Source organism: Streptopelia decaocto (genome assembly GCF_964273445.1).
Source record: "Streptopelia decaocto genome assembly, chromosome: 4".
Taxonomy (NCBI): Eukaryota; Metazoa; Chordata; class Aves; order Columbiformes; family Columbidae; genus Streptopelia; species Streptopelia decaocto.
Window position 1 is genome coordinate 41194846 of NC_138658.1, and position 72089 is coordinate 41266934.

Sequence of the window (72089 nt, forward strand, 5' to 3'; positions counted from 1 at the left end):
TTATCATAATGATCTCTTGAATCTTTTTAATCCTCTGTTAAAAAGAGCAAGACAGCTGCATTCGAAGCCTTTCTTCCAGCTGTGTATTGCTCAGTTGTTGCTTTTTCATGGAATTGGGGGATTGGTGTAATTAGACTGAAGGGATTTGGGTCATGTTTAACAATTAACTCTGCTAATACAGCTGATGTGTCCAAATGTTCCTTTTGGGTATCTTTTAAACATTTTCTCTTGATAATTCTCCACTCTCCACTTCTTACAATAATGAATTGGCATCTCCTTCCACTATCTACCATCCATGCTTATCAACTCAAGTTAAATATGTGGGAATACAACTTATTAATAAACAAAGCAAATAATTATATTACAAGATATGGATAATGTGACCTCAGAAAGCAGATTATGGGTTTACATTAGTGCAGACTGGACATCAACATTTATCAGGAAGATTAGGAATTCTATACTGCTGAATACTTCTACAATTGCAACTTGTCAGTAAAATGTAATTACACCATAGCATTACAGTGTTTAATTTGGATAATTCATGTTACAGTTAGATGAGGTTTGATCCTGGAAGGAGCTAAGACCTGAGTTAATGGAACTCAGTACTTTACAGAATCAGGCCAGAGACAGCAAACTTCGCAGTTGCAGAAAAGTGAGCACAAGAAGTTGTTAGAAAAAAGAAATATCTTTGAAAACAAATAAGTTATCTTGCAAAAAACAGTAGCGAACAATATACACAAAAGTTATAGAATTAAATTATGCATCACGATACCAGCACTATCACAGAGCAGCAGTGACAGGAATAGACATTTCTATTAGCAAGCACAGCAACATCGAACCAAGTGCCATTAGACTAATGAGACAAACGTTCTTTTGCTTGTTCCACTACTGAGGTATTTCACCCCTTCTCTTGTTCTTCTGCTTTTCTGATATTAGATTTTTCAGAGCTCTCTCCCTCATATGGTATACAGCGCTTATCAGGACAGCTCCTTAATCATTATAATCACCAGGACCGTTTCTAAGACAAAACCAAAAATATATGTGTTAGTTATTAATTCCCTTCTTCTGGAGAAAGATATATAAGCACACACACACACACAAAAAAAATCTATATTAAAAATCACAATAAAATCTGTTTCTGCCACACACCGAAGTGCCTGACTCACTGAGTACTGCCCTGCTTGAGCTTTGCATACAGCACTTCTATGGTCAGCACTTGTTCAAACCCAGAACTGATTGGCAGAAATTAGCTCCTAATTTCCATGTAAATCTGTTATTATTTAGAAAAGTAAAAAGAAAAAAAAAAAAAAAAAAGTGATCAGCAGCACCATAGAAATCCAGAGGCCAGATCTAGCAGGTACTTCCAGATCACACCTAACACACATTGACAGGAGTAACCTACTTCCAAGCTTCAGCTGTGACTGCTTTATGTCTGTGGAGCAAAACAAGCAATGCAGCCCCAGCCCTTGTGTCAGGAGTGAAGAAATCAGAGCCTGCAACTTCAGTTGTCCAGCTCATGATTCTCTGAGATCTCTGCCTCTTCCCTGACTTTAGCCTGTCTCTGTAACACCATTAAGCTATTCTTCATATGGCATATGTGCATTCAGGTTTTAGCTTAGACGTGTAGTACACGGTTCATGTGAATCTCTCCGTCAGCCGTGGATGAGATGACAGAATTTCATTTGAGAGGATGCCCAAGTGGAAGATTCAGTCAAAACACACAACACTTTCGCTCCTGAATTAGCTTCCCCCATTAAAGGTGACACATGCTTCAGATACAGAACCCACAATGGAACCTTTGTGTCTGTCTCTGTACACCTGACAACATCTTTGCTACAGTGTCCTCCTTTCCTGACAGCCCTACCTTTCACATTGCTTTCTGCTGCTCTCTTTCCACCAACTAAGACACAGCTAAGTGCTCTGGTATTAACAAAACAAAACACAAATGAACAAAAAAACAAACAACAACCAACCAACAAAAAATGCCTTAGTGAAATCTTCCAGCTCTGTTAAAGCAAAATCTTACACTTCACCTCCATGAATGAATACAGTTGTATGTATTGATAAATGACCAAAAATCCTGCTATAAATTCATAATGAAGGAGGCCTTGCCCATCCACAGTGTTCTCATAGTGCATGGGACTTTCTTCAACTCTTGAATCTTTCTAGACATGCTGTGAATAGCTCTTTGTCTTCAGGAACCAGAAGACAGAACTATGACATGGAAGAGGCAGATAAGGCTCCTCTGGAATAGCTGAGATTCTGCCTGTCTGGCCCATAAAAGTCTAGGAACATTTGTACTTCCTTTCCCATGGTCATAAACTCTGGAGAGAATGTGGAACTTGTGTCAAAGGGGAAGACTACTTATTTAAAGAGTTATGTTGCTTATCCTTATCCTTATTTAAGAATTCGTCTGAATCAGACAATTGCTATCAGAAACATCCTCCTCTGCTAAGAACTGTGGGGGTATTTTTGTCTTGTAGGCCTTGTTTGAGATGGGGAAAATCCTAATTTAAGACTTCCTGGACTCCTTCTCTTCTTTGTCTCCCATATACAATCTTGGCTCTTGGACAGTTGTGGTAAGGGCTCATATTTTACTGCTCAAAAGAACCAAATTCACACTGAGCTGTGTAATGATATTCCAAATAAGTTGATAAAGAGTTGTAAATTACTGTAAAATCAAATGAACAATGAGAAATGCACTACTGGACAAAAAGGACAATATAAAAGCAAACTAGAAAACAAGGCAGTGTATCAGATGAGCAGAGAGTTAATACTTGCTCTGACTGATTCTTCTGCCTCTGAAATCTCAATTAGCAAGACAGTCCTCTCTCTGGGTCCATTGATTGCCACTAAACCACAATAAAATATGAAGAAAAAGCAATTCAACTTACCAAAGTTGGTTGTACAAACATTCTCTTCCCCTCTGCTCCTGGGAAAGCAGCTATTATGGATGGCAATGTACGGGTCACTACTCCCTTAGGGACACTGAATACTAGCAAGAGGGACTGGTTTTATACTGGCAGTATACTGGCAGTATTTAGCATTTGTCTGCATTTGGATAGATTCCAGTCATTGTTCAGTTTTGAATAAGTAAGTGTTAGGGCATTGGGTACGTAACAGATTATTTTTATGCTATCTTTTATGAATGTAAGCCTGCTTTTTTTTATTTAAATATATTTTAATTTTTTACTGACTGCAAAAGTTGCATCAATTTACAAAACGTACATCAATGAAAATTAAATTCAGCATGTGAAACAAAATTATACAAAGTATTACAATTAGGTTCACTAAATCCAAGCATAATGACAATATTTTCATCTGACTTTGTTAACTCATTATTAGTTACAGAAAAGTAGCTCAAATTATCACACTTTTTCATCTGCAACAAGTTTGCATGATATAATTCATTTGCTATTCTGAACAAATGTCGTAAGAAATGCCTGTTTTGTGCCAAGAATTCTCATAAAAGTGTGATTTGACATCTGATATTTCTGATGTTTTCAAGAACCAGATTTGCAGTGCAACTTGATCAACAGTGGTTAAAAGTTGTGCTTCAAAAGTGGCATTTCTCTAACATGATCCTTTCTATCCCTTTTCTAGATCCAGGAACATTCTTATCTCACTTACCACTCCCAGCATGGATTTCTGTCAGGAATAATGTTGTTGTTATTAGAATTATTCTCCACAAATTATTATTACTTTCTTACAGTAATACATAAAGGCTGCACTCAGGGAAACTCAAGTTCCCTTATACAGTAGCAAAAATTAAGGACAAACTATACATTTCCTAGATAATAAATACGATATAAACAAATCAAAAGACAATATTGTATTTTTTTCAGAAGAAAATTTTAGTACTGACACTCTAGAAATGTATCCATGTTAACAAGTATCTATGCATGTAAGTGTAGGGCTGTAAAATACACTGGCTACAGTTCTTCAGTTTTTGTTTTAGTCATACTTTGATAAAGGAGTTTATTTTTGACAGATCACCCAGCCCACAAAAATAAAAAAGCTTACTGCTAACTCACTGCAAAATGTAAAGACTGTTTGGAGAACAGCATGTTTGGACTCAGCAAAACCCAGAAATTTCGTAGCATTGGTCAAAATGTTGCTAAAATTTTTACGAACTGGAAATCTCATTGTGACAAAAAAGAAAAATTGCATTAAGTCTTTCTTATTATTCCTTTTGCCTTCTGCTTCTGCAATTTACCAAAAAAAAGAAATCCTGCATTTTCCAAGAATACCATTTAACAAGTTATTTTTCTTACAATATTTTTCAGGGATAAAATTATATAGAAAAAGCATTATAATTTTATCCCTGATACTTTTTCCTTTTAGTTGGTGACTGATTATGTCCACAACATTCCTGAGGATCATTCTAGTACAGGCATCTATAAGCACCTCTCCACAAAGTGTCCTTCCTGCATTCATACAGCAGACCTTTCAGGACTTGTTCCAGCTCCAACCTTTTGATACCACAGCTATTCCACAACCTTATTATACAGTACTATATAAGGAGCTCTACATTAACAAAAATAGTGGAAATCATGGGCCAGGGCAGTATCTCTGCATTAGCTACTGTCTATACTGTCCTCCCAGGGCCCTTCTACACCCTGGAAGCCAACAGCCTTCCTGAGGTAGAGTGCCCTGTATCTGTCCACACAGGGGAGGCCTGCTGGAATATCTACACCGAACAGGACAGTGTTTCCTGTCCCCATCTCAAAGTGACCCATGTACTGCAGAGGTGAGGCACACCAACATCCCTCATGTGCAGGCTCTCTTCATCACCTCACAGGTTGTACAAGCCTGTGCCTTAAAGAGAATCTACAACCCTAACCTGGACTCTACAGAGCTTAAGACCACAGGGGTACAGAGCAGGCCACCTGCAAGGAAAAACTAGGAAGAAATCCCTCTTTACTGCATGTAAGAGGGCAAGTGCAGTAGAATTTGGGAACCGAGCCAGAGGACACACATTTTATTCCTGCTAAAAGCCAGGAATATGCTTTCCTAGACCAAAACATCCTGCCTCAGAGTTTATAAGGAACAGGACCTTATAATCAGTATCCAAATAACTGCTTTCCAAGGGGTACATATTCTGTAGTCTTCCAATAAAACCAAACAAGCAACTAGATGAGGTGACCCTGTCGCCCTGTCCTGGGATACTCTGAAATTAGGTGGCCCAGGAGTACTGGGCTCTCGTTCCCAAGAGATGAAGACACTTTCTCAGACAAACAACATCAAAAAGAGCCTCTTCAGCAACCAGCAATCGGTGAACAGCATTTCACCTTCAACAACATTGACTCCTACTACTGATTCTGCTTTTCTGATGCTGCTGGATCAGTTAAAGCTTCAGATTGTGTGTATTAGAGTAAACACCTACTTGCAGAGCCATAAAATATTTCAAAGAGATAGACAAGAGTGGACATCTTTACTGTAAACTGATGTAAAAATCTCAAGTAGTGAATCTACTTCCTATAAGTTTTAAAACCTTTAACACAACAAAAAAATGCTGCTGTCTGAAGTATTTCAGAAGAGTTTGCCACAGACTTTCGCCTCTATAGCAAGAGCTTCATTGACATGAGTGAAATTATCTCAGTTTATTCTAGAAGTGTGTTAAATCCTTCATGCTCTACAGATTTATTGGAATAACTCAGACAGGGAGAATGGTGATGTGAGAGAACACGATACACCTCCACCTCGAAACACAGCCAGCAGAACTTACTACAGCATCCTGTCTGAGCAGCCGGCTTCTTTAGCCCTTCATGACTGACAGTCAGCCAGTTCATGTAACTATTCTAGCTTATAAAATAAAAAAAACCAGCACACTGAATTGCAAAGAATGTCAAAGCTTGTACATATCATACAATATTATTTCATAAGCTGTGTTGCATTTGACAGGTGTCATTTTCTTAAAAAGCTCCCATGTAACTGACAACTTCTTAAAATACTTCTTTGTCTAGCTTGTAGACTGTAAACAACTGTAAGATAAATACAATTACAGGTAGAAAATTAGTAAATAAGAGAGGTCAGGCACTTTTAGAAAATCACACCCATAAGGGTATTTTTGTTAGTACCTGCAGCCTAAGATTCTGGTGCAAATTTCTCTTTTCCTTGTACAGAACTCTGTCTGCCACCCTAAGGGCCTAGGAAGCATGTTCCCTACCAAAGAAAATGCTTTCACATTATCTGCGATAAAAATGAATTTTTAAGTTCCTATATAAGTAACAGGGAAGGAAACCTCATTCTTTCTAGTGTTTGTTTAGCAGCTAGACTTCAAACATTCTCTGAAAAGCAAATCTCCAGGAAAAGGAAAATAGAAACACAACAAGCACACTGAACAGATGAAAGGTTTGAAACTGCATCTGCAGATTAAATAACAGGTTAACAATGATGGGAACCAAGTATATAGTTAAAAATCCAAGATAAAGGAAGGAACCAGACTACACAAGGTTTACCACAAGTATTAATTCCTCTACAAATAATTCTGTAGTGGTAGTGTTCTTACTTTATACACCCTAGAATGAGAAGTTTATTATTTGAGCAATGGGGGTTCATGAAGTTTCAGTGTCACAGAGTTTATTATTTAAACTTCTGTATATGAGAAAAATAGCAGCTGAAAACATCTGCATTTTAATGAAAATGAATTCTTATGTATCAGACGAATGAGAAAGTCAGCAAATGCCACAATATTTTGGGGTGCTATTGCTTTAGCTTGTAACAAACAATCTTCATCCTGACTCAAAATATGTCATTTCCCAGAAATATTTATTGCATTACTGCACTGGAAAAACAAAGCAAGAGCTCCCTCTATTTGACTCTGGATGCATTGCTTTGCTGGTTTGTGTATAGATATATTTGTTTTATATTTTATAGGTCTTACTATGAATGCAAATGATGTATATAACAAATAGACAAAATTATCTTAAAAAAAGTAATCAGAATTCTCAGCACTAGACTGAAATGGTGGGGGGTTGTTTGTTTTTCAGTAAAATTATAGAGAATAATTACAGGCTAAAAAAAAGGTAATATGATATTATATTAAATGAGTTGGTAGTAAAGGACCATTGAAGGTACAGGGCTAGCATTTCAGATTAAGCATGCCTAGTTTGTGACACAAACACTTCTGCCTGAAAGTGAATTAAACCAGTCTAATAAGAAACATCTGAGGAGGCTCATTATTATTGACTCTGTCAGACGACAATGGAATTAACCATTCTCAGCTGTTTTTCCTGCCTCTCTGTTGAAAGCTTCTGCTCCCACAGCAAGAACAACTCCTGAACCCTCACAGATGGTTCACCATCTCACCCAGATCACCATACCAAATTATATTGATGCTTCTTGGGGTTACTTTAATATCCTGCCTAGTAAACGACAGTTGTTCAGAATTTGTTTAATGTGTGGTTGCTCCTGCTGCAGAAGCAATAATCTCCAAGAGAATGCCAGGCAGACAAACAGCAATTGCTCCAGCCAAATGCACTGCAATCATTGTGTTTGTAAATTAAAATTCTGAACAAAAAGGTGATTCTTTAGAGATCCATTGTGGAAATGGGAACTGTTACAACATTTCCAGCCTATCTTTGCAAGGCTACTCCTGCCTTATGTAAACAATTTCTAGAGCTATTTGTAATTTTTCACAGAATGTTGGCAGACAGTTCAGCAACTAAGAGGGAAAAATGCCTTAATGAAAAAGTTTCAATAATGCATTATGGTAGTGAGTGCTGTTAACATAAAATCACTGTAGATATTAATTACTGCCTTGAAGCTGTATAACATGATTCTGAATTTCATTGCACTTTCTAAATAAAATAAAGCCATCACTTACCCCTCCTTTCCTTCCAGAAACAAAACTTTTGCTAGCACATTTCAAATCTAAGGTGGAAAATTACTTTTTATCTTGAAGTTTTTGTCAGTTATATTATAAATATTACAAGCCTTGGGATCGATGTGATCACTGTTACAGGTAACTAACATGTTAACATCTTGAAAGTCTTACTGTTTAAGGTTTCCTCCCTTCTCCTCAGTGGCTCAGCTGACAAGCATTTTGCACAGAGAAAGGCAAACAAAGAATGCTGGTAGCAAATGGACTTCACAAATTCCTTCCTCACACCCTGAGGAAGGAACAAATTTTCCTTAACTTCAGAATCACTGGTTATCTAGCAGAAATACTTATTGCCTCTACACCAAAACTTCCACCAGAATGTATCACTTTGACCAGGGCACTGTTTTCTTGTCAACATGTGTTGAAGCAATTGCTGAAGAGATCCTCCAAGACTACTCTAGAGACATTCAGAAATAGGGCATCCTAAGAAGGCTGCTTCAGGAGTCTTAGGATTTAATCATAAGAATGACGGTAACCAGCCTGGATCCAGGTATGACAAGACAGATGGGCATACTTCTGATAATGATAATCTGCTCAGTATTAGTAATTTTCTGGCAATCACAATATCAGATCTCTGGCAACTCTGTGCAAGTTTTCTGGCTGCTTGAGCCTGTGCTGTAGTATCTTCATTGTCTTTGTGAGACTACCTAATTACAATAAATTTACCTGTGATGTGATCACACAATTATTTGGGCAGACAGGCCTAACAAAATTATATCAATCTTCCCAACCAATGGCAGAAGCAGTGCAGGGAGGACAGCCAACATAGTTGAATCTTCCTTAGCTGCCAGAATGGTGGGAGGGAGACTGCTGGCACCTGCTGCCTGTTAAGAGGAAGTAGCTTTTCATTTTGAGTAAAAGATTAAGTATTAACTCCAGGATCTAAAAGTGTATACTGAGAAATTCTATTCAATAATGAAACTTTTAGATGAAGTATATTGTGTGGATTTGACTCTACTGAGAAAGGACATCTTAATACTGAATTGTATCTTTTGTTAATATTTAAATACGGGTCAGGCAACACCAGTGTGAATTTGCATTCATAACTCCTTTCTGAAAAGATAATTTGACATGCTCTCTTTTTTCACTTGTCTGTGTATTCAGCTTTAGTTGCAAAGATCATTTACCGTGCTAATGCCTTTCCCCTTCAAAAATGTCTGTGCATGCCATGTCTCATGATGAACACCCATTTGTAAACAAAGTAGTGATTCATTATTATAGCTGAAGGGCATCGTTTTACCTGGATATAAATTCATCATTTTTTAATGCCTCACAGCTTGATGCTTGAAATCTCATCAAGCACTCTGAAAGCTTCGTTGACACAGATTGATGATCCAAACAATTAACTTAATAATGGCATCAGCAACTGGAGGTTAGTATCAACCAGAGGAAGAGTGAGCCAAGTTCATCCCTAGTGTATGCCTAATAAATTCAGAGGATGTGCACTTGGGATCTCTTTACTGCAAACAATATATTTGACCCCTTTTTTCTTTTTCTGAGCTAACTTTAAAAGTCTAGCTATACTGCATTAAGGACTGCATTAAGCACTGCATTAAGCTTTTTTTTTTTAACAGGTTAGGTACTGTTAAACACTATAAACAACACTACTTTCCCAGAACGATTTCAATAAAGCTGATAATTTGTGAATATTCTGTTAGAGCTCAGCTGGAGATAGCCACGTCTCAGCTGTTAATTACTACACCACACCTGAGATATGGAGATATGGTAACTGCCCATGTACGTATTTCTGGTCTGCTCTAACACATAGTAAAACAGCATTCAGTAAAATCCCCACTCTTCGTTGTTTTCCTAGCTTGCCTAGCTAGAAGAGCTTTCCTGTTTTCCAGCATTGTCTATGTCAATGCATCCCTGCATGACCTGGGAATCCATAGATGAATGTATGGCATCATTTGGCATAATTTCAGGCTAAACTGGTCATAACTGTCTTAAGGAAGATCTTCTGCTACAGATTTTGATGGATTCTAGAAGATCATGGCCTTTACAACCAATTCATCATTATATCCTTTGCTATCAATCTTTCTGCAGTATTAGCCTCAGCATTTAAAGAAATCCAAACTACCAGCTCTTAAAACTAGGGAACTTAGTTCTTTCTTAGAACTCTGTGATAGTTTAACAGTGAACCTAATGTCTTGTGCCAACTGATGTAATCATACCTGGCAAACAGTGCCTGGGAACTGCCAGTTTCAAGCTGGAGACTGACAGATGAATAGCTTTTCTTTCTGAAGAGAGCCAGGTGCTTGGAGTTAGATGTAAAGGACTTAGGTACTGCCTTGAAGCTAAGCTGTTTCATCCTCTCTTTGATAGTAATAAATGGGAGAAATTCAAGAGTCAGATGACTATGAAAGTACTCAGGATCCAAAGATGATACCTGCCACTGTCTGTCTGCCTCTTTTTTATTTTTTTTTTTTGAGTTTTTGTCATTTTTTATAATGATAATTTATACAACCTTATCACTCCCTTCCTCTACCAGAGTTATTCTAACTCAGATTTGGAATAAATTCTTCAGATATTTCATAGCAGCTGATACGTCTTTAATGGTACAGTTAGGGTTCCCATGTTAACACTAATCCTTTTCCACTTATAAATCTGGCACCACAGAAAAAGTATGAATGCTTAGCTAAGTAATTTTCCTACCTATAGGAATTCAGGCACAACTACACACAGACAGCTACTTGTATTTGCCAGACTGCATGCATCAGTGATCTCACAGTTGCAATTTAGTTGCTGAAGCAACAAGACCTTACGTGTTAGATATGAATACACTATTCACTACTTTACATGTAGTGATTTTACTCCAGTTATCAATGAGCTAAAACAACCGCGGTGCAACTGTACCAAACCTTCTTGTATTAAGATGCTGGGGATGTTCAATCTGGGGTTGTTTTTGAGAGAAGCAAAAGTCAAATTAAAATAATTCTAAAGAAACAGACTACTAGAGACAATACAGCATACAAATAAAGGTGATGACACTCCATACATAGTCAAAAGTACATATTTGCTTGCTAATGTCTAATGCATAAAAAAGAATTACTGAGGAATGGAGGATGGTGACCAGTAGAGAGTAGGCATGAAAAGAAAAGGAACTATCAGGGAGTTACATACAGCCAGGTCAGCTGGAGATCTAGTCATGCTCCTGAAATCTGATAAGCTGTAGGGAAGATGAGAATGCATACATATGCATATATTTTAAAATAATTGCTCTCTTTCAGTTCTAGATGAGATTTTTTGCTACCGCTTATAATTTCTGAAAAGTAATTAATCTAAGTTGAATCTGAAGAAGTAAATGTGAACATCTATTTATTCTTTTTCATAATGTAAGAGGAAGGAGCAGTTCAACAAAATTGAAAGACAACAGGCTTGAAGTTGAAAGAGAATATTATTATAAAGCACATAATTAATGTGTTGAACTCTTCACCACAAGATAACAATGTGATAGCAGCAGACAGAAAAAGCATACATTTAATGAAAAATTGTTACACTAGACAGAGTACTAAAATACATTTTCATAGATGTAAAGCAATTAGAGTATTGCTAGATAGATCAGATGTTATGACAAGCCAATAAAAGCAAGGAAATGAAAGCAAAATAATACCTTATATCCCCCTATTCAAACTTCCCTGTTATCACAACTATTATACAAAACAGATCATGCACCACAACTCAAATTCTGATGACTTTAACTTTTATCATGCATATCTTAGTCAAGATGCCTTTATGCCTATTCCTTTTCTAAGAACAATATGTACACTTGGAGTTTTTTTCATTCAGTTATGCTGTGTATATTAGTCTGGTGAAGATTTGAAAATAGGGTACAGATAAGAGAAAGTGGTGTCTTTGACAGGCAAAGTTAATGCTGTGGTGCATGGTCTGTAATGCACCTGTTCTAAATACCAAAAAAAAAGTATTTTCTTCAAATATTGCTTAAATTGGATGAAACAGAAGCATAGTGGCTAAATATTTTGTCCACCAGCATCTGCACATGTATCTTTTACTTTTGTTTGATGAAAAAGCATAGTTCCTTATAAAGAAAATTAAGTGTGTCTGTACATGTGCCCAGCCCTTGTTCAGCAGATTGGCACAGCCCAAGCACCACCAGTCAAGAGGGTAAGTTTCACAGGCTGTATTGGAAAGCATCTCCTTTGTCCATGAGCTTTGTGTAGAAAACTGTAGGTTACTTTAAAATGACCTAAAGGTAAAGTGACCTCAAATTCATCCAGGTGTTAAAGTTCTTAAGCCTGAATTTCCTAGCCACTCATACTTTTAAAGATATATCAGGCAATGTGAAAAGGTAATTTGAGCCTCAGCCTAACTGAAAAAAACTTTATTTTGACTTCTGTTTTTAAACAGATGCACCCACTGCACAACTAGTTTCAACTGTGCTGGAGTATTTGATGCTGGCTATTGACAGTTCCTTTAAAATAATAGATAAATAGACTATTTATTTGTTTTGGCATACCAATTCCTGACAGACTAGCCTATTTTACTTCTGTAGCTTTCTCTTCTAAGAGTAGTGGAGATGTGATTTTCAGGTTCTTAATAGATGCTCATTAGAAACTTGTCTTTACTGTGTGCAGAATTAAAAAAAAAGGAGCACTTGTAATGGTACATCTACTTTTAGACTAACACAGTAAAGGACACAGTTACTTACTAATTTTCAAAATATCCAGATCTTAATTTTAAAACTGAGCTAGATGTGTAGCTCATAAATTAGATATAGGTTATTTTCATATTCGTCAGTGTATATTAGAATAGAAATTGAAATTTCCAATTCAGGGCTATGCAGTTGAAAAGCATTAAATTATTTTATATATCATTCCAACTTCTAACAAAGGTTGGAATTAAATACCTTTTATTAGTTTGCATTGAGAGTACAGAAAAGACAAGTAGTACAAAACATGTGCCATTTTATAGACACAGAAATAATGAAAACATTGCTAAAGCAATGAGACTTGCCAACTACTGATGAGACTCAGGAGAAATTATTTAACAGATGTTTCCTAAACCAAATGGATACTTAGCTCTCTCTGATCACCATGATCTTGAGAATTCATGACTTGATTCAATGATCAACACCTCTTTGCTAGTCCCATTAAAAAAAAAATAAAATCTTGCAATAGGTTTTCCTTCCACACAGCATCTGGTAAAATAAATTTATGGCCTCGAGTCCCTTATGGTGAAGTTGTATTACAGCATTCTTGAGTTCATGACATAATTAGGGTTCTGTCAGCACATCAGTCATACACTGATGAATGCACATCCCATTTTCTTTGCCATTTTAAAGGCTACTACCCTCACAGTGACCAGTGACTACTGCACTACAAGCTGACCTGACCTCTTGCTTACTTATTGAAAATTTCAGCTGCTGTGCTACAAGATTATTCATCATTATTTACTGCAAACTTACTTTAACAAGCTTCCTTTGACAGTTGTTATTTATTATTTTTAAATGCCCCCTAATATATAATGCACTGAGCACTATTCCCTCTGGATAACTTCTTTCCTTAGCTTCAAGTTTCATCATTAAACACTGTTCAGGCACCTTTTAATAGGAGATATCAAACTCATTCTAGCGTAAGAATTTACCACCTAAAGTGAGAGCTTCAGCAGCTCATACCTGAGACTGCCATCAGCAAGAAAATAATAGTTTGAGATACTAGGTAAGTCAGGAAATATGGATGGTCAAATGCACATTGTTTTAACACAATACCCAGATCAACTTGTTTCATCTTCTGTAGTTTATTTTTAGGAGTCTTCAAATCTAGGTCACATTAATAATATTTTATATTTATAACATATGCTTCATCCCAACAACACTTGCTCAGCACACAAAATATACCTTGCACAGGTAACACCAAAGAAGTACACGTCTTTTTGAAAAAAATGAAACAACAACAACCTTAAAATAAACTGTAGCAAACAGACACTGAAAAGAAATTCTTGCCAAGGAAATGTGAGAAACACTTTGTTTTTTCAGATTATTAGAAGATTTTTAGAGTTATATTGTAGGTTTTTGTCAAAGTTTGTACCTTTTCAATTTTCATTGATTTTCATAGAGAAAAAACAGCTCAGTTTAAGCTTTCTGCTGCTTTTAATTTCTTTTAGTATTTATCCTGTTAGTATGAGTAATAACTCAGTTAACTGGAACAGTATGAATTATTTTTGCTACCCAGCACATGTTGAAGTTTCTTATGAGTGGGATGAAAATGAAAGGTTTCTTGGGCCAGGACAAAGGATATGGTTTAAAAAAAAAATCTTTATTTTTAATTCAGTTAAACTTTTTTCCTCTTAATAAGGTAAAGTCAGCAGTAATAATTCAATTGAAACTAATGGACCTTTTTAGCATAAAACTGGCATAAGAAAAACAAAACCTTTGATTCTTAATAAATATTTCTTAATAGCAAGTCATCCCACTTGGACTGGAAAACCAGAGATAGCAAATCACTGAATAACTGGGTAATTCCAGCAACACAGGCTTTATAATTATATCCTGAACAACAGTGAAATTGAACACGTGAACTTAGCCTAGCAGCTTAAAACATACACTTCAAAAAATATCACCTTGCCTACTTCTTGCACATAAATCATAAAGTGCCACCTTGCCTTTGCAGCCCTTACCTTCTCGACTGCTAAAAATTGCTGGCATCATTAACTCACTTCATATTATGCTATTTCTCTTCCTGCCCAACCTGTCACCACCTCATTTTCTCCTGCATCCCCCAGTTTGACAGATGTACTTGTGGTAATACTTTTCTAGTTTTTGACTTATTCAGATCCTGCTATATTTCCAGCTACCTCCTGAGAGTGCTGCTGTACCAGGAGCCAGCTGCCTGTGCTTGCAAGTAGAGTTAACGCAGACTTCCAAGCACTGAAAGAACGTTGCTTATTTCCAACTTAACCCATGCTGTGTGGATTTATCCACAATTTACACAAACAACTGACTTTCCTGAGTGAAATGCATGCAGCCCACATCACCGTGGCCTAGATAGCTCCATCTCACTGACACGGGTGGGAAGCACACTCTGTATGAAGTCTTTATGGAACATTACACCTGAAATACATTCACAACTTCTGAAAACTCAGGCATGGTTGTATTCTGTGTTGTTTGATTGTATGTGCCTGGGTTTTAGAGCTGCTGCTCATAGTTACTCTTTCGTGTACTCGTATAAAATTGGCAGATAAATAATGAGTTTCATTTTTTCTTTTAAAAATAAATTTTAAAAGGGAAACTAGACTATTGTGATGATTGTAGCATGGATAGATTGATATGGAACCCTATCAAAATCATGGAACTGCTGATACAACATTAATTCAGTAAGGAATTAAAGGAGAATTAATTTTTAAAACCTCATTATTTCTAAAAAAATCTTATAATTCAACAAGTTTGGTGACATTATTAGACCATATGCAATTCTCATTCAAAGCTACTTTTAAAAACATAAGGTAGCTTATAAATCAGCTAAAAGTTCTAAAAAAGTAAAGTTGAGGCATCTGTAGAGGGGTCTATCAAATGCCACTCTTAGCTCTGTCCACTTAAATGTTTTAGGAATTGTCAGAAATTACTGTATTGATAAATGGTATATTGATATTGACAGGCAAACATGCAGGGTAGACAGGATCTTTGTTTAAAGAGATGCTGTAGTTCAGTGTTTTGATCAAGTAAAAAAACAAAACACACTGTTTCTAACATTACCTTACCCACTTATTCCTGCTAAAAACAAGGAAACCCTGTATCTTATGTAGCTGTTACTTCTCTAATGCTTCTGAGTGTTTAATTGTAAAATAAACAGTGTTTAAATCTGCAGATGATACAAATGTACACGCAATCACACCCTATAAAATGGCCCAGATATTGCTGTGGGCAAAAATAAACTGTTTTCCCAAATTACTCCAGTTTAATATTCATCTTTGGTTTAGTCTGCCTTTGCTTCTAATCTAGCTAGGATCTTAGAATCATTTCTGTGTAATATGTGCCAATTTAATTAACGATCTGCTTACTCCCTCCTCCAAATCATTAATGAGGATGTTAAATAAGACCAGTTCTAACAGTAATCCCATGGTGCCTTGGCAGACAGCTCTCCTCACAACATAATTCATCATACCCTTTGTTTGGCGATTGTTTGGATGATACAGCTGATATAAAAGGAGGCTGCCCACCTGCTTGGCTATGTTAACCAGAGGAAACATATCACACCAATTACTGAAAAACTTCACTGACTTTATTTGCTTCTTGCTGCAAGTCAGAAAATGAAGAGTGCTGACAAGTTGCTAGAGAAGAGCTCTAAACCTTTGGGTTCCTGACATCTGAGAGACAGTTCAGCCATCAGATCACTGTAAATACTCTACACGACGGACAATTCTTAGAAGTAAATCCCTACTCTTTTTAAAAGAAGCCCTACAAAATTAACTGAGAGATATAAACGTTCAATTAACAAAAAGGAAAAAAAAAAAAAACAAAAACCTGCTCCCAAACCAGAGCATATTAGGCTGAAAGTGACTTAGGAGACGTAGCAGTAGCTGAACTGTATTTAATTTACTTTGGACAGAGACTTCTACAGATGGAGGATTCTCAAGATAATTTTTCTCACAGATTAAGATCTAGGTAATGTTCTCATCTACATGGTATCACTGACTCTTCTAGTGGTTTGCATCCCTTCTGTCATAGCTTGTTGGTGTAGTCTTCCTGTGTGGTAAATCAGCCTACAGAGGGTCAAAGCAAGGTCTTTCCTTCTTCAAAAAAACAAATATAAGACATTTACTCATCAGTGTAAGTCTCAACAGTTTTTATTGCATTTGTGTAAATACTATATGTAATCTCCTGTGAGCCATGGTGGAAGCTTCCCACTGTTACAAAAAGAGTCAAGGGTTCCTTCTTTTCAAGACAGCAGTCTGCACAAACCCAAGACTACTGTAGTTGGTTATGTCTTGGGGTAGCTTCTTACTGTGTACTTTCATGATTCAGATATTCATGTTATTTGTAGATATAATCCTCATTCAGTATGCTTCTGAAGTCTAGTTAGAGGCTGTCTTTTATACAGTTCTTTCAGGTTGTCTTTTCACCACCAAATTCTATTTAGTAGTAGCCAACATTAATCTTTCCCTAGTTACTCCAGCATCTAAAACCTTTTACAGTGCTAACGCTTTTATTAACTGTTTTACACAGCTTCTCTTTTCCTTAGATCTGACTTAACATGGGTAGTAGAACAGGCACAGTTCACAACCACTTTCTCAACAACTCGCCTTAGCCTGTGATGGGCCACAGTCTATTAATACAAATTTCTCACCATTTATGAAGTCTGCAGGAGGGAACTGAAGGCAAAGGTTGAAATACAGTAAAGAGAGTTCACAATATCCAAAGGCAAAAGGAATAAATCATTCCTAGTACTGCAGTGTTGCCAACCCTTAAATTGAAGAAGTGCATCCAAAAGCAAGGTTTTGTCCTTTTTGAACTTTCCAGTACTCTTGTCAAATATCTTCCTCATCAGCTTCTATCAGGTTATACCCTGCCAAATAATCTTGCTGCCAAATCAACACTCTCCTCACCTCACAAATCATGAGAAACTTTATTGCACGGAAGTCCATGTCTTCCTGCTATAGTAATTTAATCAGCAACCCTTTATTGACAGTCCTCTGCCAACAAACCTTCGATATAGTATTTCATTAGCAGAAGGCAAAAACATAAATAAGGGCTGCAGAATGTGCATAATACACTTTGAAATTTGTTTAAGTAACATGAAAAATTTCACACAGAATTCAAAAACAGTGAAATCTGGCTTATAAACAGTGTGTATCTTAGACTCATAGAAACGTGCACAATGGAAGAGACCTCTGCTGTTCACCTCGTCCAACATCCCACTCTAAGCAAGGCAATATTAAAAGTGAGAGCCGGTTCCCCAGGGTTTTCCCCAGGAATATTCTCCAAGGGCAGAGATTTCATATGCACCCTGGACAACCTACTCCTGTGTTTAACCCCTCATCATGAATTTTTACTTTTCTTATACAGTAAAAATTTCCTTTCCTGAATGTGTTGCATTGTCTCTTGTCCTTTTTCTGTGCACCTCTGAGAAAAGCCTCTGCATCCTCAACAACTTCCCCTTTCCTTAAGCAGGTAAAGACAACAACGAGAGCAGCATAGAAAGCCTTGACCTTTTCTTCTGCTTAGCAAACACAGCTCTCTCAGCTTCTCCCTGTCTATCATATGCTCCAGCTCCTAAACATATTGATGGAGCTCGGCTAGACTCTCACTAGTTCGTCAGCGTTTTCCTGTGCTGAAGAATCCAAAACTACACTCAGGAGTCCGCATGTGTCTTCACATGTGCTGACTAAAGAGAGATGATGGCTTCCCTGGACCTGACGGCTCTGTACGCTCTGAAGCCGCACTGACTGCGGTGTCCTTCACTGCCACACGGGAGCACTGCCGGCTCATTTTCCGTGTCACCAGGGGGACGCGAGCAGCCCGCACCTTCGGCGCTGCTCCTCCGCCAGTGAGTCCCCGGGCCGGCGTTTGTGGCGTGGGGGTTATTCCACCCCAGCAGCTGGACTTTGAAAAAGAAGCATCTTCTTGCTTCTATACAAGCCCAGGCTTGTTTCTGAGTTCCCTCACCTCTACAAAAAACACCACATCTATATGCTCTGAAACCCAGCAAGTCATAACCAATTCTGGTCTTTGAGACCCATATTTGTGGGGTTGTGGGTTTTGTTGTTTTTTTTTTTTTTTTTTCTGCTTCCTTCTGCTCCCTGGTATTTCTTACCCCTTGAGGGGAAAAATAAATAAATAAATAAATAAATCTTGGCTGGTCTTTCTCCCCTTTCCAAATCTCTCCCTCACATGAAAGCCGGGAAGGAGTCATAGAATGTCCTGAGTTGGAAGGGACTCACAAGGATCATCAAGGTCAACTCCTGACCCTGCATATGACAACCCCACAGTTCACACCATGTGAGGGCATTGTCCAGTCTTTTCTTGAACACTGTCAGGCTTGGGCCCGTGACACCTCCCTGGGGAGCCTGTTCCAGTGCTCCATCAACCTCTGGGGGAAGAACCTTTTCCTCACATCCAACCTAAACCTCCCCTGGCACATCTTCCTGCCATTCCCTCAGGTTCTATCATTGGTCACCAGAGAGAAGAGTTCGGCACCTGCCCTTCGTCTTCCCCTTGTGAGGAAACTGTAGCTGCCATGAGGTCTCCTCTCAGTCTCCTCTTCTCCAAGCTGGACAAATTAAGTGACTTTAGCTGTTCCTCATACGGCTTCCCCTCCAAATCCTTCACCAACTTTGTAGCCCTATTCTGGACACTCTCTAGCTGCTTAATATTTTTTTTTATCCTGTGGTGCCCAGAACTGCACACAGTGCTCCAGGTGAGGCTGCACCAGTGCAGAGCAGAGCGGGACAATCACCTCCCTCGCCCGGCTGGCAATGCTGTGAGGGATGCACTCCAGGACATGGTTGCCCTCTTGGCTGCCAGGGCACACTGTTGGCTCATGTTCAACTTACTGTCAACCAGAACCCCCAGATCCTTCTCCGCAGAGCTGCTTTCCAGCATCTCGTCCCCCAGTCTGTATGTACAGCCAGGGTTGCCAAGGCCCAGGTGCAAAATCCAGCACTTGAAAGGAAATGAAAACCTCAGCTGCCGTACTGATACGTGTTTCCTTCCTGCCAGTAGGAAAAATGTTTACCCACTCTCCACAAGGAAAAGCAGAAATTCAGGATAAGCTAAAGCTTTTTATGCTTTTTTGAAACTGTCTCTAACCTTTACCAAACTCAGCAAGGTCTACCCTTCCCTTCCAATCTGTCACCCTTGACTGAGGTTCAAGAATAAAGTAGCAATTTTAAGCTCTTTGGGCAAGTGCTTGTATGGCTTCATCAGCAAGCCAGACACCACTTTTGGACAAAATTAGTATTTTAGAAAATAAAAATAAAAACACAGTTCATAAAAAGGGACATTCACATTTCTTTCACTAGCCAATTTTGAGTTCTGCTATTGCATTCTTGCATGACTTGCTGATAGGGGTGTAAGTAATAAATATATGTATGGAAGGCATCCAGTTTTGTTTAATTTACCGGCATTGTTTGAGGAGCTATGAATCATGTCAGAGATTTAAAGGGATTACTGATAGAGAAGAGTGTACCTTTCTTCCCGTACAACAGCTGTTCTGAAAAATTTCCATAATAACAGTTGCTTTTAATTATATAAAGAACTGCAAAGCCTTTTTAGCTTCATATCAATAATGCAGCTTTGATTCAAAAGTTGCTAAAGAGATAATCCTCAGCCTTTTTTTTTTTTTTTTTTTGTCAAGGCCAGTTTGTGAATAGCAATGATTTAAATCCCAATGTCATAATTTTTTTCAAGGGAAGGAAAGAATAGTCTTCATTTCACTGGAACTTGGACTGAAAAATTATAAACTACACTAGGAAAATGGTATTCTCCTAAGAGTCCTTCAAGAAATGCTACTGATGCCTAAACAAATACATTTAAAATAAAAATATCAAAAATACAGCACAGACATGAGAAAAAAATGATCTTAAAATATTTAGTCAAACACTACTATTGAGAATAAAAAAAAATCTCTTTATCTAGAATCAGTGTGTTTTACTAAAGTAGAATTATTTTTAGCAATTTTCAAGGCCGAAACAAGTCAGTGAAAATGGCGTTTCCTTATCTTTTACTCTTCCTGCTTCTCTCAGTGATTGAATACTGCCCTGTTACTGCTTAATGTCAATTTTGTGCCTCTAGGATGTTCAAAAACATCAAGACTTAAAGATACCAGTTTCTTTATACCTCATATGTAGATAGAATTGACTGTCTCTACATAGCTTGCTTCCGGAGTCTGCTCCAAGAGATGGAGTTTCTTGTAATGTTTACCAGGTCAACTCTCAAACAGAAACATGGTGAGGAGAATACTGTATTGATCTCTGCAACACAAGGCCACACAAGGAGTAACAAATCTAGGTTCAAAGCATTCGATCTGATTTGGAGCAGTATATGGACTGTTGATCTCCTGCCACCAAAGGAACTGCCATTGTCGCTGGGTTATTAAGTACTCTGATGGAGAAAGGAAGACGCACCACTTTAGTAATAAAACATATCCCTTCAATTAAAAACAAACAAACAAACAAACAAAAAAAGAGTGTAGATGGATACTGAATACTTAATAACATAACTTAATAACTACACCATTAAGACACATATTCACTCCCAATAAGCCAAAATTAAATTCATACTCTCAAAAAGCTCCTGTTACAATTAACAGCAAGATTATAGCCTAAAATCAGAATATCCTTCCAGAGATAGATTACAACATATGAAGTCTGAGGCAGCTATGTTCAGCAGTCAGATGCGGAAAATTAGATTTGATAATTCCAAGCTAATCTAAATGACCTTGGTGCCAGTCATCACTCTAGTTAAAACCAAAGTACATTATGCAATGTAAAAGCACTCTGCTAAGAGAGATGGAGTTAGCCTCAGTTCAGAACACTGTCTATTCTAGTCTCAGGAGGTAGAAATTGTAGCATCAGTTGGTCTCCACTTCCCAGGGGAAGGACACATGGACTGCTGCAGAAGCCTAAAGAGGCTGCCAAATTCTCTTTTTTGAAAAAAAATTGCTTTGCTTGGATACCTAACCAAAGGAGGTGGTTCCCTGCTATGAATCCGGAGTGCAGAGAGGCATCCAGGCAACTCGGTGGCACTTCCCAACAGTACCCGACTCACCATACAAGTGAATCATGTTCTCAGACATACCTCTCCCCTTACACTGCATAAGGAAAATAGGTGACTGCTTGAAGTCACACAGCGGGGTATCCAATAGCAGGAACTGGCATTGTTCCCTGTGTGGCTAATGGGGAGAAAGACCTAATGAGGCCTCTGCTCTAAATCAGTCTCTGATTAGGCAGGGAGTTCAGAGTTTCCATTACCTTACAATACAGTATAGTCGATGGACCTCAATTATTAGGGAGTGTGAATAGCTTGCCTCTCTCCTTTTAAGTCTAACTCCCTCTTGTGGATTTAACCCTTTGGTCTGAACTGAAGAAAAATTCAGATTTCAGATAGATTAGTTCTGCCTTTTTTTCTTCCCCAGCAAAGGCCAAGAGATAAATACCGTACAAAGGTCTCTCAGGAAAGAAGTAAGATTTTCAGTGTTTGAAAGCAATCCACATCTAACTCCTGAGTGAAAATGGCAGAATTACTCTGCTGAAAACTAACATGTCAAACCAGCCAAGATTCTCAAAGATTATTATTTTTTTCATCTGTAGGGAAATAAAGAATCAATAGAGATAAGACAATATTTTTTCTAAAAGAGTGGTGACTTGCTTACAGCCAAACAGTCATTGACACATGAATCTGTCATACTATTAATCACTACTCAGAGAAATTCTGGTAATATTGTGACAATACCGAAATATTAGTATTTTTAAATATAATTGCACACATAATTAGGTGGTTTTGGTATTTTTGCATCCTCTCTCTGTCTTACTCTAACTCATGTCCTGCTTTGTCAACTTAAAGTACAATGTATTAGACTTGTAAATAATTGGCATAAATTAGGATGGTACTACTAAGTCTCAACTAACCCTTTTACTTCCAATCCATGAATCCATTAATTACAAATATTTTCAACATGTTTGCCATGTTTAGTGAGAATAGTACATGAACTGTTTTTATTGTGTATTTTATTGTGGCTGCAACAATAAAATATAAGCAAGAAACTCCCATACTAAAACTGTTATTCACAACTTAGATCATAATTTTCTATTGATACTTTACCGCCATTTCCAAAGAATCTCCTTGGTCTATATCTCTGCAATAATTGCAGCTGTAAAAAACAGATTTACAATAGTATGTTTTCTGTAATGGAAAGTAAGAACTTCCCACCAATAAAAGGTTCCCAGCACTCAGAGCATTACTTATTTTGAGATACCCGAAAAAAATAATTTAACTATGCATCTATATCAACTATGCTTGACCTTCGAAAATCACTGACAGACCAGAAATTCATAACCAGAACACATTCCCTGAACAGTATAATTATTTGGATTAATTGCATTAACAGACTTAATTTAGAAGGATTTGGGAATGTTTTTACAAGGTTTAGGAAGGATTTCAGTAGGATTACATGATGGGCAATTTTGAGTGTGCTTAACTGTTCACATTAACTCTCTAGGCAACCATGAAACAGATCAGTCATCCACTGCTTGTTAATTCTTACCCAAGATTTTGTCACCATAAAGGGAATGTCTTTGTAGTTCACCGTATACTCCAACCAGCCAGAAGAAAAAAACCTAAGCCTTAGTGAGAATTCCGATGCTAACATTGTTCTTTGGACTGTTGGATTAGAAGAACAGGCTGTGCCTGTATTCTGCATATTTCTGTTCTCTCATGTTGCCTTCAGAGAAATGTAAGTTTACTATTTGGTCTAAAATGATATTCCATTTAAATTAGTCTATATTTGCCATATAATAATATTCATTGCCAACACTTTTTTTTCAAAGCTTTGTTAATTGCAAATTTAACTTATGTATTTAACCTGCACAGCAATGTTCTAAGACTAACGTTAATCCAAATGAGAAAATGTGAAAAAAAACAAAGAGTTTGAGCAACTGGATGTTGATAGCTCTACTCTTGCAAATTAACCACATGAATTTTATGCCAAATGTCCTGTGACATGAACCGGTAAAACAAGGCAGGGAAGCAGGGCTTCTGTATAAATTTTGGAAAATGGAATAAAAAAAAGATTGTATACTTTTCATAATTCTGGGAAATCTGAAATTTTGAAAGAAATGTACTTTCCTTTTTTTTTTTTCCCTAATAAGATCACCAGCTATGGCAGAAAAAAATATGAATGTCCAGTTCTGAGCACACTGTTCTATTGTATGCTACTATCTGAATGTAAATATTGCAAATGCACAAACAGATCTAGAAATGGTGCCTGAGAACGCCCTGGGAAAAAAATAACAGACGCAGCTGTGCACACAACTACGATAACAGGGGACAAATTTATGAGCATATGTAGATTTACCCAATTTCTGTTTTAAAAATAGATTTCACCTTTCACTGCAGGTGACTTGCCATTATTTGCTAAATCAATTACCACAGTACAGCAGAATGCTATGATTTTGTTGATGTAACAGCAGACAGGAAGTAAAAAATAGTCAAATGTTAAGCTTATACTCCAGTGAGATTTATTTGCTTGTTTGTTCTTGAAATTTGCACATTTAATTACCTGTGGGAGAGATTATTTCTTGTGGACATTGGATTTTTCAAAGTCAAAATAAGGTGTGAACAACTATTGATGGAATTACCTGCCAAGAAATGTTATATTCTAATAAAGAATGCTGAAATAAATTTAATGAAAGCTTTTATTTTGTAAGCAATCCATCAGCCTCCTTTTAAACCTTGCATCTTGTGAAATACATTCCCTTGTAGCCTGGGAACTGCAGTGTTGAAACTGAACAGCAGCGACTGAGATCTCCTGGCTCAAGGAACCACTGTTACAAAAGCAGCTAAGATTATTCAACTTGGAACACTGTAAAAAGCAGTTAGTTATATATTTATGTCTTGGCTGCACTACCAAGTCATTAAAAAACTGTATTAGCAACAATTTTGCCCATCAACTCTTCTTCCTTCAGCTGCTGTCTTTAGGTACTTTTACATAAAACGATCCTGATTTAGAGTTCAGGATTGGGCGTTTGTTTCAAACTATAAAACTGTCAGGCTGGTATCTCTTACAGTGCTGCTACCTCTCCTCTTTTGCAAATGTATTCTTAAATGCTTTTCTTAAAGCAAAGAAATTCCCAAATGTTTATCAACCACCACCAAACACTTTAATATAAAGCTCACCAATGACAGCTTGTACATACCTGGAATTCAACTTTTAGTGGAATAAAAGCATATGCAAAAGGTGAGTTACTGCAAAATCTCTAGTTAAAATTCCTTGTTTACATGAGTGGAAAAAGGGTAGAGAACCTTAATAAATGGTTAGTATTGCAGCTTCTGCTGTCTCTATACCTGCAGAATTAGATGTGGAACTGAAAACCTAATCAGCTGTAACACATTGTACAGATCATCTACTGAAAAATACCCAGTTATAAAATCCCTTATCATGAAAAACACTTCATTTGATAGCCAAGTAACAGAAATTGTCTGTATTGTCTGTAAACAGTGTTTATATATGAATACAGAAACCTGAGTTACGTATCAGTTTCTAACTGCCTTGCAAGAACAGTAAGGCAGGACTCATGGGCAGCAGAAGAATAAGCTTAAATTTATGTATCATTTTGGAACATTGTTGATTTCTGCTGACTAGTGAGCTTAATTCTCTGGCTAACAATTGCCCTATTATTTTAATTTAGAATGATCAGAGCAAAAACATCACTGCAAAAAATAATTAAAAAAAAACAAAAAACAAAACATATACAACAAAAGGCAGTATACCCTAAGTTCAGTAGCCTGAATTCACAGTTACATTTCAGCAACTACTTTAACCTGATTTAGATACTTCCTCTCAGGAAGAAAAAAAAGAAAAAAAAAAAAAGTTATTCTTTTAGGAATAAGATGTATTTTGTTTGAACCCAGATAGAAAAGTGGAAATGGACTGTTTATAAAATAAGTAACATTAAATTAGAGATTTCAACCAGTGCGAATATGCCTCATAAGGAGGACATTAGGAAATGGTGCCTGATGTTCTACCTTGAAATGCAAGGTCCCTCTGTTTTCTTAGAGCTTGTGACTTTATTACACCCTTTCTTACTTTGAATGCAGCATGGAAATCTTTCCTTGTGCAAACTTTGACCGACTGCAAAAACCTATTCAATATTGACTTTTTTAGGGCTCAAACTAACTTCCAGTTGTGCATTAAGTCTTGGAAGATGTACTTAAATGGGTGCTTTAGACAATACCAGGCTGCCAGCCTGTGACAGCCAACTAGGCATTTGAGGCCACTTGAAATTCACACTTAACAACAAAATAAGTAGGATATACCGTGTTTTCGCGGAAGGGTCTCACAAAAATGAACTTTTTGATTAACGTTCCTAGCAATGCAAACGATCGTCTAAGCTTAAACACCAGCTGGTGGGGACTGGAAGAGAGACAAGGGGGGGGGGTTAGGCCGCGCCCGCCCCCGAGCACCGCTCACCCAGCCCGGCGGGGCCGCCAGGGGCAGCTCCAGGCTGCCAGTGAGATACTTCTCTGCCAGTTTGGGCCTGAACGCCCCCGGGGGCGCATGCTCCCCGCAGCCGCCAGTAACAACTTGCGGTAGTGGCCCGGCGCTCACCCGGGCGGAGGCGGGGCGGCCTGGGCGCGGCAGCACCGCCCCGCAGCGAGCGGCAGATTTGAACGGGAGAGGCGGGCGGCGCGGAGCGGATACCCCGCGCCGCGGCCATGGTGGAGGGCCCGGGCTGCGCGCTCTGCGCGGAGAGGCTGCGGGCGCGTGTGCGACGCGGCCAGGCGGTGCGGAGCGCGCGGGGCAGCGCCCTGCCAGCCGGAGCCAGCGGCGCGGTGAGGGGCCGGGCCGGGCGCTTCTCCTGGGGCAGCGCTGCGCCGGGCCGGGCTGGAGGGCGCAGAGCTTGAGCTCCTGGGGCTGCGCGATGGTCAACGCCGCCAGCTTTGGGGGAGAGGAAATGGGTCCCGGAGCCGTCGGGAGCCGCTGGGGTGCGGGGACGCAGAGTGCGGGTGGTTGGTGCGGCCGACGCGGCCTCTGCTCCGCACCCCGCCCGCGGCAGCGCCTGCGCAGCGGCTGCCGTCGTCTGGGGGGGGGTCGTCTGTGGATGCTGTCTATTGTTCCTTTAAAGTTATAAAATACTCTTGTCAGCAGCGTGATAAATAAACTTTCGCAGGTCGGATGTGGTAAGATGCTGAAGCTGTAGAAACGTAGTGTGGGGGGGTGGAACTAATGGGGGAAAGGTTTTAGAATCGCTCTTGTTTACTTAGGTTAAAATTTAAAAGATCATTTAGCTTCAGGAAACCTGCAATACAAGAAAGATTATAGTAGCAGTCCCTAATTTAATTTTTTTTTTTTTGGTGATGTCATAATTTTTCATAAGTCTCAAGGAAACATGATGGAAAAATGTAGTTGGTGGCCTGCAGAAAGGGAGCTTTTACTTCTATAACTGTTTTAAAAAAAACATTTTTAATTAGACCAACTAATTAAATAAGTAAAGAATGCGATATCTACTCTCAGTGTTTACAGTATATACTTTTTCTACTAGTTTTTATCCTTTCTATTTGCAGTTTAAAATAATTCACTGGTATAAAATTCTGCTGGGGCTTTTGAGACCTTCTGCTAGAAGTTAGGATGTCAGCAAGCAGGTTCTAGCTGATGAGCTGTGAAGATACGGTCTTCTGGTTTTGATTATAGAGGTGGCTAGGGCATTGTTTTCCATGCCTGGTTTTGTTCAGCTGTGAGAAATTATGTGTTGCTTTTGTCCCAGGTAAGTATATTGGATGCCTCCAGACAGAAAGTTGGGGAGTTTTCCCCCCACCTTGAGTGTATAAAAGGCAGTGTAGGAGAGTTTGTGATTAAGGCTCAGTAAGATAGTACTTAAATGAAATAATTATTTAAGGAAGAATGTGGTTCAAGATATGCCTTAGATAGGCAGTCAACATATCAGACTTTACAGGTTTGTATCTTTCAGGACTAAGCTTTTTGAAGTAAAGAGTTATGCTCCTATGGTTTCAAAAACAAATTTAATTCCCTCAAGTATACTGATGTTTGTAATTTTCTACAGTAAGTCACCTTAGGACAGACTCTATTCATTGTCTAATGACTGTCATAAGGGTCTTGCACTTTTTAGATCTCGCAGTGGCTGCTAATCATGGTCAGAGCCTTGGCTGCTGCTGAAGACTACTGTTCAATAGTATCTGTACTACAGTGACTGTAAGGGCTTATCTGATACCAAAGAGGTATTAATTTTACTTAAAATATTTTGAAGAAAAGTTAAAATTCTGTCTCAGTGCTTACTCTGGTTTAGTTTAAACAAACCTGAGTAGCTTAAAACTAAATAAAACCTTGTTGCACACCAACTAACTTTAATACTCTTACTGAAAGGAATGAATGTTTACATAAGAGCAAAACATTGCTTATTTTGATAACACGCAAAGTAAATGATACTGATATTATGAAAAAAATATTTTTGTACTTGACAGAATAATAACCATAAAGCCCTCTAAATGTATATCATTTCAAGGTAATAATATGGTGGGAGATGGTATAGAGAGTAGCTCTGAAATTTCACTAACTAGCTGGAGCCTTGCTGATTTGCCAGGGTAATTTTCATACATATTTGCATTGCAATTGAGTGTTGTGATTAAAGCACTGGTGCGCATACCTGTGCCTTGCAGTTAGGGCTTTGATGACAGTGAACATACTGCAGGTTTCAGCAGGTTCTGGGGAACTTGGAGTACTAGTCAGGGCAACTTTGACAGGCTGAGAAAAATGGGCTGACAGAAACTTAGATTCAGCATTTGCAGGACTTGAGTCCTGCACTTGGAATAATGTCATGCAATGGCTGCTGCTCAGATGGAAAGTGGCTCCACAGAAAAAAAGGACCTCTACCAGCTGAGTCCAAGTCACCAATGTGTCCTTCCAGGGAAGAGGGCCAGCCTCATACTGGGCTGTGCTAACAACAGCATAGCCAGCAGGTGGAGGAGAATGATTCTTACCTCTGTTCAGCACTTGCAAGGCTCCCCAGTAGGAAAAATATAATTACATACCAGAGGGAGTCCCCTGGTATGTTACACAGGCTGAAGCACATGATGCTTAAGGCAAAGCTGATAGAACTGGGTTTTTATTACTCTCTTCAGCTACCTGAAAGGAAGACATGGAGGTGCACAGTTTGATGAGAGGCAGCAGAGGCAGGTGGCAATAGGAGAAATTTTGATTAGGTATTAGGAGAGTTTTTCCACCACCATAGTGAAGTGCTAGAATGAGGGCCCAGAGGGATAGGAGTCTCTGTCTGAAGTCTGCTTTGAAGTTTACTGGACAAGGTCCTGGGCTGTCTGACCTAAATCTGTCCTGCTTTGAGCAGGTGTTTGGAGCAGATAACCTGGGGGGGGGTCCCTTCATATTATTTCAGTGGATTTTCATATGTTAAGCAAGAAAAGATTATTGCTTCAGTCTCACAGTTCTTGTCCTCTAGTAGTGTACCACCTGCTGTTCAACATCTTTTGAGATGAGCCATTCAACTAGTAGGAAGAGCGAAATATCGCTATGTGCTCAGTGAAGCCTTTTCTCTAATACACAATGCCCCATGTGGAACGCTGAAAGTGTATTGTTAACATGGGTAGAAACTCCAGCAATAGGCATTTGGAAGAAGGATGGAGATCTGCAAATGACAGAATTGATACTGACAAGTATTTAGTATTTAAGCTATATCTGTTATTTTACATCAGCCTGAAACTCTTTTTTGAATTCATGACTTGAAGGAAAAGGCATAAAATACCCTGATAAAAAAGGTCATAGAATAGTTTGGATTGCAATGGACCTCCAAAGGTCATCTAGTCCAACCCCCCTGCAATGAGCAGGGACATCTCATGTAGTTATATCTCTATTAACTCAAAACTATGAAAACTAGATATCAACCTCTTAGTGAAGAAGAAAAACAAAAACAAACAAACAAAACCAACCAAACAAAAACCAGCTGTGGAGGGGTTTCTGTTAGATGGAGATTTGTTACTGAACCAGCCAGGAATTTCAAGGCTAACTCAAAGGCTGAAAACAGGACCTGCTGTGGGAGAGAGGCATTTCTACAATAATAAGGCCTCAACATGACGTAAATCAATGGACCTATCAGCAGTGAGACTCCAGCGTGTGGACAGCTCGTGAACATAGATGATATCCAATCAGTGAATGCATGCTTGGAGCGTGGACGCGTGATCAGAGAATAGTTGCATATATAAGGAGGCTTGTTTCTGTAATAAATGGTTTCATGTGATTCATATTGAATTGGAATGCTGAGTCCTTTATTGTTCCAACAAACAGCTACAGAATAGGAAGAGCAACAAGTCCAAATAAACAACAAATTCCACATATACCTGCTGATGTAGTTACAAATAAGGCAAAAATGTGTTGGTTTAGATTATTTTTCCATTGTGTGTCTTAAGGCTGCCTGGGCTGCTGAAGTCACTGAGTCTACTTCATCCAGTCTGGCAATTTAAGAGGAGTACAAACTACCATCTGAAAGGCCATATTGTTTCAATTTGGAAAAGAATGAGCTAACTTATGATAGCATTAGCCATAGTGACCGTCTGCTTCCTGGGTTAATAGTCTCATTGGTTTTGATAGAGCTGCTCAAGGAGAAAATGTTTAATATTGCCCAAGTTGCAAAATTAGTTCATACAGCTACTTGTTGAATGTGTACTGGTGTTAGAATCAAAGTAGTATAAATTCTGTTTTAATCTTTGTATGTGTACTGATGTTAGAATCAAAGTAGTATAAATTCTGTTTTAATCTTTGTGTGTGTACTCATTTTCAGACTACGGCAAGCGAGGAGAGAACCTCTGGTCACACTTTCCTTGTTGGACATGTTTACAGGGGTGTGGAGACATTGGGAAAGGAGTTTTTTATGTATTTTGATCAGAAAGCTTTGAGGTAAGAGGCGAGAAAAAAAGCTTCCTATGCATTGACTGTACCTGCTTGGGGGATTTTCTTATGTTTGCTAATGTCAGTTTCGGATATTTGAAAGTCAGTGTTACTGAGAAACTTCTCAGCAGCCTCCCTGCAGTGCTGGAAATACTGGATATGGTCACTTACATTTTCAAATAATTTATTGCTTTATTCTTAGTAGAAGATTACACGTAAAGGTACCTGAAAAGGACAGTTATTTCTTGAAATGCTTTGTTTCAAACAGGAAATTGCGTTTTCTAGGGACAAAACTCAGAAGTACGTGCAGTTAGAGCTATTTAATATCTTCTACTACTAACTGTACTTCAAATTTCTTTTAACTTTCTTCAAGAAATTTAGACTCAAATTCTGTACTTAATTTTTAAAGATTGTCCCGGTTTTGTTAAAAAAACAAGTTTCTCTTTTAGTGGATTTGCCTGTCAGCTAAAGCCTTCATATTAGCTGCATTTTCCTGGAGAACCAGATACATGTTTTGGTAAACCTAGCAATGGAATGCAAACTTACTGATAAGCATGGATGGACATCTCGCCAGAGGGACAACGAGAAACAAGTGACCAAGAAACTGACCAACTGTGTATAACATTCCATTCACGTGAATACTTCATATAAAAGTGGGAGATCATGAGGATCTCGTCCCTTTTTTCCCTTTTTCCTTATGGCCGACGTTAGGAGAGGACCTTGCTAGTTGTCCCTGCGAACTGAGGCCTAGTGACAGACTGAATCCAGCTCCGGTTGGCTGCAGAGTCCAATCCAGGACTTTGGGTGCCGGCTCTGCAGTTGCTGAGACTTTCAAGATTGGTTTTGTATATTTTGTATTATTTTCTCTATTCTTATTAGTAGCATTAGTAAAACATCTTTAATTTTTTCCAACTCTCTTCTCTCTGTCCTTCTTTCCCTCCCAATCGCCTGTCCTGAGTGGGAAGGGGGGAGAGGGAGGGGCAGAAGGGGGAAGTGGTGGGGAGAGGAGGTTAACAATACATCTGCCAGGGTTTTATTGTCAGCCCGTAATCTAAACCCTTAACAAAGATTCAATTGCTCTGATAATTAACTCGTGTAAGAAAAAATGCCCAACTTAAAATATTCTACATGAATATGTTTATGCTGCCTTTCTTTCTTTAAACAATATTAGCAGTTCCTTGGTTTGGAAGCATGATTTGAAGTTCGGCAGAAGAATCGTTTGGGTATCATAAATGTAACTCTTAACTTTCTAGTGAAACCATGTCTTCTAGACAAATGGTAAAACTGCCAAATCCTTGTTTGTTCATGCTTTGCAGAGCTTATTAGGGATTTGTTGGCATGTTTAGGATTTGGTCATATGCTTTAACCCCTTGATGACATCTTGTACTAGCCACCAAGGTTGTATTTGGAATCTAGTTTAAATAGTTCAATATGCCTTTGTACCGCAGAACCTGCTAAAAATAAATCTAACCACATGCACAGTGTAATGGAGTATTTTAAAAATCCCCTGACATTTGTTGTAATTAGTGTAGAATACATAAGTGAGGTCCTTATATTTAATAGGTAAGACTTGCATTTAATGTATTTCTTTCACCTTCCTACTTGCAACATAATTCTAATCTTTCTAGATCTTAAAAAGGGAAAACAACATCACTTCTATGTTCAGTGTAGTCTTTGTCACCTAGTGACTGGTCTTGAATGTAGCTGTAAGGTCATGATTTTCTTGATTTAACACTGGTAATATCAACAAATACCTTACAATTCTGTGACGTAATATTTTACCAGTGGCACTACTGTTATAGGAGGGAGATGGAACTGAAAATTCTCAGCTGTGAGTGCAACAGTTTACTGTGGTTCCATGCTGGACAAATAAAGGCAGTGATATATCAGTTACCTGGGGTGATGTGTGGACTGATTGGTAGCAGGGGCCTCTTGGTTGTCAGATTTGGTGCTAGAGGCTTATTTCTCTTAATGTTGGAGAAATGTAACTAGTCTTACAAGCACATACTAGTCTACATGACAATCATACAACTAACTAGTAGGACAGGACTGCATATGTATTTAAAGCTACCCATGTTTGTGAAGGATGGGATTATGGTCCTAATCAGTTTCTCTTGCTTTCTGTTGTGCTTTGTTAAATAGAAACACAGAAGAAAAAGCAATTTTAAAAAAGATGAGTCAGTTATAAAGGTAGATTAAAAAAAAAAAAAGAGCAGGGGAGGTAACTGATATGATGTTAGCCTTTTTTAAATGAATATCACCTGTATTACAAATTTATTGGATAAGCAAAGGAATAAATTATACAGTAGGAAAACATTGTTTCAACAGACTAAATTACATTATCAGAAGAAAAAAGCTATTACTAAGGAATGTAAATAAGCATTTTGTAAAAGTTCTCTTCTAAGAGAACAAAAATGTGGCAAAATTCTAGTATGGAAAATATAATCCTTTGACCCTGAAAGATCTTAAATAATTCTTAAGCTTTGAGCCAATGCAATAATTTGTACTTAATGAAAACACCCTTCAGTTATCATTTGATAAGGAGCTTAAAAATTTAATTATCAGTTATTGTAGCTCTAGAAACTGTTTTTAAGAAGCCCCTTTAGTCATGTCATCTATTTGGTTGTAAATATTGTAGAAGTACAAGAAAGGCCTCTACACAGGAGGCAGAAGTTACTTCTTATCTGATAATTATGATCTTCATTCTCTTGATTTAAAAATATTGAGGAGAGGTAGACAAAGGCTTCAGAAAATGCATTTTACAGCAGTCAAAGATTGGCTTCCAGGATTCTTATTGGGAGAGAAAATAAGGAATATGCTTTCAGAGGGTGTATTATTTTTTTAATGAAAGTTAACTCTCAAATACAGGACTTCCTTGTCATGAGGAGGAATACTGATGTACAGATTCTGTATATGTACATAGTTTCTTAACAAAAACAGATTTTCTCATCTCCTAAGATTACCTGTAAAAAGCTGGTAGTCATGCTGGAATAATGTCTTGTGAAAGACCGGGCCATGAAGAGTAATTAACTAATTTTATGATCCTGGGTTTTCTCAAGTGGGGAATGGCTGCCTGGTGGGAGAAGATAACCTGGCCATTAAATTGTTTTATACAGATCGACTACTGCTTGCCTGACTTGCAAATGAGGAGGATACTTGTGAAGTGTTGTTGTATTGTGGAAAGCAATTAGCAAATGAAGTTCAGTTGAGTATATGTGCAATCCATGGTGGACAATAGAAGCTTTTTTTTTTTAGGAGTTCAAATGAGCAATGGCACCTTCTGAAAAAATTAGGACTTCTATTATTTGATTTCTGTTTAAACAAGTCACTGAAGAAGTCAAGGTTTTTTGAAAATCTGAGGATTCTTTTTCAATTTTGGCTTGAAAGTAACTTAAATAATCAATGGAATTTGAAAAAAAAGTTCTCTGATACTTGAGTTGTGCAGGAGAGACTTGCGTGGACCACATGTTTTGCCATGGAAATGATACGGTTATGTGAGAGAGGTTGCCCTGGGTTTAGTTTCTGTAGTGTGCTATTAATGTCAACTTGAAGTGATAAATGGTGTAGAAAAGTTTCTGAATATTGATAATGCATATAATGTATGATATTGTAACTGAAAATGGACAAAAGTATTGTTAGGAAAATCCCTTCAAGGAAAGACATCTGCTGTCTTGATGAGAAATGGCATCTTGGCCCTTAACGTGAGCTTTCACTGTTTTTCCATCTCCATTTAATAATTCGACTGTGCTTCTAGTAATCTTTTATTTTTATGGGGTAAAATGTTTTAAATAAAAGCAGATCCTTACAATATTGTACAGCACTAAATAACTATAAAACATCACCTTTTTAGTTCAAACCAACAGAAAATAGCCAACTCCATAGTACTAGTTATCAATTAAATAATGGATCCTAGGTTTAATTAGTGTGGCTTTTCTACTTGTAGTTAAAGTGAGAAGATTCCTGTTTTGCCCTATTTCAGGATATTAAAGGTAATGAAACACATTGGAGTGAAACTTTTTAAATTTCTTAAGGTTTTTGAATGTAAATTTGTAGCAATGACTTTTTTTTTCATAGTCATGAACTGACAAGTCACTAAGGCAGCTGATAGTTGTGATACTTAGTGCTCATTTTGAACAGTATTCAGGAACCTGGTAAATGAAACAAGCAGCTATTAACGTGAATGCTGTTTCTTTCAAAATAACTTTCTAGAAGCATTTGGTGCATTACCATTTGGTAGCAAGTTACAAGAGTTTTCTTTAAAAACAAACTTGATTTTAAAATAAATTTGACTAGTTAAGCCTGTGCAGTAGTATTTGTGGCACTTGAGAACTGGAAATGGCTATTGAAAATAAATGGGGCTGAAATAACTGTATCATCTGAAGTGACTTTTAAGAAGAATTTTGGAAAGACCTAGGTCTTTCAAAATTAAAAAAAAAATGAATAAATGCTATCAGGAAGTTACAGAAAGAGTTGACTTTAAGACTATGCTTATAATGTTGTCCTAACCTACCTGTAAATATTTAAAATGGCTGTCCTTTCTGAAATGTAACAAAGAGGGGTTAAAAGGAAATATACACCTGATGTTGTGTTTCTTTGGTCATTTGTGTAGTTTAATCTGTTAAATCTTTTTGTAGCTGTAAAGTAATCCACCTTTTCTTATATACAGTATATAGAAGTAGAACGCTTCCTCTACCTTATGTTTTTTTAGGACTTGAATGTACCAGGTTAATTTGTAATAAATGAAATGTATGATAATCATAGAATCGTAGAGTAGTTTGGGTTGGAAGGGACCTTCAGAGGTCATCCATTCCAAACCCCCTGCAATGAGCAGGGATATCTTCAACTACATCAGGTTGCTCAGAGCCTCGTTCAGCCTGGTCTTGAATGTCTACAGGGATGGGGCATCTACCACCTCTCTGGGCAACCTGGACCAGCGTTTCACCACCCTAGTTGTAAAAAATTTCTTTCTTGTGTCTAGCCTGAATCTCTCCTCCTTTAGTTTAAAACCATGACCCTTTGTCCTATTGCAACAGGCCCTGCTAAAAATTCTGCCCCGTCTCTTTTCTAGGCTCCATAGTCAAACTTGTCCATTGCTGAAGTATACTAGTTCCCAGACGACTATATTATAAAGTGCAAGACCTCTTAAAGTATTAGTGATCTGTAAAAGGAACACTTGAAAGAGTCTGCTCCACATCTTTGCCATCTGTGCATTTTTCACTTTCTTTTATTAATTTTTAATTGACCTGCAGGTTTTGCCTTGGATGTAGGCAAAGAAAAGCAGAAAACAACATATGGCAGATATTAATTACTTTGTTTATGGAGTTATTGAAGTAGCTTTGATATGATAACAGTGTTGGCAATATGGGGACTGAAATCTTTCATACCAGGTTACTTCTGCTTGATTTAACAGAGAATTGTCTGCTAAAGTAGCCTCATTTATTTCAGCCTCCCTGGGGACTTAACCTATGCTGGAAGACCAATATGTCAAGTGAAAAAACACTAAGTGTGATACATCAAAAAAGTGTGTTACTGAATGATCAGGTTTGATTTCTGTACAACAAATTACGAAGGCCACCAGAAAACTGCTGTGTTTTGGATTGGATTTGACTTGGAGAGGGTTCTTCTCTGGGAACTGAGCGCTATGTAAACAAGTAGTTTGTTGCCATGTTACTCTTAAGGACTAGAATTAATGTACATACATACTGACTTGTTTACATAAGAACAGCTTTTAACTTCAAAAATAGGTTAGTGTCATGCTTGGAAACATTGTTAAGATAAAATACATATAACAACTCTCTTTCTCTCGGAGGATTCACTTCGGTATGAATGGTTCCATGTGCATTAATCCTGGTGAAAGCAAAGACAGAAATGGAGCACCACCAGTTTTGGAGATACAGCTTACGGAGGATACTGTTTGTTTTTTTGAGGTGACAGTAGAATATAGGTAAAGCAGAAACTAATCAAATTAAACACAGCTTGTTGGGTTTTTTTTTGTGTTTTTTTTTAATAACATTCTTTTAAGAACCTAGTGAAAAATCACACAGAATTAGTTAACTGCTTGGATGCCATTATAGATACAAAACTTTCTAAACATACCATATTGATTGGTATGATAATTTCATTTTGTTACTTTTATCAGTTTACATACAGTTAAAGTAGTCTATGCCATAGTCTCATTAGATAGTGTCAAGAGTGGGAATAAAAGTTAGATTTAATTCCATCTTTAAATCTGAATGCTGAACCCTATTGTTCCTTTAATTTCCATTCAAGTCTCACTTTCTTAATAAAAATAAGGACCTGTGATGATTATTCATTTCAAATTTTTGTGCTCCCAACTTTTTTTTTTTTTTTTAAAGCAAATTGGTATAATTGTTCTAATTGACATTAAGTGGTTGTTTTTGCCCATCTGCATCATACTTCTCACTGCTAATAAAAATAACTTAGCAAGCTTAATTTTAAAGCACTTGAGGCTCTGGGTGAGCATGTAAGCTCAAGTAATATATATGCATATTTAATATTACAAAATATAAAGCTTATGTAAGCCTGAGACTTCTCGTACTGTACTATTTTTAAACGATTATGTTTAACCTAATAAAATCAAGGTTTAAGAAAATTTATCTTTGTTGACATGTAATGACTGAATCATACCGTTAGTTATGTTTGATGGTCCAAACACAAGGTCTTTCTGTGTTGGAAGCAGTTTTAAAGGAAGGACCTGGCAATTATTTTTCAAAAGAAAATGAACAAAATTAGAATGTTTTCTTGTATGCTGGACCAGATGCATGTTCTATGCATGTATCTTTGACGTATTTTTGGGAGAGGTGGTTAATGGAATTTCTGTGCCTCTCCATGTAATTGGTATTTTCATGGTTTCTGTTACCTGCAAGTAATGTTCTATTATACTTTAATGTGTTGTTTTTAAAAATATTAGCATATAATAAAAATAAATCTTAATGTATTTTTCTCTTCCAGAAATGCAGCTGAGAGTGAGCAGAAAGTGAGAATGATGGAAAGCTTAGATGTCTGTTCTCCAAAGTTTAGCTTCATAAGAGCAGAAAGTGAAATTAAGCAGCAGAAAACCCGCATGTTGTGTGATGTGTTACTGGATCAAGCGGTATTACCTGGAGTGGGAAATATCATAAAAAATGAAGCTCTTTTTGACAGTGGTCTTCATCCAGCTGTTATGGTGGGTTGTCTCAAGATATTTTTTTTTAATGACACAAAAGTATTAAGAATGTAAATACATATTTATGTAACAGTTTGTCATCTTCTTACCTTTGTTTTATCATCTGTCATTTCTGAAGTTATTCTAAGACAGTAAATTAATGTTTTATCTTTATAACTGGAGATATTTGTCACAGCATTCCTTGGAACTTGTTGCTGCTACTTCTGCCTCACAGAGTGGACAAATTTTGTGGGGCTAAAACTTCTCTCTTAAAACTTGAAACCTCTCCTTAGAAGGGAATCCATCTAACTTTCAAATCCTGACTTTGTCTGGCATCCTGTTGTGATGCTGTTACGTTGTCAGCCCATAAATAAGTGCAAGTGAAGAGTGATCAGTTTTTGTTTGTTCAGTTACTAGCCAAAATAGTTGATGTGGTAGAACCTTTTTTTGGCAGCTGCTTCTTCCACTTGTCCTGCTAGCTGGCATAAGTTGCTTTTCTACCATTGCTTACTTTACTTTTTTTGGTTGAGATCCTCAAGCATGTGTCTCCAAACTTTGGTTGAAAAGAAGCCTGATGTTTGCATAACGGACTGAGATTACATAGAATGTAAAGGAAAGCCGGTGAAGATAGTAAATTAAAGGGTATTTTTTAACATAATAAAAGAATGTGATCTTCATAGGATCAGTCTGGATTTTAATTGTATCTGCAATGTGAGCTGGCAGAGGAAAGAAAAAACATTACTTAAAATTTTGAGTTATTAACATAAATGTATTTAGTTGATACATCTCTCTAATTCTGACTCCTTTGGCTCAAGTATTCTTCCTGAAGATCTCTCACAGCAAAGAGCCTCTGATGATATATAGGTCGTAATATAATCCATGAGGAAATGAAGGAACTAAGAGTTCTTAACTATACGTGATTCCTGTGATCAGGTACTCTTAGGTCAATATAGAGGAAAACAACTGAAATTTTTACCTAATGTTTTATGCAGATGAGGCAGAGTATATTCTTTGGTTGTACACAATGAGTTTGTGTAGTGTAGAATGTGAAAATATACTGGTTTACTGAGATAGATAGATGAGAGATATAAATATATATATGTAAAATGGGAAGTCAGGAAGTTACCGTAGGAGCAATGTAATTCCATGTCAGCTGAAGGTGTTCAAAGTGCCCCTGCTTTTTAGGACTTTCTGTTGTTGTCCCTTAGCATCGCAATATTCTAAAAATCATTCTTGTCTTATTTACAGGTTTGCCAACTGACAGATGAGCATATACATCACTTAGTGAAAATGACACGTGATTTTACCCTGCTGTTTTATAAGGTATTGGTTTGGCACATGTTTCTGAGAAACCTCCATAACTTGACTCTGGCATGTTAGCTGTATGAGGTCATCTGGTGAAAACAGTTAAAGGATGCAACAGGACAAGTGTTCCCATGAATAGGAATGTTGGTTTGTGTGCTCTTTATATGAATTGTCAAATGATGGAAAGGTGGGCTAGTCTAGACTGTAAGAATGTGCACAGCCTTGGCCTAGTTGCAACAGAAGAGTATGACAGATGCTGCCTTAGGGCCAGTAGAACTTTGCTGTGCATGTGCTGTAACGTCACTCTGAACATGTCAGATTTGATGTAGGTTAAGCAAATTGATATATAAGATAACGTCAAGGTCACTCTTCAAACTGGGAACTAGAGATTTTCCCAGGGAAGTATGAACATAATTCATGTGACTTCCTTTATGAACTTGAAATGGCAAGTATATTTATTTGACTAAATAGATTGTAACTTCTAACAATTTTTTTCTACCTGAAACAACTTTTGTAGTTGCTAAACTGAAATAAATTAAAGTTTCTCCCTACTGCCACAACTGCACTAGGATTTAATTTTTTCCCTGTAAACTCTATAGTTCCTCATTAACTTTAACTCTTCAAAAATACAAAAATTAGTTCAAATTCTGTCTTTTTCTATGTTTTTCTTCTTTAAGCTGCATGCAGAGAAATGAACCGTGGCAGTGAAATTCTTGTCTGTTTCTCTTGGTATTCGTGAAAGGCAAGGAGATAGTGCTGCTAAAAATTCCTTTGTTTTGGTAGGCTAGCAGGACAGCACCTAACTTTTGTAACATAATCTTTTGATCACAAAATCTAAAAATATATATTGTTTAGTAGTCTACTTAAAAATCTGCTTTCCCCCAGCCTACTGAAGAGTAGTTCAGTGTATTGGCTGGGGAAATCTTTTCATTCTCTAAACTTTGTAGCAAAGTCTACCAGTAAAGAGATATCATCCGGTTCTGCAATAGTACTAGAAGATTTAAATGTGTCACAAACAAGTTAAACTTTCTGTAGCTCAGTTTAGGTGTTTTCAAAACTTTTACAATCTATACTTAGCAGGCATTCACCGGTCAAGTACTTTTAAAGGAGAGCTCGCCCCAGTCTCTTTAAAATAAAAACATAACAAAAAGGTTAATAAGAGGGCTAGTACTTGATCAGTTTTTATAGACTGTTACAGAATGTTTGTAGCAATCATACTGTAACATTTGTAGTAAGACCTCACAGATACAAAGATGAGGAATCTTTTTTGTGTAGAAAGATGTTGCTTTTATTTGTTTTTTAAATAACTGATTTTAAGAAACTATCTGTAAGCCTTGAGGAAAAATCTTGAAGAGAAAGCAAACTTCCTGTGAATATTCATGAAAATATATATCATTAATTCCTTCTGGTTGGATTACTGAATTGTACCAGCAAAAGCATTCTCATTCAGTGAGGCTGATGAATAAGAGCACAGCAGAAGCAGATACGCTGTACTCAAAGACACCTGTATTTTGGGAGAACTCCAGGGGTCTTCATGCATTATGGAGCTAGAGTTAATGAGCTCTGCTAGAGCTGGGCTGGTATTGCTGGGCCAGCTATGGTATTGTTTGAATTGTGCCCAGGGGACTGTGATTGTAGTACAGAAACTGGGATGGCTCTGCAGACTTGCCTGCATCTCTACTGGGCTTTTCTTGTTTACTGTTTTGTTTTTCCTGCAGTTTTAGCTGGGGTACGTCTCTGCTGACTCCATGTGAATTGTCTCATGAAACGTGCCTGCTTGTCAGCCCTCGGGAGGCTCTTTAGGTCACTGTGCCCTTTGGGCTGTATTGTACCTAATTTAATATGGCTTTCTGCCAGGATCTGGGGAGCTTGCCATAGTGCCAAGTGGCTTTTCATGAGCTAACTTGTCTGCTGTGGCCAGTGCTAAGGTGAAGCTGAGCATCTTTACTGAGCACTACCTGACTCGTACAGAATGCTGGGAATATTTCTGCATTGCACAGTTTTTAGGCTTTGGGAAGGCTGATTAATCCAGATTGTAGTGTCAGATCAGAGGTATGCTATGTGGTATGCTTTTGGTTTCTTTCGGGGTGACGGAAGGTGGTGTTGGTTTTGTGATTTATGTTTGTATTATTTTGTTTTCTCTACTCCTTTGCAAGCTCATCGGCTCTTTAAGAACACTCCTGCAGGTGCCAGATGACTGGTGCTGGATCAGAGCTATCTGGTCCAGCTGAACTCAGGGGGTCCTTAGGATATATTTGCTTGCACGATGACAGTATGTTTTTTGTCTTGTGTCTTTTATTTCATTATGTGGAAAATTCAAGACACTACTATACCTGATTTAAAGTAAATTCCTCTCATAAAAGAACATGAAATACAGATGATAGCCCTTGTAAGTGTGCCTTGAGTACCTTTATGTAATTGTTGTGCTGTCAGCTTATGCAGTTTTTCTTTTAGCTTCATTTGAACTGTAGAGGGACTTACATAAAATTCATACTTCATAAACATGGTTCTGTTTCAGTGCCGCAAAACTGGGTCTCCACTCTACAAACACTACAAAGTATACAAGCGCCCAGCCTGTGGGCTGTGCAATGGAAAGGTCACTGTGTGTCGCTTAGGAGAGTATAACAGGATGACTTACTTCTGCTCTCGATGTCAACAGGCGGATCCCCAGCTTGTCAATGTTAGGTACGATGGTAGCTTTATAACACTTTTAAGCATTGCTGTCCTTGGAAGTGCTGTTATGGTAAGAGGACATCACTTCTTAGGTAGAATGGATCCTTGTGCATTTTAGATCTAAGTTCACTTGACTTTGCAGAAGAAAAATGTTTTGGCCATTGGTATTTAAAAATTATTAAGAGCTTTGATTCTTTGAAACTATTTCAAAGGTCTCATCTGTTATGGAATAGCTATTACTGTAATCAAATGTAGGAATTATAAAACAATTCAGAGTACCGAGAATTCACAGCTTCTGGAAAAATTGTCCTTTGTTCCTGGTGTTATCAATATAATAGGCTTGGATGTTTACATTCAAATGATTTGAGTCGCATCAAGAAGGTAGAAATCTGTGTCTCTATTTCTTTTCATAGGATAACCCTTTAAGTCCTGGCATATCTAGACAGCTGTGCATCTGTGCAGTTTTGTTCTGGCTGTAGAGTTACACTGACAAAAACTAGAACTTCAGTAGATTCAGAGCACAGCAAATACTGTACGGCTTAGGACCTCCTTTTATTTTAGAAAATCACAAGATACATTTGATATCACAAAGAGTCAAAAGGTAGAAGTTCCAAAAACCCTTATTCACATTCTTGCATACCTAAGGTATTCTTGAAAATTTTTCATCTGAGGTTTCAGAATCTTGCCTTTTTATACTGAGCTCTGTCCATCTAATAAGACGCTGCTTTGCCTTGCAAACTTTGCCTTCATTTAGTTTGTGTGTGTATATATATATATTTCTATATTTTTAGATAAGATTTACAGAACACACAAACCCCCCTCCAACCTTCTTTTAAGATTCAGACAGCTGAAGGGATTTTGGTTAGAGCTTAAAAATCTCCTTTGAGTACGGATCAAATACAGAAAATTCCAATGTGAAAGATAAATATTTCACATGCTGATAACCCCAACCTGCTGTATTTTCAGAAAGTAATAATGAGAAATGTTTTGCAGAAGGGTAGAAAGACAGCAGTGTTCCGTTGAGTCAGATAACTAGAAAATGATCCAAGGAAAAAAAAAATACCTCTTTCTCTGTTCTAGAACATGTAGTGTTTTGATTGTTGATTTTTTTTAATAATTAAACAATGGTATACTTCAGTGAAGTACATGGTAATGGTAGCTGCAAAATAGAAAGGTTGGATTTTGTGCTGTCCTCATCCTAATGGTTAGGTCTTTGTGTTCTACTGCTCTGTTTTCTGTTATGCAGTATCTGTTACCAAATAAAAGTACGTGTAGCTCAAGTGGTTTATCTGCCATTCTGAGCTTTTCATGTGTGAAGACTGAAAGGATCCCCTGTGATCAGACCTGACTGGCTACAGATCATAAACTGTAGAATTTAACCCAGTGGTTCTTGGATCAAGTTAAGTAGCTTATGATTTTGCTCAACTGAAAAAAATGAAGAAAATACCCATTATAAGCTACCTTATCAAATTCAAATGTACTTTAAATCTTTAAAACACGCTTTTCCTCCATATTTCGTGTTCCAAAATGAGCAGAGGTGGGGGTAGAATGACAGGATGGATGGATTGGGGGATGAGATAGAATTAAACTCCAAAAGATGACATGCTGAATCTATTCAGTCTAGTATTGCATCTTTGATAGCTGAATAGAACAACTCATCTACTAATTTGAAAATACACAGTTTTAACACTTGCAGTTTGTCTGTTTTGTTGTCTAGCCACAGTATTTTGATGAATGCTACTGTAAGAGGAAGAACTGTCTGTTCTGCCTCTTGACAGCACAGGATCTCTGGCATGTCAGCAATTCTCATTATCCTCCTTGGTTTTCTTATCATGGAAGAGATGTAGTAGGTAATGGATAGCCCTACCATTATGTTAGAAATCTAGCCTGTTAAGGAGGGTATTAATTATGGAATAAGTGATAGGTCTAAGGAGTGTCACAACAGTTCCTAAGTATAGCATTTGCATTATTAATTGGAGTGCCCAAATTCTTAGGATTAAAACGGAATCTCCAAAAAGCACATAATTTCACAAAAACTATGGAGAAATATGCTTGATGACTTATCAACCATAGTACTTAAAAATTTACATACATATCTTACTGAGTAGGTAAGTTCAAGTTACATTTAACATGCTAATCATGTTTGGATATGATGACAAAATTAGTCCTTGGTAACATGTAGTGACTGTAAAATAGTAACTATGATTCTAAATCAGTGTATTAACGTAGGAGGTACTATAATTTACAGGAAAATACATAAAAATAAATCTATGGAGGTGTCCTGAGTACAGCTTTGGGTTACCAGTCATAGCTAGGACATGCCTGAACTCCTTCTGATGAGGAATTAAAACAAAAAAACACTCTAAAAAAAAATCCTTGATTTTGAACAGGCTCCTAAATGTCAAAAGGTTTTCCAGCAAATGGTAACATACAAGAAAGACCTTCTAACTTTGTGTTGTAGTTCTGTTGGTTGTTACAGTAATAAAGGGGTCCAATGGGTACCATTTAAATGACTGCAAAAATTTATTTGCTAAATTGTGTGGCTTTCTGTAGATCAGCCTCTGGACAGTTCATCCAGTAATGCATTTGTGAAGTGTTCTGTACAAGGGATGGGGGAGAAGTACTGAAACAGTCTCCCTTTCTCGCCAAGTTTCTTGCTGCAGTACTTGAAAATGGTAGGGAATTTGAGAGAGGCTGTGGCATTGTGCTGGAAATTACATCAGTTTAACTATTAACTTTCTGTCCATTTTTGTCTAAATATTTTTATTTATATGACTTCTGCAGCATTGCAAAAGACTTTCCCTTTAAGTAAAGAGGGGGGAAAAAAAACCCTCTAACCATGACATGCTGTCCAAGCTACGATAGGCAGACCATAACACTCTTGTACTGCTTGTTCTCTAGCCCTGTGTCTCCCTGCACATCGTGGTGTAAGGCAATTTGTAGAAGAAACATCACAAAAGACTAATATCATTCTTTTGTTTCACAGCAAACTGCCAACTAGAAATAGCCTAATTGGCTGGGCATATGGCAGGGGGTCATGTTCTAACGAACACGTAGCTCAGAAATGTGAAGAGGAGTGGACGTGTATGCGCTGTACCCTAATAAACAAGCCTTCTGCTGAAATTTGTGATGCCTGTTTGACTTCAAGGCCTGAAGGTATTGAAAAGTTGTTTGGAACCTCTGCTGGGAAAGGGGGGAGGATTGTAGTTTTCATGCAGTTTTTAGAACTATAGAAGATTCTCATTGTGAATTTTATTTATATAACTTTAGCTAACAAAGTCAGATTTTGGGGAAATTTACAAGGGCAATTATGGAAAGTGTCTTGTCTTCCAGCTGTGTATGCAGGTGGGATGCCATAGCCAAGCCTCTGCAGTGACCCTTTGTTTTCAGTGGGGCAAGGAGTGAGACAGCTTGCCATTCTTTCAACTCTCCTTAAAATTGTTAGAAGCTTGCAGCATATATCTGATACAGAAATCCCCAGGGGGCAGAAAAGTAATTGCTGTTCTTTCAGGTGAACAAGAACAGTATATTTTGGTACCCTTTCCAAAAGTTTGTCATGTTTCTCAGGGCCTAGTGTTTGGTTTTGTTGGTTTTTTTTTCTAAGCTCAAAGTAAAAGCATTTGTTGTTTGTCTCCTACTGGAGTTTTTAATGCTTCAATCTAGACCTAGTGTGCAGAAGCAGCTGTCAATGAGATCTGGAAAGGGACAGGAAGATTCAAGGTGTAACATGCTGGCTTTTCTCCAAATTTCTGTAGAGAAAAATATATATTTTAAGAAGAGATGAAGTGAGGTAATGGACACTTTTCACTGAGACCTGTGAGACCTGTTTTCTATGTGAAGAGGATTTTTTTGTTGTTGTTGTTAGTTTGTTTGTTTTGTTTTGTTTGTGTGTGTGTTTTTGTTTGTTTGTTTTTTGTTTGGGTTATTTTTCACTTTCTGTAGAAAAAGTGAGTAAAATACTCTGTGGAGGAATTTACAGGGAGTTATTTGGATCAAGACTATTGCTTAGAAACATTTTGAATTGCTATGTGTGTTCCAAGAAACAAAGTCTAGAGGTGTGCATGTGTGGGGCTTTTTCAGGATAGATCTAATTCTGCTGCAAGACTTTTTGTATCTGAGGAGGTTTAACGGTTTTACATAGGTGCCAGGACCTATTGTTCACTGAATTTAACTATATGACTTTAATTCTGATTTCAGCATATATATACTTTAAGATCACATTCCTGTAGCTTTTGATGATACTTTGAGCCATACTTTCAAAAGTGCCCCTGAACTCCCAGGCTGTGAAGACGTGACTTTTTGGTACTGATCTCAGTTCTGATAAAATAAGTTCCAGTGCTTTTTTTAAAGTATTTCTTTGTTCTAGTTAGTCCTTTTATGAATGATGTGTGTGAAACTCGTCTTACACTAGCTAAAATCCATTTCTTCAGGCCACAAATTAATAAAAATGTCTTTATGCCTTACATGACACTTGGTGCCAGAAGAGGGGCGTATCTTGCCAGAAACATGAAAGGTTTAAGAGTCAGATTTACCAACTAACATCCTGGAATTTACACCATCAGCTTGGCCTTAAAATATATAAGAGCATATAGACAAATGCTTTATTTTAAGCTTTGTAACAAAATTCTGTTCCTTCTCCTGTATTTCTAAGTTTCACTTGTTTAGCTGCATGCTATTGCTGAAAACAGACCTGGAATCTGAAGATGTGTTAGAGTTGGTGGAATACTGCTACAAAAAACCTTTTTTTTTAAAAAAAAGATGTATTTTTGTATCCTAAGAGTGATATTCAAAGATATTTTTTAACATGATTTTGCTTACCTCTCTCTTTTTAGACTTTAAGATTCCTTGCTTTCTTACTTTATTATTTTTTTCTAATGTTTCTAAAATTAACTACTGTTGACAGAAACATTTGAATTTTTGAGGACCAAATACTTGGTACATAAAGTTAGCTGCTGGCCATTCAGCCAAAATAATTCAGTCTATAGACAGAGTAACTATTTAACATTACATCTCAATTTCCTTGCTCCCTTGCTAAGGCCAAGCTCCTGTTCTTTCTGAACACGCTGGCACCGCCGTGTTTCACTATGCAGCAGCGGCAAAACAGAAGGAGCCTGCAAACAAGTGTTGTTCAGAGTAAGCTGTAGGGAGCCCTATTTTGTTTCTGAATGAGAATGCCTCTGGAGAGAGTGTGCCCTTGTGAATGCCTTACCTACCCATTTTATTTCTGTTTAATTCCCTCCTGCTTGTATGGAGGGAAGGTGTAGGACGGAGACACTTGCTGGAGATGGTAGGAAGAGAAAGGACTCTGTTCTTGAACACTATGGCTTCACAGCTACTTAACAAAGACTTCATGTAGGCAGCCTATAAAGTCATCTTTTCACCCTTTTCTCAGGAAAGTTTAACTACAGACTCCTTATTTATTAAAGTGGTATTAATAAATTATGGCCAGTCTGTTGGAATTATTGTTGCCCACTAGGCAGGCATCTATTTCTGTGAAGAAACCTACTGTTGCTCATGTCAGAAAATAAATACAAAGGAAATGTCTGAACTGCTTGCTTCTAAAGCCGCTTGCAGTAAGGGATTGATAAGTTTGGATTCACACAATGTTTGGAAAAGACAGGAGCCCTGAAAGCACTAGAAAACCCAACAAAAGAATATTCCTTTTTGTGTCAATAGTAAAACAATGCTTTTAAAATGGATAATGTAGTGCTGCTGGAGGTACCATACCCTGTGATCTCTCAGTGCTGGGGTTATAAAAAGGTTATTTGGAAAAAAAAAAAGCAAACCTGTATTTGGGGCAAATCCAATTTTGTATGGTTAATTCTGCAATAGCTTTCATTTACAGCATACTATTCCCATCTGGTCCTATTCAAACAATAGTAATATTATCTTGAAACACAGGTTGTACGTGATTCTGAAAGTGCATGAGCTTTTTTACTGCAAGAAATTTGGTACTATATCTAATCTGTGACAGGTTTTGAGATCTTTCAAGATGGTATGGTAAATGTACTTTTTCACTCACTGTATGATGACTTACAAATATAGATAATAAATACGATGTATCAGTCTACACGGATGGATTATAACCAATAACTTATTTTTTCTTAGTTCCAAAGATGAAGAATGCTGAAGATTCTGCAGACTTTAACATAAGCTTAATGAAGTACCCTTGTAATGATTTCAGAAAACCAAGCACAGAAATAAAGATCAATTGGAAAGCTGCATTTGGAACTACAACTCTTGTCCTAACAGATCTTGGTAACAAAGCTGTTTCGAGAAGTGATACCCAAATATCTGATAGACACTCTCAGTGTGTTGCTCCAAAAAACAATTGTAAACAAATCCAAAACAATGTCTACAAGTCAGGGGGAAGCACAGACAAGGATTGCTCAACACACAGAACTGCAGTGACTTTGTCTTCCTCACAGCAACCTCTCTCTTTCAAACACGTACAGAAGAAGCAGAAAACTGATCATATACCTTCAGATCACCAGTATAATATAGCAATCAGGTATGTATCCTAAATTGTAAATAAGTCTTTTTATAATCCCATAAACCAATTTTATCCCTGAAGATTAATGGAATACTGTGCTGTTGGGTTCAGATGCTGTTGTCTTTGGATTTCTGTCAGAGGTAGCCTACTCTTGGGTAACTAAAATTAGACTTGGATTTCAAAAGCACTGAATGACCCAGACTTACTGGAAAAGTCCTGATTTTTGGCATCTGGCCAGTACGGCTGTTAGCTAAACAGCAGTTCATAGTTCAGCTATTCCTGTGGAATAGGACAGTATAGCTCTAACAGGTCAACAAGCACAATTCTACCTAAGGAATCATCTCATCTTAGCACTGTAGTTACTGTCTGCTCAGAGAGATCTTGAAGTCATTGTGAAAGATGACAAAAGGGAAGTAGCTCAATGAATATGTACCAATTAAAGCTATTTGTCAGCTAGCAGTTTTCAACATTCTTCCCTGATACAAAGCTCTGCACAGGTACCTTGATGAACCTTGCATCACTATTTTCTCTAAACTTTCCTCCCTATCCTGTATGTAACTACTTCAGTGCTCTACCCATCCTGAACTTTTATTTACACAGCCCTATTCAGATGCATCCACTGCCTAGTTAAGAGAAATGGTGGAACCTATTAGGGTTGTAACGGAAAAGTTGTGCAGACATACACAACAGTAAATGGTATTGCAAGGTTAGATGCAATTTACAGTGGTAAACTATGCAAGATGAACGTGAAAGATATTAGTGATATGCTACCAAATGTTTATTAATGTGTTTTCCGAAATACCACAATTATTTTTTGCATTGTTGAAGCACCAGTTTTGAAACAGAATCTCAATGTCTAGCCAGGTTAGGCTGTATGAATATTCTTCTTCCTGTAGAGGACTACAGAGAACTGAGGATGTAGGCGGGATAATTGAGAGTACAGAGGAGTGCAAAGAAGAAATGAGACTAAAATGGTAACAAGTAGTTACAGCAAGTCATCAACTTAAACATTACAATCCCCCTCTTCAAAAAAAAGACCAACAACACACGCACACACAAACAAGCAAACAAAAAAAAACCCAGGAAACTTTGTAACAAAAAACAACACTTTTTTTTTTGTTTTCTTTTGTTTTAATGAGGTGTTGGAAAAAAAAACGATGATGTCTGCAGGACTGCAGTCTTCCAGGCATAAAAGAGAATGTAAAATTCCTAAGCCGAGAACTTAACAATAATTAATTAATTTATACTTTCATTTTTCGCTATGGTTTCCTCACTGCTTTTCTGCTCTATAAATATACTAGAAAGATACATTTCAGAGCATTAATATTTTTCATGTTAATGTTTTTAAATAAAGCCTTGTGTATTGCATTCCGGTAATCTCTCTCTCAATCATGAAGAAGAAATAAACTTCATACCTTTCAGAAAACACTGTTCTACCCCCTCAGCTGGATTATTTCTTGTCTGAATATAATTTGGAGTATTACTGTAAGTTTTTAGTTAAAAAGGGTGGGAGAATTTCTGTGAAGCATACAGATAACCTTCAACCTGGAGTAATTACTTGGCTTTTTCCCACTGACAGCAGAATACTCTTTTAGAGTATGCTGGAATTTGGAGTGGGCAGTATGATAATGGTGGTAATATTTGTTTTGCAGATCAATTTTAGTACCTTGAAATAAATTAAAACATAGGAAAAGTGGTAGAGTACTTGCACAAAAAGCACAGAGTCTTGTCTATTCACAACTAGCAATCATTCAGCTTTAAAAGTGCAATAGCGTGCTATAGAGAAGAAATCTTGTCATTGTGTGTAAAAGTTCACTCAGTGAACCGTTGTAATGGTGGGAGAGAGTTCTTTGGCTGTGGTGTTGATAATCCCTTTAACATTACGCAGGAGTCATTTTGTAACCTGTCATTGCAGCAAACCTCAAGCTCCCATGACAGATGATATTCATGCGTCAAGCACTGGCCATCCTCGCTGCAGTGAGCACAGCTGTCTGTGCAGCCTCAGAGTTGTGAAAAAGGATGGAGAGAACAAGGGCAGGCAGTTTTATGCCTGTCCTCTACCCAGAGAAACTCGGTGTAACTACTTTCAAGTACGTCTAAGACTTCAGGGCCTGTTTTCTACTAAGTGCTTGTTCCTTCAGCCTCCATGCCCCAAAATCTGCAATTGTGGACAGATATAACCCATTTAAAGTTTGGGGTAATAGTAAGTACTTCTGTACACTGAATTGAAGCTAAGAACATAGTAGTAGTTATAAACTTACAGTTTTAGTTACTTCTTTTACTGCTGAAAAGGCGCCTGCTTGTGCAAATGTTCTTAATCTGCTTCCATGTGAAGTAAAACAGATGCATAGCAGAAATGTTGGTTTGAAGGGACTTGTACAAGTTTAGTTCAGCCTTTTGTTTGAAGAAGGACTATGGCAAATTCTAGATCTAGATATCAGCCATGTTTTTGTCTAGCCAAAATCTTGAAAGCCTCCAAGGATGAAGATTCTGTTATCTGGCCAGGCAGCTGCTCCCACTGCTGCATTAGTACCTAACCTGACCTTCCCAGCTGCAGCCGGTGGCCATTGCTCCTTGCCATGAGTGTATGTGACTGAGAAGAGTTTGCCTCAGTCACCTACCAGCAGGTAGTTAATAGATGAACTCAAGACAGCAATAACTATAATGCCTTAATTTGAAGAAAACTATTTGTTAACATCAATGAAAGTTACACTAGTTACAGTGTGTGTAGTTGCCATTAAAGAAAAATCTAAAATTGGTGATTGTAAAAGAAATACAAGTCTCCTAACTACTAGTAAGAGTTTCTTCTAGGGCCTCCCCTGTAGATCTGTTTCTATTGCCAGTTTTAAAATAAGGAACTCATAGCCATCTCATATGCTAAAACTGTGCCTGAAACCTGTTTCTTTTGGCAGTGGGCTGACTTGAATTTTCCATTTTGTAACCATGGCAAGCGATGTGTTATGAAGACTGTGTTGAAGATTGGTCCAAATAATGGAAAGAACTTTTTTGTGTGCCCTCTTGGGAAGGAAAAACAGTGCGGCTTTTTCCAATGGGCAGCAAATGGGCCAGGTATACAGGTTATTCCTTGATGTTGATGTTCTAGTTATCTGCTCCTTCTTAAGTGCATACAACTTTCCTAGTCATTTCTGGTTTGTTTTTGTCTTTTTCTCTGTTGACTGGTTAATTACTAAAATGGCTCCAACAATGTAAAGAACTGCAGATTTGGAAAGAGTAATTTTACATAGCCTTACAAAAATTTAAGACTGCTTGTATGCTGCATACTATTTTGAAATAAACGTCTAGCTTGCAATATATTGTGATACACTGTTATATTTCTGAAAAAAAAATTGAACTGTTTTCTTTTTTTATGTAAATGTCACTGAAGTTTGACAGCACTGCATACTTTCAAGCATATGTGAGATTTATAAAGAACTTCATTAAAATTTTAAATTGGTAGACTTTTTAATGAATGTAAACGTATTTAATAAAAGTGAATAAAAAGACAATACACTCTTTTTAATGCCACTTCATGCTTTACTTCCTCAGAGCTTAACATGAAACATCAATGGACTGTACTCTTTCAGTATTACCATAGTTGAATGTGTGACCTTGCTAGATTTGGAAAATAGAGACAAAAATTGTCTTAAATGAATTCTATGACTTTGCAGTTTTCTTAATTATATGTTTTTAATCCAGGCCTTAACATTTTATGCTAGTTGCTCCTGAATTTTTTCTCCAATCTATGTGAAATGCATAATACAATCATACCTCTTAAGTGGTTAAAACTCAGTTTACATTTGCCTGTCTTACCACTATTTGACGAAGCAAGGGCAAAAGTAAATAGAATATGGTAAGCTCTCAAATGTGAAGTAATGCAGCAACAGAATTCTTCAGGTTTTTGGAGCATGTACTATAGATAATAAGGAAGATAAAAGTAATTAAGATACGGCCATAACTTCATAAATTATTGAATGACAATCAGTTTTTAATGAAAGTAATGGGAAGTAGTGTTGTTTCCCATGAAAAATGTGTTAGACTAAATTGGTTTAAAAGCTTCTAAATGGTCTTAGTCTCTGTAAATACTTCAAAATTAATTGTGCCATTTGAGAGCTATCTGTTGTGTTGGGGTTTGGTGGGGGGATTTGTTTGTTGTTTGTGTGTGTGTGTATTTTTATGTGTTTTTTTTGTTGTTGGGTGGAGTTTTGTTGTTGTTTATTTGTTTGTTTGTTTTTGCTGAGGGGGGAGAACTATTTAATTTTCTTGACAAAGTTGTGGAACTTCAGCCCAATTTAAATCTTCCATGCTGTGGTACAAGTGAAACCTATTAATTCTTGTCCTAACCAACACAAATTCAGGGGCTTTTTTCTGCCTCTTTTCAGCAGCCTTTGATATCTTTCAAATCTCTTAAAACTTTCCTTATGTGAAGAAAATCTTTTCTAATCAGATTGTAGAAACTGTTGGTCAATAGATTCTTTCCAAATAATACGTATCTTTCCTGAAGGCTGTTATTTAAAGTTGGGTACAGAACTCCACCTGAGAACAAAACAAGCTACTTCACATGGTGAACACTGGCTTTCCATTGCCATCTTTTTATATGATGCTTGTTGCAATGATATTTCATTGCTAGTTTATGCTTATACATCTAAATCTTTAAAGTTGCTGTCTAAACAGTGCCTTACTTGTATTTGTACAATTGATTACTGTGATAAAGTGCCTGATTATTTTCAAATTGTACATGCTTTTGGATGTCTTACACAGGGATAAATCTTCAGTAGTTCAGCTAAACATGAAAAATCTAAAAGAAATGCGAGCATTTTTGATCACTTGCCTTCAACAAATGTTAAGATCTCACTGAAGCAGGAAGTTAAATGACTTTTTCAAACTTTGACACTTCAAATAGAACAGTTGGGCTGTTATGTATTTTTTTTATCTTAACATCCAGACAAGAAGTGAGTATCTGTTTACATATAACATGTACAAGTTTTAAAGGATTACTTGCTTTTATTAGCTACTGTAATCACTTTCCTTCTGTTCTTATATTTCTAGAACTTGTTTTGTCTTTTTAAAAAATAGTGCAGAAGTGATATGGAAAGTTAACTTTGACAGAGGAGCAGTGATATACAAAGTCTCTAAAGATGCAAAAACTGAATTCTTTATTGAAATATGTCCTACTTAAACTAAACTAAGGAAAAGTGTTGAATAAAATATTTTGTCCTTATCATTGGTTCATCTATTTAACAAGTAATTTCTTCCAAACTTTGAATAATATAAAAGCATGAAAAATAACCTACACTAAAAATCGTACTATTACAGTAGTGGAAGTTTCATCTTGAATAAAAGTTGTATTTTATTTTTAAAAAGTGACTTTCTGTATCACCTCGTTTCTGCTCCTTTCAGCCTAACTACAAATGTTAGCATGCAATAACTTATATTTATCACCGCAAACATAATATAATAGGCTAGCATAGGCTAGCCAGTTGAAGTAACCAGATCTGGCTACAGTAGGTTGAGCAGCTGTACTTCACTATTTACCAGTAAGATTGCAAATTAGAGATTTTATGAAGTCTCTGAATGTACATGAATTTGCAACAACAGGTTAAGAATTCTAAGCATCTAAGTCTCTCTAAATATGTTTCAGAATGATTTCATCACTGACTGATATCACTGTTTTGGACAAACATCTAGTTCAGGAAAAGAATATTTTTCTCAAATAAGTTCAGACAAGAGATGTCATCTAGCAGGTAAAATGTAAAAAAAATGAGAGGAATTCTGAAATGTATAAAAATAAATTTAAGAAGTTTAATTAGGAAATAAGGCAGGAGCCACAGGGCAAGATATGGCTACTAAAGAAGTGCAACATGAAAGTGTTGTTTAGAGAATAAATATTTATGTTTATTTCATAAACAAAACTTTACATTTAGAAAGTAGATTACTGCCTAAGGCTCAAATTAAATAATTTGGGGACTAGTACCTCTTCCATAAACCTCAAGAAAGTAGGGTACACTACTATCAAGGGGAACTTAACGGCTTTTTTATATTGTTAAGGCTGTTCTGATATACATTGCATATTATAAATTATTTAATTCTAATCTCATGTCTCCCTTTAAATACTGCCTATTTAAGCTATGAACTTCAAAAAACGTTTGGAGTGTTCACTTGGGCATCTATTTTGAAGGGGTGGTATATTTCTATCAGACTAAATTTGCTTAAGCTATATCCTGGCTGTGGTATCACAAGGTGAGAAAAGGCAGAAATGGAAATAATGAAGGGCAAGGACACTGAGCTCATCACAGTGACGTGGCACATGGAGGAATCTGACACGTTTGCACTCCAGTGAAGGAAGAGACTAAGCAAGAGACAGTGAATTCTAATTTGCCAGCTCGTTCTGCATAACTTACTGCTTTTGCAAATGCCGTTGTTTGGTGAGTTTGGTTTTTTGAACGTTTTGGTTTTGTTTTGTTTCCCTGTTTTTGTTTTTTGTTTGTTTACACATTTTTTCTCTTTCTCTTAGGGGCGATATAACTATGTAACATGTTTAACAAGCTGTGGCTGATTGACGGCTGGTTATAAAAGGTTTTGGTAAAAAGCTGGCAAGAAAACTTATCTTGGAATAGATCCCCCTGTCAGCTTTTCAAAAAGAATCTGCAACCAAGGGTGCAAAACAGTAGACAGTAATACACTCTCATGTTTGCTCAAGATACAAGCCCTGATTTTTCAGCTTTTGACCAAATAGTTTACCATTTTTTTCACACTGGTTCATCTATTAAAGTGCAAGGAATGCAACACACTTATTTCAGATTTGTATCTGGCTTACACATTTTAATGGCTCTTGTTGTATACCATCAACTGCAAAGGCTAAAAAGAATAACAAAGCCTAAGTTAGAAGAGGGAACTGCCTGTCCTGAACATTTTTTGTCATTTGTATTCCTCATGAAGGCCAATGTAGATAGCTTTTAAAAAACATAGCCCTTTTTAAAAGCCTTTGGGTTCTGACGTAGAGTTGTGATTTCAACCTGTACCTATACCCAGGTAAGAGAAATGGGCTGTATGGCCAGTGCCTACAGGAGGCTGTTCGGACCAACAGGCTCACATAGCGCCTTTGTTGAACGCTCTGAACCAGGCGGTGATGGCATCTCAGTAGTAAAACACAGCCTTCTGGTAAACCTGACTTCAAAGTGCTCTTACCTTTTTAGAGGGCTTTTTTAGGTATCAACATTACAATGTGACGACATGACTTGTAACAGAAACCTGCCTTTAACCTTGTGCAGAGAGCACTTTCTCCGGTTTCATATACCGCAAAGTTAACCTCATAAAGTGCTCTGAACTTGGCTGAGATGCTACGTAGAAAAATGTGCTTAGAGGATCAAATCAAGGTCACAGAAGTTGTGAAGTAAAAATTTTAAACCTAGAAAATGCTAATGCCATGACCAGCTGCTTCTTTATGGTAGCACTTTAGTTACTATTTCATTTTAAGTAAGTTTAGACAGATTATATCTTTCACTTTTAAAGTAACATTTATTTTCCAATTTGTGACATTCTGGTTAGAATCAACAGATTTTATGCCTGGTTTCATGCCTTTATACCCTTAAAATACTTTTATAACCAGCTATTTGTTAAAGACAGATGTGCATTTTTCTTAATGCATGCATGTACATCTACCATTTGATGGCAATACAAATTCAGCAAACAGATTGAGGGCTGAAGCAATGGTCTTATATTAGTAATTCACTGAGGGAGCAATAAATTTACACTGAAAAATATGCACTCATATTTTGAGACATGAGTACATCATAGCTGTGACAACAGACCTTTACAATTATGCACATTTCTGCATCCACCTTCCTGTGTAAAGTGGTGGTAACCCTCACTTGTTTTTCTGGAATGGAAAACATAAATACGAATGTTTTAGCTTGGTGAGGGAAGGGTACTTTCAAAGAAGTGGAAGATGCCACCTTTTCCTTAATGTCTGTATGAGTGTTCATGATTAGTGGCTACATATCTTTCACACAGAATCAAAAGGTATTACAAAGTCTATCATGGACTTCATGGCAACTGTAGGCCTTCTTTCTCTCTGAACAGAATCTCTGGAAGATTTAAAACTCTTTTCAACGTCTTTCTTGTACCTTTCTGCACTGTGCAATTAAACTTGCTGTCAACTACACTTGTACTGACGTTTGCTGATGGCAGCCAGAGTTCAGCATCTGGTTAACTTAATATGCTGTGTGTCTGTCTTCATTCCTCTAATGTCTCAAAGGTTTTTTATTATGTCCAGTTTTTACTTGAATATTCAAAACATACATGCAAAATCCATTTAGAAAAGTGCTATAATTTATTTTAGTGGAACAACAAAATAAAATCCAATCTAAGGAGAGAACCCAATGATAAAACTACTTTCCAGATAAAGGCTTATTAAAAATGCAACAAGCACACTTACCACTGAGTAGACTTGAGTGTACACAGTATTGTGTAAACATAGTCAGCACTTTAGTTATTTAATTTACTGAATTGCCCTTCCTACCCAAAGTGCAGGTCCCTGCAGAGTTTGTACTCTTCATGATTTTTATTATAAAATCAACGTCAAACAGCATGACTGTCTTCTAGCTATTAGTTATGTGGTATGATCGTACTGTGAAAAGATCATAACACTAGTAATCTTTTAATACTAAGATTTCAGCTGAGACCTTAACAGAGAGTTGGTAAAGAAAGACCTCTCAGAAGGCACTGACGAGCAGCAGAGCCCACCTTAAAGATGGTATGAAACTCTGGAGTTGCAAACACTGAGGGGAAAAGTGAAGCAAAATTTCCACTGTTTTGGCCAAAGAAGGCCCATTCGACTGGTTTGGCTACAGATGGAGCTGAAACCTAAGTCCTTCCTTCAGATACCACATGTCTATGTGGTCTTTTACACCAACCTGTATTAGTGCTATCCATATTGCAGATCAGCTAAACAAATTAACTGCAATCCAAATGCCTTGTGCTCAGATTAAACAGGCCTTAATCTCAGATTATGAGTAAATCCAACTGCACATTTCACTATATTAAAAACTAGCCCATGCTTAGATTTTGCTGACAGGTCTGTGCTCTAAGTTGATTCCAGCCAGCTCCAAAAATACAGTACTCAAAGTGGGCCTCACCACAGCAGCTTGAGCATCACATCTTTGGATAAGAACTCATTCCACTAATTTGTATTTATGCATAGCAAATGCACATTATTGAAGAAATGATCTTAAACATACAAATAAGTGTTTTGAAATCTCTTTAGAAAAACACTGAAGTCACAAAATATAAATAGAAGCTTAAATTCTAATTTTCGTTTCAAATTCAAACTACATTTGAAGAGCAAGTTTACAAAATAAGATTTAAATGCATAGCAGTACTGCAAAGCCTGTGGAAGTGAAAAAAAAAAAAAAAACATTTGGCAAAAGTTCCACTCTGAAGGCAAAGATGGTGGGTTGCACTTCTTAAGGATTGTATTACCACAGGAAGTGTTCTTGAAGGTAACAGTGTAATTTGCTTTAATTGTAACTGAGAACATTTAAGCAAATACTGGGCTTTGGAGATGGAACAGTATAAAAGTAAAAAATGCATTCAATACCAGAATGCACAAGCAAGCTTAAAATCCATTTGCGCACAGAAGAAATTAGAATAATGCACTTACCGTTACTGGTTTTCTTTACCTTATCATATACACAGAATATATAGTTTATCCTTTGCTTTCTCTGATAGCTCATGTTATTTGCACTGTATTTGCCACTTCTCAGCTCCTTTCTAAAGTTCGGTCATTACCTAGAATTGCAATACTACACATCTTCACCTAGAAACATATGCAATGTTTCACATTACACTTTAGTTCAACTTCACTAAATACAAAATAACTGCCTCCATAAAAAAGCAGCCTTTTAGCAAATGCTTTTCTTAAAAACATGAACTGACTGCAAGTGGACCAGAACAAAATATTTACAATTGCACTAGCACAACTTCTCAACATTTTGTTTTAATAAAATTGACTTCTCTAATTCAAAAAATGATGATTTTTTTTTTCCATAAATTACTTGGGATCACTAGAAGTAGGTTAATCCAGTCTGAGATGCTAAGAGTAGCAGCAACAAAATACAGGAAGATCACAACAGAGGGCTTCAGAAAATTACCTTCGAAACTTTTCTATCTTTGTGAGAGATTTGCAACCATTGAAAAGGAATTAGAAGTCAAAAAAGTACACAATCACACCAGAAAAAGGTTTTACTTTTTCTGCGGAAATGTATTATTAAGTTGGTGCAAAAGTAATTGCAGCTTTGGACCATGAATTTTCAATCATTATAACTAGGCTCAAACACATCTTTATTAATCATCAAAATAGGAACCATTAACAATCAGCACATTTTTGCCAATGAGAAATAAGTTTGTCTACTCCTGTAGTGTAAAAATCCATGCTTCAGGATTCAACAAAGTCTTGGAAAGCATTTTCTGCACCCTGCTGGTTGTAGAAGCATTTTCCCTACAAAAAGTTGAGACGCTTGAAGAAGTAAGTAGTAGTCAGCTGGCGAGAGGTCAGGTGAATATGGTGGTTGAAACAAAGCTTCTTAGCCCAATTCATTCAACTTTTGAAGCATTGGTTGTGTGACCTATGGTTGGGCATTGTTGTGATGAATTTGGCACTTTCTGTTGACTAATGCCGGCTGCAGGCATTGCAGTTTTTGGTGCACCTCACTGATTTGCTGAGCATACTTCTCAGAAGGAATGGTTTTGCCAGGATTCAGAATGCTGCAGTGGATCAGACTGGCAGCAGACTACCAGTGACTGACCTTTTTTTGGTGCAAGTTTGGCTCTGGGAAGTGCTTTGGAAGTTCTTGGTCCAACCACTGAGCTGGTCATTGCTGGTTGTCACATACAATCCACTTTTCATTGCACATCACAATCCAATCGAGAAATGGTTCGTTGTGTTTGCATAGGAGAAGATGACACTTCAAAACGATGATGTTTTTGATTTTCAGTCAGCTCTTGAGGCACCCACATATTGAGCTTTTTCACCTTTCCAATTTGCTTCAAATGCCGAATGACCACAGAATGGTCGACGTCGAGTTCTTCGGCAACTTCTCGTGTAGTTGTAAGAGGATCAGCTTCGATGACTGCACTCGGTTGTTATCAACTTCCAGTGGCCAGCCACTATGTTCCTCATCTTCAAGGCTCTCATCTGCTTCGCAAAACGTCTTGAGCCACCACTGCACTGTACGTTCGTTAGCAGTTCCTGGGCCAAATGCCTTATTGATGTTGTGAGTTGTGTCTGCTGCTTTACCATCCACTTTGAACTTAAATAAGAAAATCCTCAAATTTGCTTTTTGTCTAACATCATTTCCATAGTCTAAAATAAATATAATCAGCAAGTAATAAGTCAGCAGCAAAAAAAACATAACACAAGAAAAGCACATTAAAACAATGTATAACATAACCACAGAATCACAGAATCGACTGGGTTGGAAAAGACCTCAGAGATCATCGAGTCCAACCCTTGACATTTATTTAAGAATGTATTCCAATATCAAACAGCAAATTTCAACAATGCAAAAACCGCAATTACTTTTGCGCCAACCTATAAACATGCCGTCCTGGTGTTGGCTACCTAAAGTTCTTGGATTCCCACAGAGACCAATAGTGACAAAGATCAGGTGATCAAAGCAAGGTGGAACTGTTCCAAGTATCATTCCACAGCCTGGCTTTGCTTGTTTGTACATAGCAATGCAGAATGAACCATATGTAGAAAATCAGTTCCATACTCTTGCTAGAAAACTAATCAGGTACACAGATACTACAGTAACTAAAGTTTCATCTGTCTATATTTTGATAATTATAACTTGCTTCAATCAACTAGAACAGGAATTATGTAGTTATGGGTTAAAATAGGAGGAAAGTAGTTATGGGACAAAACAGAAGGTGAAATTTAGGCAGGGGGAAATAAAACCCTGGAAATGTAGCGTGCACAAAAGGAGGAAAAACAAACAAAACCCCAGCAACGTGGTTTGAAAACTAACCTAAAACTTTATTTAGCAAATCCCAGCTCACTATGTGATGCTAGTTTGAATGTAATGAGTTAGGTACTGCAGTACTGAACTCAGCCCCTAATAACAATCAGCTGCAATTCAAACAACTTTTTTTGTCCCCTCACTGTTCTATGCAACCTAGGTTTGGGTGTTAGCTAGTATAAATCAATTTCAAATTCAGTTTAAAGCCGCTCATTCATTGCACAAGATGGACTAACTTTATTATTAATTTATTGTTATATCAATACATGAAGCACATGAAAAAATTCAAGCACTTGAACTTTGTTACTTAAGTCTCCAGAAGCCATATAAAGCCTATCTTTAATAGATCCTTTTATCTGCTGTGAAGTCTCTTCAAAATAACACAGTATGCAGGACTGACAGCTTTGATGGTAATAAATACTGGAAAAGGCCATTCCTGAGATAGCACTATTAATCAGGCCACACTCAGCTATTTTGTCAAAAATACCAGTCATTGTGTTAATTGCAAGGTTTCAGGTGACAATCAGCTTGCAGGCTCTGCTGATTGAGATGGATCTTTTAATGATAGCTTAGGTGATTATATTCAGTCTATATTTACAGATTGCTTAGGCTGCTTGATTGAAGGAATTACTGATGAAAAACTTGTAACTGAGGTTGGGATTGTTTCTTAGGAACAAGAATGACACTGGGCAGCCAACAAAATCTGCAGCTCTCAGCTTCTCTCCCTTCTATGGCCGTGCTGCAGGCCCAGCCCCCGGCTGGCATCAGGCTGCAAGTCTGCTCAGAGGAGCAAGTCAAGAACCATTCGTACCAGCTGTGAAATGCTAAAAGAGCACAACTGCTTCAACCTCGAAAATAAAAGGTACACCCAACTAAAACTCACACTGTATTTAAAATCTAGTTATTTAGAATTATCTTGTTTTCTTGAAAGCAGCAAAGTTAGGGAATACTGTTCATATCCACTGAAAATATTGTTGCCTAGATGTTGCAAAATAGTATAAAGCTTTTGCACTGGAAGCAGACAGTAAGGTCAACAGGAATGACCTGCAAATGCCCTTTATGTCCATTCGCACCTATTTTTTGCCATAGTGATAAATATATTGCAATAATGATAATTTATTCTATGATAATTTCTTCATGGGCCTTCCAACTGCCCCTAATTCTTTACTCAGGCACATGAAGAGTACAGGCACTTTTTTTTTTTTTTTTTCTTAATATTAGTTTCTTTTTGAACTGAAAAAGAGATTATTTTTCTAGAATTTTTTGAAGACTCCCCAGATCACGATTGAGTTTAAGACAGTCAAGAGTCAGGAAAATATTTATCCAGATTGCAGAAGAAAACAAAAGAACTCCCATTTATTCCCTGCAATAAGAATGAATATAGCTCTTACAATTATAAAATATCAGGAAATAGATAAATCTCGTGTGCTTGGCCATATGATTACCATACATGGCAATGACAATCTCCGACCTAAACCAGTGCGCAGTACATACACTCTTCAGGGTGGAACGCTGCTTTACCAGGGGCTTACTCTGAAGCATTGCATCTGAACACAGCTCCTGGTAATCCCTTTCGGTAAGGCTAAACTAAACGTTCTTGGATGCAAGATTTACTGTTCAGTAATTATTTACACAGGTTGCAATATCAGTTAAACTGTTCTCCCAAGGACAGGCTGCTAACATTGCCAGAACTTCATTAAAAACATTCAGATTTGTCACTAGTGTAAAAGGAAAAGATTTGTATTGTCCTCCAGACACAAGGGATGGCAGGCTTGAAATGGTGATTGCATAAAAGGAAAGGTTCAGACACTTACTACTATGGAAATTTAATAGATGAGAACTTAAAGAACCTCACTGATAGAAGATTCTTGATGTCAGAAATCTAAATTCTTTATTCACCAGCAAGTTGTCCTTAATGTCCTGTTCTTCGTGAACTGCTCAGGAATTTGGCCCGTTTTCCTCAAGCTCTGCCAGTGTTCAAGGAATGCTCACCAGATGCTTGGTACTGTGTACAACCGAACCAGCACTGGCTGAGGAACAGACGTATGTCAGGATGTATATCCTCGTGGAATCTTCCTTCCATCTTCCTAGAGAAGCAGATCTTCATGTGCTATCTTTCTCACCATCTCTCATTTCTTACTGAAGCTCTTTCACTTTGTATAAATTACTTGCTACTTATTACAGGAGAATAAGGAGGGAAAGAGTCTGTGGCCTCTGTGTTCTAGGATAATCAGGCAGGTTACAACTCATAAACTCACTCTAGCCATCTGCTGGGCAGTTTTCAGTGTGTCAGCACTCCCGTTAGATTAGGCCCTGGAGTTAGAAGAGTCAGAGAATGACCAGAACTTTATGACCTGTTAGCTCCCTAGGGTGAAGAGTTACTGGTTTTATGCATCCTCACTGACAGACACACACGTACAGATGTGGGATACCTATAAAGTTCAAAAGCAACACCTGAGACAAAGTACTGAGCTCCCCGTAAAGCTTAAAACATTGGACACTGATGCCCAAGCCCCTTTTGGATTTTCCTGAGGACAACTTTTCCATTTCTAGGGATGGAGCACTCAAACCTTTGTATACTGAGACTAAAGGCTTCAGTAGTTCTGTATCATTCAGTGATTTTGTTATTCATTGTGAGAAATGCTTTAGAGGCACTTATGTGAGATGGTCTATTATATGACCAGATTGCCTGAACTTCTGGTATAGGTCTGAAGTTCTTCCCAACTGCTAAGTCTGGAAAAATCACAGCTACAAAGTAGAACATCATGGTTAAGTGGGGCACTGATTGGCATACTATGGATAGCTAAGACTGACCAAAGGTACATAAATGACAATTATAAGCAACAGTTGGAATATTTATCTGGCATTAAGAGTTACATTAGTCATAGTGAGGCACTACATTGTTGTTATACAACTTTATGCAAGATAAAACTTCTATTGTCACAGAATCACAAAATCACTGAATGTTAGGGATTGGAAGGGACCTCAAAGATCATCTAGTCCAATCCTCCTGCCGGAGCAGGAACACCTAGATGAGGTCACATAGGAAGGCATCCAGGCAGGTCTTGAATGCCTCCAGAGTAGGAGACTCCACAACGTCCCTGGGCAGCCTGTTCCAGTGTTCTGTTACCCTCACTGAGAAGTTTCTTCTCAAATTTAAGTGGAACCTTTTGTGTTCCAGTTTGTACCCATTACCGCTTGTCCTATCATTGGTTGTCACTGAGAAGAGCCTGGCTCCATCCTCGTGACACTCACCCTTTATATATCTGTAAACATTAATGAGGTCACCTCTCAGTCTCCTCTTCTCCAAGCTAAAGAGACCCAGCTCCCTCAGCCTTTCCTCATAAGGGAGATGCTGAAAGAGACTTAATTTTGCAAATTAAGTTACAGGGTTAAAGCTCTATTCTCCAATGTGATTTGAGATATTATCTTAGCTCTGCTGAGCATATTGGCACTTGTCTCTTGCCTAAACCTCATTGTGATTCAGTAACCAGACATCTCTGTGACAGAAACCCCTCAGGGCCCAGTATAGTTGTCTGTCCAAAACACGGTGGTGCCAACACAAAGCACATCTCACCGCAACTTTCAATTAAATAGCCAGTCAAGGAGACTGAATTCATGGTGCTCACGTTTTCATAAAGCATCACAGTAACAGCAGTTGCTCTGAAGTCTGAGATCTGAGATGTAAAGCCACCTCAGTCAGAAATTCAAATTCACATTTTAACAAAGAGAAGGCCATGAGGAAAAGGAGACTCTGCAATTTCCTACCCTGAAGATGGGAAACCTACAGTAAATAATTAAATATTTACATGACAGAAGTGAGAATATGGGGAACGTGATAATAGCCTGTTGATGAGAATGCTGCCCGAAGCAGTGAGAGTCCTGGACTCTAATGATTTCTCATATCTCTTACTGATTTTTATTGGAGACAAAGAGTAGGATGGGCATCTAGCTTGAGGGTAGAATCATGAAACCTGCAGAGACGGGAACCTTACTTTAGTCTGCAGGAGAATTTTGAAGAGTCCACTTTTGCGCATCTAGGTATGTGCTGTCACAACTGGATCATATTCCCTGTGTTCCTCAGTGCCCTACTGCATATTCCTGCTTGCTTACTTATACTCTGACCAGTTTTCAGCCAGACCAGCAAGCTGATCCATTTTGTGGACCTCCATAGTAACCACAATTAATTGCATAACTTCAAACAGGATGCATAGTGGAGGATGTGGATAGTGCCACCCCTTTCATAGCAGCAAAATATTTATCCAGCTGAAATCATACTCCAGACATGGAGAAAACTTAAAACATAACCTTATCTTCAGCACTTCAGTATTAGCTAATTCTTCTCTGTTCAGTATAGTTGCTTTTTTTTGTAGATTTTATTAACACCACTGTAGCTACAAGCCTTGGAGCTCAATTCACAGGAAGAGGATGGTATTATATACACACCTGATGACTTTAATGCATATTCCCTCGGCAAACAGCTTGTCCTGGTTTTGTTAAAAACAAGTTTTTCTTTTAGTGAATTTCCCTGTCAGCTAAAGTCTTCTTACTAACTGCTTTCCTGAAAGCGAGATACATGTTTTGGTAGACATAGCAATGGTATGCAGGGTCGCTGGACTGATAATGATGGATGTACATCCTGCGAGAGGGGCAACGAGAAGTGGTGAACTGAAACTGACCAACTAAGTATTCCATCCCATTCACATGATACTTCATACAAAAGTGGGAGATCATGAGGATCTCGTCGTGTTTTCTTATGGCAGACATTAGAAGAGGACCTTGCGAGTCATCCCTGTGAACTAAGGGCTAGTGACAGACTGAATCCAGCTCCGGCTGGCTGCAGAGTCCAGTCCAGGACTTCAGGTGCCTGCCCTACATCTGCCAGAGCAGTTGCCGGGACTTTCAAGGTTGGTTTTGTATATTTTGTATTATTTTCTCTATTTTTATTAGTAGTATTAGTAAAACATTTTTAATTTTTCAACTCTCTTCTCTCTGTCCTTCTTTCCCTCCCAATCGCCTGGGAAGGGGGGAGAGGGAGGGACTAAAAAGTGAGTGGGGAGAGAGGGGGCTAACAAGACATCTGCCACGGTTTTATTGTCATCCTGCAATCAAAACCTTGATACAGCTGCCGTCAAATTGCCCTGGAGCTGGTTGTTACTGCTCTTCAATCAGAACTTACGAACCCCACAGCAGAGCCACTAGAATGCATGGAGAATAGCAGATGCCTGCACCCCAAAGTTCTGATGCAGGTCAGAGAGGTTAAACTGCTGGATCTGGCATGAAGCTGTTTGGGTGAACACATCCAGTCTAGTCTCCCAGTCCCAGTACAGGAGCAGCAACCTCCAGCAAAGAAATACAGTGGACATGGAGGAGAAACAGCACCGCAGAAATCAGCTAAAGGCTGTCAACATCGTTAAGCTCACAAAGCAAAGTGATGTTACCCCCTAAAAACCCATTTTGTGGGGCTAGCACTTTCACTAGGCAGTGAGAAAAATTGTTTTAACTCTTGCTGAAAAGTGAGATCACAGAACTTCTCACAAGAATGTTTAAAGACTGAATTTAAATAGGTACCATTTGTTAACACTGCAGCTACCATAATGTAATTGTTTTCTACTTTATAACATACAAATTAGTCTTCTGTACCAACCCGATTAGCAAACATACTTGACTTGCACATGAATTAGACCTGTTTATAATACTTTTTACATTCACCCTTTTAATCTATAATGCTTTACTTCATCTAGCTAGTACAAATCCTTCAGAAAAAAAATCTAGATAAAGAATTGATTACACAAGAAAAGTAAGAAACTGTCAATTCTGTGTCGCTCCTCAATGCTCATGAAAAGTGCTGCAGATATAAATTTTAATTTATGGGAAGTTTCAGTTCTTTTATACTCCTCTATATATTAGCCTGCCAACCCAACCTTCATCGTCACAGATGATCTACGATAATTTACCTTTGAATTTTTCTTGTAACAATGAATATCCAGCAGCAGTATTAAGGTAGCAGCACAACCATTTTTATTTTCAAATAGCCTGTCACATTGTATTTAACAAATAACCACATATACCATCAAGCACCTACTTATGAACAATAAGCATTCATGACCTAGCTAAGTATAATCCTAAATCTGTAGTACTGTAATACTGGAATCTACTGCAATGCTGCTTCTCAGTTTGAGTAACTCCTCCCTTAGCCCTCAAAAACGCAACTTCTGTAGCTAGCATTTAAATTACTAACTTGCTATTAGTTAATTTAGGACAATACAGCATTGTCTATTTGTCTATTACTTTTTGTATTTTCAAGCGCAAAAAATCCATCTCTCCCCCCCCCCGCCCCCCGCGCTAAAAACAGTAGACAGTAGGCTTCTCAAACATCAAGAAAAATGACTGCTTGAGGAATTATGCCGCCTTTAACAAATCTTAACATCCAGAACCTGGATCCTCCCCACCAAATACTACTTGGCAAAATAACAATCCAAGAGCGTCTACATCATGCACAATGTAAACTTCAGAAACAAAATTGACCAACAGTTAGACCTTGTGTAGTCAGAATGTGCCAAGAAAGCTGATATGGACAGAGGTCTGCAGATAGCAACAAGAAAGCAAATTAATACGGAGAAAACATTTATAAACCAAAATACTACATATTTGAAGAAAGTACAAAGTACCATTAATGGCAGGAGAACAGAAAAAAACCCACCAGTATTCTTCTGATTTCAGAGGTGGGAGGTAGGAAATGCCTATACACAGAAAGCAGCTTTAGACAGACCAGAGAATACTTTAAAAACTAATGTAGTTTGTAGTAAGCATGAGAAATACATCTATTTGGTTTGAAGGTGATTATGTGAAGTTTTAGTGAAAAGGCTTCAGCAGTATGTCATACTGGCCCTTAGCAAAAGTCATCCTAAAATCTCCTTTAAGTCTCAGATGAATTTACTTTTGCATGGGGCAGAAGTGAGGGGTGGGAAAGAGTGCAGGTAAATCTGAGTGACAAGTGAAAACAACTTGCCTAAAGGCCTTGTTTATTCCACAGAACTGAAGAGAATCTAATTTGGCAAGGTCCTGTGCAACAACAGAGAACCTGTACTGTAAGTGAAGGCTATGAGTAAAATGAATGTGATAACATAGCCTGTGGAAACCAACATGATGGCAAACATTCTTCAAACAATGAAACATCCAGACCCTAATATTCTATGTAAAATCCTTAGTTTATATTTCCCATTTCAGTTTTGCAGTTACAAGCTGATCCAATATTATGATTACTTAATATAATATTATGAAATTTAACTGTAACATAAATGTCTATATGTAATTCCATTTCTTTTACTAGAAAATAATCAGTAGGAAAAAAAAAAGTACAAAAATCTGTCAGTGTTTGACAAAAACCTCACCTGTAAATGAGACCATACAAATTTGTGAAGTTACTAAACTTGCAGAGAAGTATCTTTAACATTTTGATCTTGTAAGACTGACAACAAAAACTAAAGTGTTGGAGTATGACAATTCATTTTTCTTGTTCAGTAAGCCTGGCATTCTACAAAGACTAAACACAGCCTGCAAATGTAGTCGGAAGATCAGATTTAAGTGGACACTTTCACAAAAAGCCTTTCTCCTGTTCGGAGGGTTAGGTTCTATAACAATCTCTGTATGCTTGTCGTGGAAAAGTAACAACTTCAGGTTCTTCCCATCTGTGCATAAGAATGTTCAAATAAACTAAGACTGCTGGATTTCTTGCTGAACTGGATTTCTTATTCCTTAGGAACTTTAAATGACAAATGCTAAGAAAGCAGAAATATAAAATGCAACCCAACTTCACAACTACATTCAAATGGCAGAGCTCACCACTTTTTATATTTCACACAATGCCAGCAATCAAAATAGTAATTTACCAACAAACAGAATTAGAACTGAAATATATCCTGGAGTTGGCCTGGAAAGTATCCAAAGGGTGAAAACAACAAACTTCCCATTCATCTAACACATAAATGTTTTTATCTATGCAGAGCTTTGAAGTCACCTTTTTTAACCAATAAAAAAAATCCCTGACATTTACAACACAATTGTTTTTGTAAAGCTCTACCTGGAAAATGTATAATAAAAAACTTTTATTTAGAAGATTTTTCCCTATCCTACTAGGACCAAACAAAAAAGTCACCAGAACCAGGAATTCCCTGAAAAAACAGCACACTGTGAAGTTGCTAGTGCTTTTATTTCGCAGACCACCACTTGTCACTGTAAATAGATCAGCTAATCACACCAAGAGAACACTGGACCAGCAGCTGTATTTACCTATGTGGGTTCCAGCTGTGGTGGGGAAAAAAAGAAGAGCATGAAAACACAGATGATTTTGTTAAATGCACAAACATCTAAAAATGTTTGCTGCCTGGCTCAGCTTCAACAGTAATAACAAAACTAGTCACAAAATCCTGAGATTCTGCCACCTCTGCTCCACAGACATGCAAGTAATGTTCTTTTGCTGTAAATTTAATGGAACAGGAATGAACAGACCCCCTAGTGAGAACACTTGTAGTTCAGTGATTAATGTATAACATACCAGTTGTATATGAGAGCTAGAGTAAATTTAACTGTATCACTCATGTTTCCTCACACACACAGACTACAGATAACAGCACTGAAATCCTACACATATTCTGTGTTTCTGAACAAGGATGCACACAGTTGTTAAAGAGTTATAACAGTCATGAGATAACTGAACCCAAACGACAAAGTGTTCTTCAACAAGTACATACATGACATTGCCAGGGTTCATATATATTGCTTTATTAAAGAATAATTCAGTGTCATGCAAAAACAAGCTACAGTTGGCTTTATTCTTCAGATCATTGAGCTAAGATTCTGTTTCTGTCTACAATGGATGAAGCGACAATTTGGTAAGAAGTTTTAGAAATAGAAAAAAAGCAGGCTAGCTAGAAGATAATGAACTTAAAACACAGTTAGCTTTAAAACCCCCCCACAACTTTACATACAGGATACATTGAACTGTGCCACTAACTTGTAAACATTCATATTCTATGTAGGTTTTTTCCTCCAACTTGTAGTAAAAGTTCAAAAGTAAAACCTTAAAAATAGAAAGTTCCTTGAAATCAGAAACAATGACTTTTTTTTTTTCAACCACAGCAGCAACTGTCATAGAGGTTTTGCTTACTTTGGGCAAGAGTTTGTACTTGCAAAAAGCTTTCTTAAAAAAAATCATGTGTCCGCTAAGCACAAGAGAACAGGACTACTACTATCAGCCTTTAAAGAAATATTTTAAAGACAAAATATTAAGCAAATTTTTTTTTTTTTAAATTGAGAATTCTGTCCATAATATCTGAGCGGCGCATTTATCAATATTATAATTTAATATACTGTCAAATTATCAATATATTACAATAATTTACACAGACTAACCCTTTCATTTATGATAACTAATTCAGCATGACAAATCAACCTATGTTATTAAACCATATGTATTAGTACATATATCTTATGGAGACAAGTTTACGTATAGAAGAGCTGATTATGCAGTAAGTTAGAATTGTAACAGTGACTTCAAGGTACCTCTAGCTAGCACAGAGTGGCATAAGGACACTAGAAAGCAAGGCATGGATGTACCAACCTCTCACAAAAATGAATCCTGGTGGACTCAGCTTCAGCAGTCTGAGACGTTACCAGCCAGCTGCCAGTACTGAACCTTCTATGTTGACAAGCCACAATGCTATCTTCAAAGTAACAATAATTGGGATTTTATTAAGCTATTTGCACTTGACTGCTTAGTTATCTGAAGATACAGCAACCATGGCAGAAGGGTTGTACATAGAACAGGCAGAAAACTTATCTTAAACCACTACAGATACATTCAGTAAGAGCTCCTTTGACTAAAGCTTGCTATGGCCTATAGTGAACTCTGTGCTACAAGGTGCTCTAGAGATCCAGTGACCAAAGTGAATCCTCCAAATAAATGACTTTGTTGATGAAGTTCATCAGCAGACCATTAAAGATGGCTATTCTAGTTTGAATGTTTTTTTCCAGCTTTTAAAGATACCAGCTTGGAACATAAAGCAACAATTATTGTAAGGCACAGTACACAAGCAACATACAGATATATATATATATATATATATAAATGATAAATTAAGGTCTGCTTTTATTACCCAATGATTTTATTCAAGTAAGCAAAGAATAAAGTGTTTATGATAAAACATCCTCATTTTACTCGCTCCCCCCTTTTAACTTTTCCTGGCTCAAATTTAGAAAATATTCAATCAAATGATCAGCAAGCCACAAAATTAAGAAGGTGATCTAACAGCTCTTCAAATACTATAGAACAATCCTCAAGATGCTGAAGTTTTATTACACTCTAGACACAGAAAGTGACAAAACCAGCTTTATTAACTGTAGGTAACTGTCATGATCTCTGTATGCAATTGGTCCTTTGCAGAAGTAAATGTGCTACAGGGAAGGGCAAGCACACAGCATATTAGTGACAAGAAAATCGCTGTGATTAAGATTCATTACTTCTGCTACAGAAAAAAGGTGACAGAAAGATTTCCACCTGTCTTCATATCCAGTTAGAGTCAACACAATACTCCGTGAAGGCTTGTACTACCAAGGATGTTTGGATGTCCTCTCTATTCAAATGTATTCCTCTGCTGTGAAACAAGTTAGAAGCATCCACAAAGAGATCATCCTTATCCCCAAATTAAAACTATGAAATCTTCTCAGTTACCCTTCAACTCCCTTTCCTTGTTTATCAGCATTTGCACACAATTTTCTTTTCCAGAGAAAAGAAAACCTGGACTAAATCTTAGAAGGACAATTAAATATTCTCAGAATAAGTATCACATGTAGAGGCAGAGCCTCTCCCACTCCCCGCCCTTTATTCCAGATTTCTGCCACATATATTCTTCACTTTTGGCTACTTAGTTCTTATGAAAACAGACAGACTAGAATAGCCATTATATGCTGAGTCTCTTTGCATGCATATGACCACCTGATCACTTCATAAGCTCGCTTTGAAAGTAAGTGTTTGTATTTATTTTTCTTCTCTCAAGTGACCAAAGCTCTACTTTCCCCAAAAAGCAGGTGAAACTTGGCATTCCTTGGAAGTAAATATACAATGGAACTTTTTGTAGTATTTAGAACCACAGTTTGATTGTCAGGTTTTCAAAAGTTTAAGAATTGAGTTGGACTTTAAGGTAATGCCTACTAAATTTGTTACTTAAAAGACCTCAGTAGCGAAGCACATCAGTTTCAGCCATTTCACTTAGATGTAGATTTTAAACAGAGAGTTGCCTATGCTAACTGTCAAAGTGTCAGCACTAACTATATTCTTGCAACTATGTTCACTTCCCTCAAATTACGTCAAGACAGTTTTTTAAATCTTGCTCTAGATCTGGTGTACAGTCCTAAAATGACATTCGTCCCTTTGAAGGCAACCGCGAGGCTGATGTGGCCCCTGGTGAAAATGAGTTTGACACCTCTGTTCTAGATTACAGCACCAGTCTACAATCATTTAGAAATAAATTACAAAAATAAATAGATTAGGAAACCACAGATTAAGTTTAGTTGCACTACACAAAGCCATAATGAAGTAGAAGATATTAAAAACAGTGAAGTAGTAGCTGCACCATCACCATACTTTGCACTTGGTCTGCATGATTATGCAACAGTGAAAATGAACAACCATTTAAAACAGTAACACCTTGGGAACCTTAGCACTTTCCTCCTCTAAGTTTAGATGCTAATATAATAGGACAAAAAGAAATTAAATACAATCTACTACTTGCTCAGTTGGCTGACTTAGCAAAGGGCTAGAAACCATGAAGTGAAACTGAGTGAATCCTGAAATTTTATTACATGCAGCACCTAGGAAAGAAAGAAAGAAAGAAAAAGTTATAATTTGGTACGTTTAGTATTAGTGCCTTTGTCATTATACTTTATCACCTGAAGACCCAGTTAC

At 37.4% G+C, this 72089-nt stretch overlaps 2 protein-coding genes across 3 annotated transcripts in view; one reads left to right on the top strand and one right to left on the bottom strand.

Annotated features, from left to right (window-relative positions):
- The first annotated feature begins 26179 nt into the window (after positions 1–26179).
- NEIL3 (nei like DNA glycosylase 3) lies at positions 26180–51622 on the top strand. Of its 2 annotated transcripts, XM_082051781.1 has the most exons (10): positions 26180–26390; positions 30365–30480; positions 36281–36415; positions 37444–37657; positions 38885–38959; positions 41460–41626; positions 44601–44770; positions 47723–48125; positions 50023–50197; positions 51020–51622. In XM_082051781.1, the coding sequence occupies exons 1-10, from the start codon at positions 26274–26276 to the stop codon at positions 51194–51196; spliced, it is 1749 nt and encodes a 582-aa protein (XP_081907907.1). In that variant the 5' UTR covers positions 26180–26273; the 3' UTR covers positions 51197–51622. The 2 variants fall into 2 exon arrangements, with proteins under 2 accessions (XP_081907907.1, XP_081907908.1); XM_082051782.1 differs by lacking the exon at positions 36281–36415.
- Positions 51623–68887: 17265 nt separating this feature from the next.
- The window catches only part of AGA (aspartylglucosaminidase), a 19854-nt gene continuing 16652 nt past the window's right edge, over positions 68888–72089 (bottom strand). The window contains exon 9 of the mRNA XM_082052159.1: positions 68888–71995. Within this exon, the coding sequence (XP_081908285.1) occupies positions 71895–71995 (101 nt within the window). The 3' untranslated portion in view covers positions 68888–71894. The remainder of the gene's footprint in view (positions 71996–72089) is intronic.

Coding starts and splice junctions, on each gene's coding strand:
- NEIL3 (XM_082051781.1), top strand. CDS start 26,274: ATGGTGGAGGGCCCGGGCTGCGCGCTCTGCGCGGAGAGGCTGCGGGCG. Junction 36,416..37,443: donor GAGGTGACAGTAGAATATAG/GTAAAGCAGAAA, acceptor TTTCTCTTCCAG/AAATGCAGCTGAGAGTGAGC. Junction 50,198..51,019: donor CTCGGTGTAACTACTTTCAA/GTACGTCTAAGA, acceptor TTCTTTTGGCAG/TGGGCTGACTTGAATTTTCC.